Here is a 72,089-nt window from a genome sequence, read left to right as displayed (position 1 = left end):
TTCTCTCTCTCTCTCTTTTTCTTTCTTTCTTTCTTTCTTTCTTTCTTTCTTTCTTTCTTTCTTTCTTTCTTTCTTTCTTTCTTTCTTTCTTTCTGTCTCTCTCTTTCTTTCTGTCTGTCTTTGTGTCTTTCTGTCTTTTCTCTCTCTCTCTCTCTTTCTCCTTCCTTCCTTCCTTCCTTCCTTCCTTCCTTCCTTCCTTCCTTCCTTCCTTCCTTCCTTCCTTCCTTCCTTCCTCCCTCCCTCCTCCTCCCTCCCTCCCTCCCTCCCTCCCTCCCTCCCTTCCTTCCTTTCTTCTTTCCTTCCTTCCTTCTCTCTCTTCTTCCTTTTCTCTCTCTCTCTCCCCTTCCTTTCTTCCTTCCTCCCTTCCTCCCTTCCTTTTCTCTTTTCTTTTGTTAGTTTACATTGCTTCATTTAGCTATAGCCATAGATCCTTTCCTATTCATAGACATCCAGAAATATAATATACATATTATAATAACGGCATCATTTACCTCAGTAAAGCCCAAATGGGACTAAGGGGTCTGTTCACTTTTAATAAGCAGTCATTAACATTGATTTTACCAGACAACAAATTACCATTGTTTCTTCCTTAACCATAGTCTTTATTTCCTAGGTACTGCAATAGTTCAGATCATACTAAAGAGAAATTATTTCATTCATCAATTCACAGACTAAGTCACGCATACTGCTGATTTAGTACAGAGGTGAATGGAATAGGATCTTCCCTTACGAATTTATGGTCTAGTTAAGGAACCAGGTAAATTTAGGAATTTATGGTCTAGTCCTTAAGGAACTAGGTAAACAAGTCAGTCAAAGAGTGAGACCTGCTCTCCTATGCCCGCCTCCTAGGGATCAATTAGCATTCTGCCTGCCCAGATATCTTATAATAATATCTCTAGTTCCAGCAAATAAAGGAACAACCAGAGTTACTATGGGTGTGAGGCAATGATCTTTTTATGGCAGAGGCAACCCCTGCTGAAGCACAATATCTGCATGACAAAAACACATTTTGTTGGGGGGATGGGTGACAGGAAGTTAAGGGGCAGTTAATTTATTGGGTCCAAGGACTTTTATGATGACCTAAAAATACTGACTCTACCACTAATGAATACCATTTGTCTGGTCATGTTCCAAATATCTGATTTATATCAAGAGGGATTTCTAAATGTTGCAATCTGTAAATGAATACAGAGGTCAAGTTCAGCAACATATTCTAGAATTGTCAGGTACCAATAAGATAGTGCAGAAAAGATCTATTGGGAAATGTGCTAAAAATTGAGTGCAGTGTTAGAAGAAATAGCATGTCATTTTGAATTAAGGCAAATAATTTTGCCAGTGGAGAATAGATTGATTCTAACAGTTGATTTTGCACAGTCTTAAATCTGATATAACTTTAGGTTAGTTGTAATTTAAAAAGAAAAGAATACTTACTTGGCAGGAGGAAGGATATCTGACATTCTTTTAAAATTACTTTAACTGTGGTTATCTTCTATAATGGGATTTTGTTACATCATATGCATGTAATTGAGTCTAATGCAAACACTTGGTAAATTACGTTTGTCTACCGACAATGCAAAATTTCTAGTAGAAAAATGTCTTGAATACTGTGAGAGTCAACTCCCTTGAAAAGCTCAGAAGAACAAGATCACAATGCATATTTAATTAATTAATGTGTGCAGTGTGTGAACTAACCTACAAATACTATCTGAAAGCTAAATAAAATAGGGCATGAAAGAGGTAATGGGGTAAAAAGAAAAGCAGAAGTTATCGCTTGCTAGTGTAGTTGATTCTAATTTTGTTTTTATTTTATTGATGCTGTGTTTTGTTTTTTACTTGATGCAATATGCAATAGCATTGGAATTGTCAAAATTTTGCGTAATGGACTAATGCACATGTGCATGCATTTCTTAATAGAAGGGCAAGGGAAAGGAATTCCAAATTGTATCAATAAATAGTTTGTATTGCCTTTCATTTCTGGTAATTCTAAATTTATATTTATAAAAATGAAGATTTATGTTGTATAAAATTTAAAATTCTATAGCCATTCTGCTTTTTAAAATTAGATGTTTCTTAGAAAGTTAATATAATATTCAGACAGGATGGATTAAATGGCAGAATACCTTTGGGAAATGTTGAGTTAAAGAAAACAAAAAGATTATTGTAGTAACTTTCAAAATTTTAAAGATTACCTATGTGATGGGTAGCGTAGATATGTATTTGCTAAAAGCTAGACAGGTATGTAACTTGCCAATCAAATATCTTAAAATTAATATCTTAACATTAAAAATAATTATCTTAAAATGAATAGTTTCATGAGAATGGGAAAGATTAGATGCATCTTATGTGGTTATTAGGATCTGCTATTTTTAAGTTGTGTAGTGTTTTTGCTTTCATTTATTTTGAAGGACATTTATTGGTGTCATTAACTTACAGAAAATATATTATTTTATTAACCTCTTCTCTTGATTTGCAAATATTGTCACATTCTCATTTGACTTAAACTCTGCGGCGTGTCTTGAAATAGGAAAAAATAATAACTTTCTACATGGCCAAAACATCTTTTTTCCTCTTTGTCTAGCTTCTGTGTGTTTTGCTTGCTTTGTTTTTTTTTTTTTTTTTTTTTTTGGTTTTGTTTTGTTTTTCCTTTATTGGGGAGACTTCACTGTACTATAGATCATTATTTTAAAATGTCATTTCCTTTAGGACTTTCTTGATTTTATAAAATACAATTAGACTTTAGTACATCACTCATTTTTTATAATGGAAAGAGAGGAAATCTGCTTATATTTTATTCTACATGGTTAGAAAATCATTGCATTGTTATTTATTTTTAAAACATTCTTTATATTGATTTGTAGTGCCAGCTTTATTATGTTTTAATGTTCTGATTTGAGAGTCTGCTTCTGGACACAAAATTTAATTTTTATATATATGTATTTTTCATTATTGTTGCTTATGTCACTTATTGTAATTACAGCAACTTTAGAGTAAGACAAAGGACATTGCATTGAAAGAGCATCCTCAAATTGACTTTCTTTTCATAATAACTAATTCCCACATATTTATACTTCTTGTGTACTTCATACTTATTCTTTAGCATTTTTAACTCCCAGCACTTCTTAATAATATTAACCAAAAATGAAAGAGAATGAAAGAGAAGCCCTGCTAATATTATTGTTCTTATAACATTTTGCTGAATCTCTTGAAATCAACCTTATTTAAATTAATAGCATTTTATCTGTTTGTCCAACATTTGTATTTATTTTGCTTTCTTTTTATATTACATTCAAATACTGAATGACAACGACTTTACTTTCTGCCTTGCTTTTGAATTTAACAAGAAATTTTATAGTGTTTCAAAATTAATGTATATTTGGTTTTGGTTTCTAGAAAAATATATCTCATTTTTGAAATTTCTTTTTATTCTTGTTATTATGGGTAGGCAATCAAATTTTAGTAAATGTCTTGACATTTATTAAGTGATGTTTCTCCTTACATTTCTCAATTTAACAAATTAGGTTGATACAGTGCTCAACCTTGAAACTTATAAACTTGGAATAATCATACTTGCACATATTGTATATTTGATCTGCAAAATGTATTACATATAGATATTGTAGGAAAGGTATTATATTTTAATAACTGCAAACATAAATGTAACAATGGAGATTTTACTCTTTTTTAATATATCATATTACTTTTTGGTACTCTTTGAGATTTATTATATTGATTTACCTAATTTTCTTTTGAGTGCTATTTAATCCACTGAGTAGTCCCTATATTAAATTTTGATGATGCTCTTTTCTATGCATTTATAACATTTTATTTTATTGTTTTGCAAATCTGCTTGGTTTATTATTTTTTAAGTGTTGCTATTAAGACAATCACATTTTAATACTGTAAAGCATTTGTTGTAATATTTTTCTAGCTGATCATTTGAAAGGCATAAGCATCATATTCTCTTGACGTCTTTCTGCTGCCTATCATTCAACACTGGCCTGTTTTCCCCTGTGATTCATAATCGTAGCTTGACCTACAGTCATCTGTGGCCAGTGTTGAAGATTCCGCCCTTTAGATAATTTTTTTTTTTTTTTGCTTCTTTAATATATCTCAAGAGTTTTACCGACTCAAGAGTAACCTTTAGGCTGTTTTTCTTGATGGGCATCCCTGGACCATTTTGTATACATTTGGAGTTCAAAGCCTGAAGAGGGAAAGCCCTTGAGTACAAATTCTCAAAGAAAACTTTTTTTTTTTTTAGGCAATGTCCCTAACAGTGCCATCACCACCCAGACAGACTCACAAGTTTATTTGCTTTTACAGATTGTTGTTTTTTACTGTATAAATTTTTCCTGCTATCTTGAAAAATGAGCTATAATTGTAAATGTATAACTTCCATATTTCTTTCTAGGTGTTTTACAGAGTTTCTAGGTTATTTAGTTTATCAAAGTGAGAGCAACACCATCAATACTTTATTTCTGACCAAATTTTCATTGGTCTTTTAAAATGTTTATTTATTTATCTATTACTTTCGATTAACTCATGTGCTATTCACCAGCCCTATACCTCAGTGGACTTTTGGAAAGTGATGACATGTAATACATCCTCCTCTACCTTTTTCTTTACTTGAACATTATGCAATTTTGTTATTTAACTGGTAAGATTGAATTAATCTGATCATTTCTATGTGGAAGATAAATTTTAATGAGTGACAGAATTTTCTGGACAGAGTAACCCAGAACAATTACACTTTGGAAAGACAGTCTTGAGAGAGAGAGAGGGCTAAGGCACCATGGAACACAAACCTTTGCACAGATGGTTGGGTATTAGTCAGTGAAACAGAAGCATAACACTGAGAAGAGAGGGTACTTCAGGGGCAAATGAGAGAGTGCCAAATAACTCTCTTCTAGGAGTATCAAGAATTATATTGTCAGTCTCCTTCCGTGAAGCCAAGATTTGACATGAAACCGTTTAAGTGCCCTTATGCACCAAATACTGTATGGGATTCTAGGTGGCAGAGTATGAGCAGAATCAGGCTTATGGCTTCCTAACTGGTGGAAAGTCTGTGCAGCTGGCAATCCAGAGGAAAATCCACAGGCCTCAGCAGCCTCTACAGCTGCGGAGACATTTTGAGATGGAATCAGGCCTTAAGTAATTATCTTGGCATTCCATGGTAATCATTCAATAGCTCATAAACAGTCAACATTGACTGTGTAATTAAAAAATAGTTACGTAATTCTACCCCTAATTTTGTCACTAAAATTAGTATCTTATGCAACTGTTTAGGCCATTTTAGACAATTTTTTTGAGATACATTAGCTTATGCTTATGCTTTTCAAGTGATAATTTTTATTTATAACATTTTAATTGACATTTTAATATCATTAGGAAGCCAAAATGCCTATGATATTCTGACTTGAACTTCTTTCCCACTTTGTAACGCTGCTACATTTTATCCTTAAAGAAAAAGTCCCAGAGGTTGAGTGACTTGTACAAAGTCATATGAATAGTTAAACTACACTTTCTTGTGCAGCTTTTATAATTTGAGGTCTATACCCCTATTTAAGGAGGAGCTAAGTAATCAGCAAACTAGAAGAAGATAATTTAACAATTCTTTAGTAAATAACATTAATCTGCTTTCTGTAAAAGGGAGTTAAGTGATATGCAGACTGAATATATAAAAATGAACAATAGGCACAGAATAATCTGATTTTATATGCTTGTTATATATATAGGAATCGTGTATCAGCATTTGTAAATGCCATAGTCTTTAGTTTCTAAATTTATAAAGATGATAAATAGAATATCATTTTCCTAGAAAGAATATTCTTATTATGTTTTTGGCCAATTTAAATTACATTTTTTAAACATTAACTTTCTTACCTTTGGTGAATATGGTGAGTGGGCTTCTTTTATTTCAGAAAACCCTATTTCAAAAAATTATTTAATTTAAATAAATACCCTCTGTCAGAAGACTGGCACATTTCAGTATTAGATTTTATAAAAGGCACTGCCATCCACATGAAATAAAACCATTTAAGCCAATTCACTTGCCCTTTATATCTAAGAAAACAAATCCTGTGTGCTGTGATCTAGCCAATTGGATATAGCAAGCCACAGAACATTACCAGACCACTCATGCTCACCGAAACTGCTTTTCCTACATAATTGGTGACTACATAAAAACAAACTAAATACCATTATACAAACAAAAACTACCAAATGCCAAAGGGGAAAAAACCTTTGATTTTTAGGATTCTTCGTATCATTTTTCTTTCTAAGGTAACAGAAGTATTTAAATTCTCTATGAATGAAATTAGCTTGCATTTTAGCTTTTAACACCATTTACTTTTTATGAAACCAATTATGATAACTAGCTCAGCTCAGTAACATGGGAAGTTTTTTCACATCTTAGTGAATTTTGCTAGAGCTAAGATAAAATGAATGTCTTAGAACCTTGCTACACAACGTGTACTCCATAGAGCAGCATCATGGACATCACCTGGACATGGATATCACATCAGCTTGTTAGAACATTTCAGGCTCCAACTCAGATTTAGAGATTATAAATATGCATTCTTTCAAGATCCCCAGGTGATTTACATTTTAGAAGACGTGGATAAATACACCCTCTGCTGGTCAGCTTTCTATCAATTTTCACTACTGTGAATCTCTGACCGGTCTGCCCTTCCACTTCTGAAACCCCTAGTTATCACATTAATCTCCCATTTACAAAAATTGCATGCATCTGTTCACTTGTTATAATTCTCTTCTCTTTCCCTTGATGCTTTGGTTCACTGATCAATTACCCTATCCACCCTTGGGGTTCATAGCCACTGTCTGCTTCTCATCTCATGTCTTGCTGGCTTCCCTTGGCTTTCCTTCCTTATCCACTGGCTCTCCATGCTTTCTCCACTCCTACCACGCACAAGCATGCTTAATTTGATTTGCCTTCTTGGCCCATAAAAGATACTAATTTTTTATTATGGTCAAACCTATTGAAATATTTATGTCATAATCAGAAAAAGAAAAACACATATAATTTATATTTTAAAACCAACATTTATTTTCGTACCTAACAATTTTAGGTATACCTAATGATTTTTAGAAAAATAGGATTCTTTGCCATAGCAAGGATTTTAAATTGCCACGTTAGAAGCACAGATACAATCATAATCTTCTCAAAGACCAAATGAGAAATAATGTTTAAAACAAAGAACCATCTCAGACTATAACAATGATACCGTTAGATATAAATTCAAAAAGTTAGTGTTGTTTGGGCAGGCATGCTTCATGCTTCTGTCTCTGATGTTTTCAGAACTTGACAGAGCAGTACTATCTGGAGTGAAGCAAAAGCACAAATTTAGTCAAAGCTATTTATCAATGTCTGTTAATAATCTAGACATAAAACTATAAATCATTCCATTAAAAAAAAGTGATAGGGAGAAAAGAGTTTTTTTATTGATGTGTAAATTGTTTTCTTTCAGTTCTTAGAATTTTTTTTTGTAATTTTGACTTAATGGAGACCCCTATCTGTACAAAATTTATGAAACTCATTTTTACTTCAGATATAGTAAAATACAATGATAAAACAAGGTACCTGTGTATCAGCTTTCTGAAGCATGTTTGTCACTCTCATGAATCTGTGTTAATTTCTTCTATTGATGTATCCAATTTTTTCTAGTTTATTTTGTCTGAATCCTGCCAATGAATTATGCATAAAGCTTATCAATGAGGAACATAAAGTCATAGATAAAGTTCTTGTCTCTGTTGATGATACCATGAACTGACATTCAGGAGACTTGAGTTCTAAGTCAGACTTTGAGCTCACACAAGTATGATATCATTTCTGATTATTATTTTCCTAACTGCTAAATTAAGAGAGTTCATAAACACATTCTCTGTGGTCTCTTTGTGTGAAAACTTGTATTTTCCTATCACAGCTAAGATGTTGAATCCTTTTTCAATCTGGAAAAAAGCATTTTCAAAGCACTTTTTGTGTGTGTCTGAAAACTCTTCCTTTTAGGCAGTATTTTCCTGCTGCACTTAGTTTATTGCTCTGGATTTCTGGGCATAGAGCCTATTTTGGTTTTATTTTTGTTTATGTTCATCATCTTTATTTCTATTTTTGAAGCTGACGCTTCGTAAATATATTATTACACACTGTAAAATTGGATAATAATACTATAAAATTGATTTTCTATATTTGCGCTTTCCTTGAGAACCTCGAGTGTGTACTGCAATTAGTCTAATTATTCAACTCGAAGCTGTCACCTCCTCCCTTGCCTGAAGCAAAGCAGCAGGAAGTACAAATCACACTCAACAGCCTGACACCAGGAGGAGGAAATAAATACCTCCACATGGAATTTGCACATCTGACAGTGTGTCAGCTGAAATGAAAAAAGATAGATTTTGTTTCAGAGAATCCTGGAACTCCTTCAATAATTAGGACAGCAAAACATTTGCGTCTGGTTTACCAGTGGAAAGAGGCTGCAGAGACACACCCTGATTGGCTCCTCTTGATGGCTGCGACACTTCATACAGTGCCTGGCATATATTAGATGCTCCATAATTGTTTGCTGAGCAAATTAATCAATTTTTGAATGAATGTGTGTTGCTAAAAATCAGTAAGGCTTTCATGTAAAAGGTTCAAGAGAAATCACCCCCATTCTTACAACAAATAAAAGCTTAGAAAGGAAAAATGAATGTGCTTTATTGGATTCATCAGTGAACTGAGGTTGCAAGAAAAAGAGTCATCTTGACATCTGAAGGGACAGGAGAATCTAGAGTCATAGCTGAGATGTGCTTCCCTGGAACAGAAACCATTGGTGTCACAAACTGGCAAGAACACTTCAACAGGATTTTTGGTGAATTGCCAGAGGCTGAGTGTGGATTAGTGTAAGAGTGAGAAAACCCCGAGAGCTGTGGTTTTAGGGGAACCCCATACTTTTGTGGGTTTTACCTCCAGGAACTCTACCAGGTTCTTACTGTGAATATTTGAGAAAGGTCCCCTGGATGCTCTGTCAGTGGAGGAGAAAAGTAACCCTTGTGAAATATGCCCAGGGCTTTCTCTCTAGCAAAGGAATGCTCTCCACGGGGGAAAGACCTTACCAGAGCCTTGTTCCAGAGCTGTGGGGGAAAAGCATTCTTGCTCCAGTTGCCTATAGCCTTCCTGTCTTATCTAATGGGCTAGAAGAAATACTTGTGAAAGTCACAGGCTCACTAAAAGATGGAGATTGAAATGAGAGATTATTGAACAATTCCTCTTCCCAACACCTTACCACCACACCATCGGGACTGCACTGTCCCAATACTGCATCCTTGCTGAGATAGCAGCATGATACAGACTCGCTCTAAGGAGGAGTACTTCAGGAAACCTAAAGTCAGGGGACAGACAAAAACAAAGACACTGGAGGAATTTGAAGCTTCTGACACCTATAGCTACAGCAAACATTAAACAAAGACCAATTCCTCGCCAGATTAACTCACATCCTCACACCAGAGACCTGTTCACCTCAGTTCTTATTATCTGATAAATTATGTCTGCCTTTCAACAAAAAATTGCCAGGCATGCCATAAGGCAAGGAAAAACACAGTCTAAAGAGACCAAGCATCACAACCAGACTGTTATGACACAGGTGCTGGAATTCTCAGACAGGAGATTTAAAATGACTAATAAGTAACCTAATGAAAAAGAGGACAACATTCAAGAACAGATGGGTAATATAGGCAGAGAGAGGTAAACCTAACACAGAGGAATTTTTTTTTTTTTTTTTTTTAAAGCTAGAAATCACAAACACTGTAACAGAATGTCTTTTGTTCATGGGCTTATCAGCAGTCTGGACACAGCTGAAGAAAGAATCAGTGAGCATATGATAGGTCAATAGAACTCCTAAACTATAAAAATGAATAACTAAAAAAGCAAGGCATCCTAGAACTATAAGAAAATTTCAAAAGATGAAACATATACATAACTGGAATGCTAGACAAAGAAGAAAGAACAGGGCAAAATATGTGAAATGATAATAGAAGTCTTGAAGTAAAAATGGCTAATACATGAAATAATGGCCAAGAACATTTCAGAATTGATGACAGACACTAAGCCACAAACCGAGGAAACTCAGAGTGCACTGAGCAGAAAAAAATACTAAAAACTGCACGTAAGTATATCATTTGCAAATCACAGGAACCAAAGGCAAAGTGAAAATCTTAACAGAAGCCAGAGAAAGAAGCATCATGATCTATTGAGGAATAAATAAAAGAAGTAAAATAGACTTCTCGCTAGAAACCATGAAAGCAAGAAGAAAGTGAAATAAGTTATTTAAAGTATCAAAATTTAAAACAATACCCACTAACCTAAAATTTGATATATAGTACAATTATCCTATAAAAGTGAAAGAAAGAAAGACCTTCTTAGAGAAAGGAAAAGTTGAAGAACTTCATTGCCAGCTGACCCATGTTAACAAAAGACAAAAGGAATCTGCAAAGGCAATAGGAGAAGTCTGCAGATTGGGCAGATAAAGCCTTAAGTGCAAAACGAAAGTGCACTCTGAGGAGGACTTCAGGGGTAAAAGATTAGAAAATATTATAAAGGCAAAAACTGTAATATTGGAAGCAATCAAGTGCAGGGTCTGAATTGAATGGCGTTTAAGGAAGACATTACATGCTTCGCTTTCTTCAGGTGGTCTGTGGGTGGTTAGTTGAGGAATTTCTAGCTGCAGTCTATCTTGGTACCTATGACAGCAGCTGGTTTGGCGTGATTGCAGAAAGGGAGGTCCTGTGATACCTTTTCAACATTGTATTGGTTTGTTCTCACACTACTATAAAGAAATAACTGAGACTGGGTAATTTATAATGAAATGAGGTTTAATTGGCTTACGGTTCTGTAGGTTGTACAGGAAGCATGAGGCTGGCATCTGCTTGGCTTCTGAGGAGGTCTCAGGAAACTTACAATTATGGTGGAAGGCAAAGGGGGAACAGATACGTCTTATATGGCAAGAGCAGAAACAATAGAGAGATGGGGGAGGTGCCACACACTTTTAAACAACTGGATCTCATGAGAACTTACTATCAGAATGACGGTACCAAGAGGGATGGTGCTAAAACATTCATGGGAACTTCACCCCTGTGATCCAATCACCTTCCACCAAGCCCCACCTCCAACACTGGGGATTGCAATTTGACATGAGATACAGTGGGGAAACAGATCCAAACCGTAGCAAATTTTTTTTCAAGAATACAGTATGTGACTGCACCTTCACCCAGCCATGGTTGCCTGGTTCTGTTTTAACTTTGAGTACTCAGCCACAGGGAGTCCATTTTGTTTGTCAGTTGTGGACATAATTTAACACCTGCATTACCAGAAATGTTGAAAGATTTTCTTGAGGCAGAAAAATAATGTTGATCATAAGATGTATCTACGTTAAAAAATAAGTAAAAGAGAGAATATTTAAAAAGAAGTAAATCAAACCACAAAATAACTATGAAGAAGAAATCAAACCACACAATAACTATTGTGTGAAAATAACTTGTCTGATGGTTACAAAATAAATTTAAACTAGTAATTACAAAAGCAAGAGCAGAATTTGGAATCAGGGTTATTTTCTATAGGATCAAGTGATCATGACTATGTAAAGAGCTTAACACAGTGCCTATACTTGATTATAATGCAACTGTTCAATTTTCAACTGTTCAAAGAAAATTGTTCAATTTTTTCTTTTTTTTTTTCTTTTTTTTTTCTTTTTTTTTTTTGCACTGAACTAAGCCATATCTGCTTGGACCTTGTTTTTACTATTATTATTATGCTTGAAGTTCTGGGGTACCTGTGCAGAATGTGCAAGTTCGTTACATAGGTATACACGTGCCATGGTGGTTTGCTGTACCCATCAACGTGTCATGTACATTAGGTATATCTCCTAATGCTATCCCTCACCTAGCTCCCCACCCCTCAAGAAGCCCTGGTGTATGATATTCCCTTCCCTGTGTCCATGTGTTCTCATTGTTCAACTACCACTTATGAGTGAGAACATGCAGTGTTTGGTTTTCTGTTGTTGTGTTAGTTTGCTGAGAATGATGGTTTCCAGCTTCATCCGTGTTCCTGCAAAGGACATGAACTCATCCCTTTTTTATGGCTCCATGGTATTCCATGGTGTATATGTGCCACATTTTCTCTATCCAGTCTATCATTGGTGGGCATTTGGGTTGGTTCCAAGTCTTTGCTATTGTGAACAGTGCCACAATAAACGTACGTGTGCATGTGTCTTTACAGTAGAATGATTTATAATCCTTTGGGTATATACCCAGTGATGGGATCTCTGGATCAAATAGTATTTCTAGTCCTAGATCCTTGAGGAATCACCACACTATCTTCCCCAATGGTTGAACTAATTTACACTCCCACCAACGGTGTAAAAGTGTTCCTATTTCTCCGCATCCTCTCCAGCATCTGTTGTTTCCTGACTTTTTAATGATTGCCATTCTAACTGGCATGAGATGGTATCTCATTGTGGTTTTGATTTGCGTTTCTCTAATGACCAGTGATGATGAGCTTTTATTCATATGTTTGTTGGCGGCATAAAATGTCTTCTTTTGAGAAGTGTCTTTTCATATCCTTTGCCTACTTTATGACGAGGTAGTTTATTTTTATCTTATCAATTTAAGCTCTTTGTAGGTTCTGGATATTAGCCCTTTGTCAGATGGGTAGATTGCAAAAATTTTCTCCCATTCTGTAGGTTGCCTGTTCACTCTGATGATAGTTTCTTTTGCTGTGCAGAAGCTCTTTAGTTTAATTAGATCCCATTTGACAATTTTGGCATTTGTTGCAATTGCTTTTGGTGTTTTAGTCATGAAGTCTTTGTCCATGCCTATATCCTGAATGGTATTGCCCAGGTTTTCTTCTAGGGTTTTTATGGTTTTAGGCCTTACCTTTAAGTCTTTAATCCATCTTGAGTCAATTTTTGTATAAGGTGTAAGGAAGGGATGCAGTTTCAGCTTTCTGCGTATGGTTTGCTAGTGTTCCCAACAACGGCTATTAAAGAGGGAATCCTTTCCCCATCTCTTATTTTTCTCAGGTTTGTCAAAGCCCAGATGGTTGTAGCTGTGTGGTGTTATTTCTGAGGCCTCTGTTCTGTTCCACTGGTCTATATCTCTGTTTTGGTACCAGTACCATGCTGTTTTGGTTACTGTAGAGCAGTCTGAGGTTGACCTGAGATGCTCAAGCTTGGTGGGAGGAGGGTCCTCCACCATTGCTAAAGCTTGAGTAGGCGGTTTCACCCTCACAGTGTAAACAAAGCCCCGCTGCAGCTCAGCAGGGCCACTCAAACTGCCTCTCTAGATTCCTCCTCTCTGGGCAGGGCATCTCTGAAAAAAGGCAGCAGCCCCAGTCAGGGAGTTATAGATAAAACCCCCATCTCCCTGGGACAGAGCACCTGGGGGAAGGGGCAGCTGTGGGCATAGCTTCAGCACATTTAAACGTCCCTGCCTGACAGCTCTGAAGAGAGCAGTGGTTCTCCCAGCACAGAGTTCGAGCTCTGATAAGGGACAGACTGCCTCCTCAAGCGGGTCGCTGATACCCCCCTGCCCCGTGCTCCCCTTGTATCCTGACTGGCAGACACCTCCCAGTAGGGTCCTACAGACACCTCATACAGGGGAGCTCTGGCTGGCATCTGGCGGTGCCCCTCTGGGACAAAGCTTCCAGAGGAAGAAACAGGCAGCAATCTTTGCTGTTCTGCACCCTCCACTGGTGATACCCAGGCAAACAGAGTTTGGAATGGACCTCCAGCAAACTCCAGCAGTCCTGCAGCAGAGGGATCTCACTGGTAGAAGGAAAGCTAACAAACGGAAAGGAATAGTATCAACAGCAATTTTCTAATTTAAAAAAAGTGTCAGTAAGTCTTCTTAAATCATACATTGCTCAGATAAAATAAAGGAGATGAATATCGCAATGGTGCTAGATTTGAATTTTTTAAAAAATATTTGGAGTAAAACCTAGTAATACTCTTTTTAACAATAGAAAAACTTTGTCCAAGATTTTTAATTGTCTTCAAATATGAACCCCAAACATTTAGAAAAGGTATGTCCTCAACTGGTAATTGGCTACATCACATATTTTAAGAAATGGAGAAATGAAGGGGAAATAAAGGAAAAGTTAGTAGATGATATATTATAAGAGTCAACAAGATAAGTGAAAAGGGAAAGGGCCTTGCATTACTTAAGCAAAAGTAAAAAGCAGGTATCTATAATTCATGAGATTTAGTGGGCAATATGAAGACTTTATTTTATACCCCCAATAGGCAATTTAAAATCTGTATAACTATATAAAGAAAGATAATTGTGTATATGGGCTAAAGAATCTGAATGAACATAATTTCTTTTTCTACTCTCAATTATAATACTAAACCTTTAAATGAAACTAAAATAATTAAATTAGCAGAAAAGAAACTTTAAAATGTGGTTTGAGATTCACTTACTCTTTTTCCCAGCCCACTTCTCTAACAATATTACTTATAAGTAATAAATAAAAATTTTAAACATGTTTTCACAGTTTTTGACAGCAACTTTCTCAGAATAGCTTGCCTTTAGACTAATAAATACATAATCCTGTATTCCCATAATCCCATACCTAATTGAACACCTACTTTATACAGAACGAATTGTTCAGGCTAAAGAATAATATCACTGACAGAGAGATCCTTATCTTCATGATCCAAGAAAGCAGAATTCTCTGAGGGCTTGTAGGCGCGACAGCAGCTAAGAAAGATTACCAAAGCAATTAATAAGAAAGCAAAGCGTTATACAGTGGAAATAAAAAGTAAAATATAAAAATAGCGGTCTGTAATAATAGACTATCTGGGAAGGCTTACTGCAGGAGATCAGTTTTGAGCCAGACATTAAAAAAATTATCACCACCTTTTTCAAACAGTTCTCAAAAATTATTTTAGGAAGAAGAATAGTTCAGTCACATTAATTTCAATCATTTTCTAAGACTATCAAAAGCAAAGGATGACATTTGTTCATGTGAGTATAACATTTTATCTATGTCCATGCTATTAACACTAGCTACTAACTACAAAGCCAACCTTTAATGTTTAAATCCAGATTTTAAAATCTTGTCCTATAAACCAGAGATAGATTTGAGTACTTTTTTGAGGAAATTTTTATTCATATAACCAACTTTGAATATCTTGACTGCCTGTATAAAATGAGATTTCAAAAAAGAAACCTAGGCAATTTTTATGGGAATGCGTTAGACCTTAATTCAACTCTGTTTCATTTGAAACAACAGCAGTATAAAAACTAGTTGATAAATATGATCGCATTACTCTGGGGGAATGTCAATAATGTAGTAAAATTGACATAAAATTTATTGGAGAAAAGAAACATGCAAGTTCATCAATGATAGGGAGACTACATGCAAGTAGTGTTGTATGGTCTTTCACCAGGTAAATTATATAACTTAAGAGCAAATATTTTAAATGAAAAATACATATATCAAGAAACAGATGCAAATATTCAATTCAAGGACATAGTAGAGGTACCAAATCTAAGGGGTGGTTCTGAAATATAAAGTATGTTATTTTGAATGGAAAGTTCTAAGATTTAACCAGAGACCCAAAAGCATACTGAATTCAAGATGATAACTGGGATAGAGGTAGAGCACAAGGAGGCAGGAACTAGCGCCAAAGCCATACAAATAAGATGTTGGTGTTAGTAAGGAGGCAGAGTCTTAAACTGCTAATTCATGTGGCAATCCAATGACAAGAAAATGCCAGCAGTAGATTTTAAGGTGGGTCGGGATCATGACTCGGGAATCACGGTAATAAGTTCACTAATGGAGGGCCACTGTTACATTCTTCTTGCTATGGTTATATGGAGCAGGAGGGAGCCACATCATTCAAACCATCTCTGTGCAGGAGCCCTTGCTTATCACGGCTGCCTATCGTGAGACCAGAGCGTACTGCGGTAGCAGTCCTCAGCAGGAAGTCCGTGAATACCGAACAGTGACAGTTATTTCTCCAGATGAAGGAAATATTAAAAATCATTTCTTCTTTCTAGAAGTAACCTTAAAATGAGAGTGCCGAAAGAATGCTCAGGCAGATGAGCTATATTTCTTAAAAATCTGTAAAATCCTCTTCCAGCCTTTCTTTTTTTGTGTGTGTGTGGTTCATCTCTTATTCTTCATGATCTTTTTTTTTTTTTTTTTTTTAATTTTCAAACTTCTCAGGAGTGAAAATACAGATGGAAATGCTGTGAAACAGTAGAAATTGTTCAAGTTTTAGGACTTGGATTTGTTAACATGAAAATAGTAACACAACTTGCTTTTGTTGGGTCATGTGACATTCCATTCATTGGGATATAAATTTGTTTTCCTCCCTTATGAAATGGTAGAAATGTTAGTATTAATTTATTTAAGCAGGTATGCCTTGAAAAAATGGTGCTAGGCTACTGCATCAGTTTGCATAAGAAGGACAAATAATTGGCCAATACAGTATATGCTGTTTCTCTATCCTGTTCCAGACTTATCATAACATGCTGAAATATGAAACAATAAGGAAAAGGGCAGAAGGAAGGGTAGAATATATGGTCTGCATACATCCTAAAACATTTCCTTAAAGTAGTAATTTTGCCTGAGAAGAATATGTTAAAATGCAAGCCAACGACACAGAGTATATTTTCCCCTCTTACTCCCTCCTCAAAGGCTGAGATGGCATCATGCAATTCTCACTCTACATTTCTTAGAACTTTTGAACCTGAATGATCCCGATTTCTACTCTGGACTTCAGGTTTATGAGTTAGCAGAAAGACATCCCCTCTAGCAACAGTTCCAAAGGATATAATTACAAATATAGCATAAGACCCTCAGCTTTCAAGACTTTTAACATTGTTGTTGTTTTTAGAAAGTAATTGGTTTTGCTTTTGCTTTTTATCCCCCTCCCAATGCTCAGTGCAATCTATACTGCCTGCAAGCCAGACTTTAAATGAAGCAGATGCTCCAAGTTTAAACTTCGAGCTGATAGTAAAGTTGTTTCCTAGCAACACGAAGTTATGAAAACTTCAAGAGTGCCACTTGCTCAATACAGTTTGTCTCATTTAGTTTCATGCACTCAGTGGGTTATTATAATGTACTGAGTACCAAATCAAAATGAACTTGATCCTACATTAAAAGGAATGAAAAACCACTCCATTGATTTTGAACTAGTAACCTTTTCAAAATTCGGGCATACAAAATAAAACTTTATACGATACTTTAAAAGAAGATTTTTCAAAATGAAATTTGAAAAGGATGTTATAGACTGGTGATAAGCTTAGGCCATAAATCTATCCAAGCAGATACGTTGTTTTAAAACACCTAGACTTTCTGAAGATCAGGCTAACCTGACCTAGGCAGAGGAAATGGTGTGTAATTAAAATGCCTTATAGTAGTGGTTCTCAAATATTTTGGTCTCAGAACCCCTTTGCTTTCTTAAAAAGTGTTAGACTGTCAAAGTACTGCTATTTTATATGAGTTATGTATGTCAACATTTCATTAAAATTAAACCTAGAAATTTTTTGTCTTGTTATTTATTTAAAAATAAACACATGTCTTAAAATAATATATATTTTAGAAACAGTTTTATTTTCAAAAACAAAAATAATTTAGTGAGATGAATGGCAATGTTTTACAGTTTTACAAGTCTCTTTTAATGCCTGGTTGAATAGAAGACAGTATGATTCTTAAATTTTTTTTTCAGCCTTTACTTGGTTGTGATATCACACATCACTTAGCCTCTAGAAAATTCTACTGTGTTATCTTTAGAAAATGAGTGGAAAAAAGGCAATTTTTCCCAGTTCCTCTTTCACTTTCTCTTCTGTAATTAATTTGGGCCACTTTTGAGAACTGTTGGCAGTAAGCATGTTTCTTCAGTGTGTAACAGGATTTAAATGATTTCCTTTCTCATAGTCATTAACATTAGGCAGTATGGTAAAGTGATTTCGTTTCTGACACTTAAAAGTCAGTTTGCCTGAGTTTGATTCTATTTTGACAGCTTGTAACTCTATAACCTTGAGTAAGTCACTCTAAGTCTCACTTGTATCATTTATAAAATGGGCTAATAGCAACACTAGCCCCACAGTGCTATAACAGAAGTAGGTAGGAAATAGACAACACAGCAGATTTTTTTTTTCTCAAAAAAGTAACCACCCAATGATTATTGACTGTATCTCTGATTTTAAGACTGTTCAAGACTATGAATTAAGACTAAAACAAATATCTCAGCAAGACACGCAGATAACCACCACTTTCACTCTACCTCATTCTTAAAAAGAGGAAATATCGTGAACTTGTGATTACCAGAGGCTAATACGCGTTTTTGCATTGAGAGTTGAAGTTTGATTTACTTCTTAATATCAAGGAAGAAGTATCTGACATGATGTTTGAATTCATTTGTATTTGCTTCTTTCCTAACAAAATATCTTTTAATATCATCTGGTAGAGAGAGGAATGAAGATGTGTGACTTTGCTTAAAGAAATAGTGAAAGTGAGTATTAATGCAATTTGAAACTAGCACAGAAATATGCATTTAGTTTTGATAAATGATTTCTGGTTGGTAGATTTATACTTGCTTCAACTTTTATTCTGGTTTATATAGTGGCCAAAAATAAGCAATTATTATGGGCTTGAATCATACACTCACACTGGGTAAATTCCAACCACGTCATCAACTGTATATTCTTTTACAGTCACTGCCGGACTGATCACATTTGCAACATGAATATTATCTTTCATTCCATAATTTCAAAACACTCAGTACTACCTTGGTTCTCACAGCAATTTATAGCCAGATATGTGGTAAAACAGTGTTTCCTTTTACCTTGGGAACTAGCTTAAGAGAGTAAATGAACTGAGATTGCATGAGGTCTTGCAAAGAGCCGATGGGGGAGTCCTGAACTCTACAATAAATGCCATTTCCCTCAAAGGAGAATAGATAGATGTTCTTGAAAATCAGATCTTTAAAACAGAGCCTTATATGTTTTTGGACTTTAAACATTGGTAAAATATAAAATGATATTCAAAAATGAGTTTAACAATTTAGCAACAATCATAGTCCATTCATATTAGGCATTTTAAAAATGTGCTACAGCTTGTTATACCAAATCAGTTTTGATAGCCTTTGTTAGATAAATTAGTGGTTAGTGGGAAGTTTGAGAGCTGGGAGATTTAGTGCATTTGGGAATAATATAAAGAAGTCTTAGGATGTCTGAGTACTGTGTTTGAGTGGTAATGGTTTAATTTTCTGCCTCACTGTGGTGGCTTTTTTATGACATTAAAGTGAAGAAGCAGAAAAACAAAAGATCATTGGGCATCATCTCACTTGTCTTTTTCCTGAGGGAAATGAGTTGAAATAGGGTGCTTTTCTTTAGCAAAGCATATTAGATTTAGCAGGCCTGTGTTCAAATTCTAGTAGCCAGCTTACAGAACAAGTGTTCTAAAATGCATTTCTGAACTTCTCTCAATTTCATATTCCTGTGTAACAGGATGATAAGCATAACTACCCTGTAGTCCAATTTCAAGAATCGAAGGGGTTAACATATATAATAGAGTCACCCAGTTCTCAAAAGAAACAATTCCTTCCCACATTCCCTTCCTTGCTTTTATTTTATTTTTTCACTTTCTTTACTACAGGTTATATCTTTTGCCTATTCTTGGTGTCTGTCCTTTACTACAGATACCAGTAGCAGTCATATTTCATATACCACTTTCTTTTGCAGTACATTTAAAAAATAAAATGTTGAAGCTGAAACTTGTTGAATTAAGCTATAATTTTATTATTACATGTGTGTGTGTGTGTGCGCGCACATTTGTGTGTTTTAAACCCATTGCTCAACTGTTTTGGTTAAGTTAAAGTAAGTACAAAATGTTTTCAAATATCAGCAATAGAATTATTACCATTTGAGGAATAAGGTATTATCCCAAGATGACATATCGAAGACCTCAGATAAGAACACTGAGACATTAGCTTCTTTAAAGTCACAAAGCTAAGTGTCAAAGTAAGATTCAAAATGAATTTGTTTGGTTTCAGTCTGGGCAGTTAACCATGCTTTTGGTTAGATATAAGCATATTTTGCTTTTGCTTGAATAGCTGTCTCCAAAAGATCAGAAAAACTAAAATGCATTTGGCATGCTCTTAATTTTACTGTGAGGAATACATGATCAAGAACTGGTCTCAGTTTAATAAAAATCATACAATAAACCACATTTTGGGACATGTACTAATGTCTCATAGGTAAAGTTGTGCTGTAGTAAGATTTGAGTTTTCATTCACAGGACTAATCATCCCTGATGTCAGCCCATCCTGGGAAGAACTGCAGAATCAGGGACTCAAATCAGGAACATGAAAGATGTGCCACACACTAAGCCCACGAAGGAGGGTTTTCTCTCTGGGCTTTTCTCTCTGTGATTTCCTTTTTCTGGAGCTTGGCCCGTAACTCTCTAGATGTGGTGGAAACATGCCACAGCCTAATGGAATCAGGCTAAAAGCTCTGAAGAAATGGAACTGAAGCAGGATATTTTCCCATCCCCTTCATAGGACTCGTGACAGGGGTGCCTCATTTACCCATCCTGCAGTTTTCAATTCCTAGTAAGAGGGAGCATGCAAGCGTATAAGGCGGGAACTGGAATGCATGAACCCTGGAACCAGCTGGCTGCTTCAGCGCTGGCAGGATTGAGCTCCACTCACTCAGACCTGCAGCAGTCCACCCCTTGTGGGATGGAGTGCATAGGTGAGCAGGTGCAGGAGTCAGGGTGAGTGCTTCTGGGTGCTGGCAGGAGCAAACACTGTGCAGGCCTCACGGCAGCATCTGCGGAGGTGCATGCGATCCCTGAAGCCCCAGAGGGAGAGTGTTACAGTGCTCTTTTAGCTCTTCCATCTGAAGATGGCTTAAGGGTGAACAGCTAAGTGGGCCTTCTGCGTTTTCACATCAGGCGGCTGCCCTCTGCCAGTGAGGGTGAAAGGCCAGTGTGACAGCCTTTTGTGTTTGTACTCATGGCACCCAAACTCTTGTCTGGCATCCAGGAGAAATAAGGTTGCACAAATAAATTAAAAGATGGTAAAGGTGGGGGATTTTATTGCCAATGAAAGTGGCTTTTAGTGGGAAGAGGAGCTGAAGAAGGGATAGGATGGAAGGTAATCTGCCCCTGAAGTTCAGCCATCTCCAGCTGGATTCTTCTCCAAAGTTAGCCATCAAGCTGTTCCTCTAAGGTCAAGCTGGTTCTCTCCGATGTCGAGCCACAGTCTCTGATGTCCAGCTCCTTCTCCTCTTTGCTTGCTGAGTCTGGAGTCTTTATGAGCACAGGATGGGGGCTGGTGGGGCAGGCCACAGGTGGTTTTTGAAAAAGACAGCTTTCAAGTGGGAAAACAAGGATGTAAATTCTCACTTTGGGCCACAATCTCAGGTTTTTCAGCTTTAGGGTGGGGCTTCACCAGGGACCCACACCTGTCTGCCTAGAATTTCTCTGCCTCCTCTCCCCATCAAAACCTGGAGTTATCAGGCAGGCATACTTCAGAAAACTTCACAAAGATAGGTTATATATAGTTTGTGAGTTTTGAGAGCAAAACTCACAATGAGGCATAAGTTATTCTCTGTGTTGTAATATCCTTCCTTTGTACAAAGTAAGCATCCTCAATTATAAGTTAATCATAGCCCACACCTTAACACATTGTGAGTACAAGCAATATTAGCAGGAAATTTAAATAGAGAGTCTACACATTCGAGGAATCTATAAAATTTAACTACATAAGCAAGTTAGGAGGATGAATAGAATACAAATATTATTATCAAGAGACAAGAAAGATTTCCACTTTGGGCCATGATGCACTAAGAAAGACTGGATTTATATTTCCAACTCAGATAACTAGAAAACTGAACAAAATATTACAGAATACAGCTTTGAGGCATTAAGCCATGCAGGATTATGATACCTGAGAGAATGATAATGTTCCCGAGAAACTACCTAGGGAAAAGATTTTCAACCTTGTACACTGTTGACATTTTGGGCTGGATAATTCTTTGTTGTAGGGAGCTCACCTGTACATTGTGGAAGGTTTAGCAGCATCCTTGGCTTTGGTGCTAATGTAGTAGCACTACCCTAGTTGTAACAACCTAAATTGTTATCAGACATTGCAAATGTCTACTATGGAACAAAATCATTTCAGTTTGAAAACCATTGGCCTAGAAGTAGTCCCTGTGCTGCAGCATAAAGAAGGAAAATCCAAGCAGAACCAAGCCACCACACAGATTTAGGAAGACGGAGATGAAAGGTTAAAGAGGTCTGAGTAGCTAGAATTTATAAAACAGACTACCAGTGAAAGGGGAGCTAAGAGAGAGAGAAAGAAAGAGCAAGCTCTAGAATCTACCTAGGGACCTCCTGAATCTAATCTGCACCTATGTGAGAGGAAATGACATGAGCAGGGAAAGAACTACTGGAACTAACAAAGTGCAACAATTCACAGAGCCTACACACAACGGGGAATAGCAATTATTCCCATTAGCCAGAGCTGAAGACTTTAAAGACATGGAGAAATCTCAGAAGGGTGACACCTTAGTAGAAGGTCTAAATTAGCCCTCAATTAAAAGTTGGTCAAGATACACTCCAAAAAACTTAAAAGCAAGCATTTAACTGTTTCCAAGAACTTAATTATGCACCAGAACAAGTTACATCACGATATAAAGGAATATATCAAAATCCAACATTCAACATCATATTCACAATGTTAGGTATCTAATCACTAAAGCTGGAAAATCTGCCTCATAATCACGAGAAAATATAATCAAGAGTGACATTCATAAATAAGAGAGATGACAGAACTGGCAATGAAGGGCATTTATAAATATGAAAACAATTATAAATATGTGCCTTATGCTTATATGTGCCCAATTAAAAAAATATGTGACAATGATAGAGAAATAAGAAATATAAAGCATTACCAAATAAAAATTTGTAAAGAAAAAAACACATACTAAAATAAAAAGTGCACTGTAGAGAATTAACAGCAGATTAGAAATTACAGAAGAAGAGATCAGTAAAAATGAAGTCATAGGAAGGAAATGAGAACAGAGATCTAAAAACAAACAAAAAAAAGAAGACAGGAAAATAAAAAGAGCCACAGTGATAATCATATTCTAACAAATGTAATTAGATACAGAAGGAGAAAGGCAGAAGGCTAAGGATGGGAGTGGAAGGAAAGTGTAGTATCTGGAATAAGAATAGAGAATTTTAAAATACGGTGAAGACTATAAATCAACACATCCAAGAAGTTAAACAAACCCCAATCAGAATAAACACACAAAAAACAGTACTATGGCATATCAAAATCAAATTGGTAAAACCAGTAATGCAGAGAAAAATCTTAAAAGCTGCTAGAGAGGGAAGAAAAAATGACCTATTATGTGCAAAGGAGCAAACATAAAAGTGAAAAAACATTGTTGGCAAAATGTATGCAAGCAAGAAGAAAATATAGTAATATCTTTAAAGTACTGTGAGGAAAAAAAATCCAAAACTGTCAGTCTGACTGTTCTCTACTTGGCAAAATATTTTTCAAAAATGTAGTGAAAGAAAAATTATTTAGACAAATAACAATTGAGATATTTCATCACTCACAGATTAGAACTACAAAAAATATTAAAGGATGTTCTTCAGGCAGAGAAAAAATAAGATAGAAATTTAAATTTAGAAAGATGAATAGCAAATGCCATTAAATTATAATCCTAAAGAAAATGTAAAAGTTTTTTATTCTCATATTTAAATCTCTTTGAAAACAATTATGTGAACAAAAATAATACAAATGTGTATATTATATAGAAATAAAAATAATAACATCAGTAGCACATGAGGAGAGAAACAGATGTAAAATCTTGTTATCTTCTTTCAAGATATATAGGAAGTAGCATTATATTTGAAAATAAACTGTGATAAGTTAAAGATGTATATTGTGAACCCTGGAGGATCTACTGAAAATTTAAAGTAAGAGATGAGGAAGAAGCCAGTATTGAAGAGAAAGTGGAATTATAAAACGTTTTCATTTAACTCAAAAGAAGACAGGAAAAAAGGAATGGAGAAAAATGGAACAAATAGAAAACAAACTACAAGATGGCAGATTCAAAGCCAACCATTTTGATGGTTATATTCAATCTAATTGGAATAATCTAAAAGTGCAATCTGTTGACAGAGATCAAGCTGACTAAAAAGACCTAACTATATGTGTTATATAAGAAATGAATTTTAAATATTAATATACCAGTAGGCTAAAAGTAGAAGATTTTAAAAGACATTGTGAAAACACTAAGCAAAGGAGGCTGAATTGAATAAAATAATATCAGACACAGTAGGTTTCAAGCTAGGAATATCACCGGGGTAAAGAAAAACATTTTATAATAGTAGAGAGGTCAGTTCAACAGGAGAATATGCTTGAGGCCAGGAGTTTGAGACCAGCCTTGGCACCATAGTGACACCTCTACTTGAGAGGCTGAAGTGAGAGGATGGCTTGAGCCTGACATGTTGAGGCTACAGTGAGCTCTGATTGTACTACTGCACTTCAGCCTGGGTGACAGAGCAAGATGTTGTCTCAAAAAAAAAAAAAAAAAGGGATATAAGGATATAACAATCCTAAGTGTACAAGCGCCTAATTAAAACGCTTCAAAATGCATGGAGAAAAATATAATTGAAATGCAAAATTTACAAATATACAAATATGATTCAGGTAATTAAAGCTTTTTTTTAGTTGACTAAATGAGTAGTCAAAAGAATAGAAAACATTTATCAACCTAATTTTCTCATGAACCCCCCAAAATTAACAAAATAATAGGAAATTAAATCTAGAAATATAGAAACAGTGTAAAACAACATGAATGAGTATAGTTACTATTTGAAAATCAATGTATTTCATATTAACAGACAAAAAAATAAAACATATGATTACCCCAAAACATTCAGAATGCAGGAGAAACATTTTGCAAAACTAAAAAAACAAAAAACAAATAAGAAAACAAGAAAACCCAACAACAACTAAAACCTTTCAGCAAACTAGAACTGGAGATAACTCAATATAATAAAGTATATAGTTGAAAAAAAAAACTACATCACACTCAGTAACAAAAGGTTGTAGTTAATTCTCAAGTTTAAGGAAGGATATTGCTCTCATTACTTATATTCATTGTTTTAATGCAGTCCTAGACAGTTTAATAAGGGGGGAAAAAAAAGGAAAGGAAGGAAGAAAGAAAGAATGTAAAAGGATAATTACCAGTAGAAATGGCAGAGTCAGGGACTCCAAAAATCTGCCCCTCTGTAAAATCAATAAAAATTTTGGCAAAAATTGCCAATATCAACTTTTTCAGAACTTTGAAAATTAAAGCATGCAACAATCTGAGGAGTAGTTATTCAAGAAAAATGACTATCTCAGTAAGAGTTAGGAACTTCGTGGTGTTTAAACTCATTGTAGTCACATTCCCCTCTCGCAGGTATGTGGTAACCCTAAAAGCCCAAAACTCACTATCGCAGTATTCATGAAGAATCGTAGCTTACCAGCTACTCACTGGTAGACACAGAATGGGGTTGGAACTCATGTAAAACCTTATTCACAGAAAATTGACATTATCTGGACCCCTCTGCAGTTACCTGAAAACCTTCTCTCACAGGCCTTGTATTAATTTGACCTTAATCAGAACTGACTTGATTTGGATCATTGAGAAAATAATTTTTATAGACATTAGTTCACACTAAAAAGTTTAATAATATGGCAGCTTACAAGAGGTATTGATAACAGTTGGAGCAAACAAGAAGCTGACCAAAGCTGGGGAATGAAATGTCCGAAGAAAACTTTGAAAAGCCTTAACATGTTACTGAGAAGCCAGAAGACCAAGCTTCTACAGGGTTGTGTGAATGACGGAAAGACCTGAAAGAGCCCAGAGTCCTTCCTTCTAATTGATGTTGCGATTCTGTAAAATCAGGAAAGGAAGATTAAGGCACAGTTTTCATCTACCTGTTGAAACTTGAAAATCATGAGGATAAAAATAATTTTAGCAGTATACCATGTTGTGAATCAGAATACTTATTATATATTTTGTGTGTCAATTTTACTCTAAGTGATCTATAAATCCAACACGACTCCAGTCAACACTCTAGCCATCTTTGCTGATAAAACTAATAACCTGACTTAAAAATATATAGGCAAAAGATTTATAATACATGACCCAATTTTATGTTTCATAATCTTTGCTATTTTCAGACTCCCTTTATTTATTTCCACATAAACTTTAAGGTTATGTTAAACAATTTTAAAAATTGACCCTGATTAGCAGTCTCACGTAAAATCCCATTTAAATTTATATATTAATTTTAAGAATACTTTGTTTCCTAATCAAAAACATTTATTCAGGTCTTGTTTTAAGTACATCTAATGATTTCTGTGAATTCATAAAGGTAATTCACTTTTTAAATTAAGTTTACTTATATGTATTACCTAATTTTCCCCTTATTAAAATGAAATGTTTTTGTATTTCCAGTTGTACCTATAGTGATGTGTTTAGAAGAAACCAAGTTTCCTATGTTAATGTTTCTTAGAATGAATGTAATAATATTGCTAGGTGTTTATTTGGTGTTAGTAATCTATAATTTGCATACTATTGGAAAGGGAGAAAATCTTTAGTTTCAGTATTGGGAATGACTTAATGAAATTGCTGAAAATATTGTCCATGTCTTGTGATTTAAATGACTACCATCCCCAAGCTTGCTTAAACGTAATTAAAATGATACTAGGGTATATCTTCCAGTAGTCTACTTTAAGGGATAAGGAGCCTCTTAGGAAATGACTCAGCCTAAAAGAAGAGAGAATGCTGGCACAGAAGCTTTTGTTTGTCATTTGTTTTAACAACAAAATGGAATAAAAATGAGTTCAGCCTGTGTAGATTTTATTCAGCTTATCCAAAAGTTCAACCACCAAAAAACTCCACCCTCATCTCTCCACTGAGTTCTGTGATGAAAGGAGAGAACAATAACAAAATATTTATAAATGTTACTTAAAAGATTGTAGTCTATTTTCCATGAGACAATGAAGCAGCAATAATTGCAACAATTTTGTAAATATAGAAAAGTTTTCTAGTGCTGTTGAATGTAATGAGAAACAATGATCTTGGTGTTGATGCTAGCAACCTTGATGTCAGAGGGCTTCTCTTCGTAATAACAGTCCAGCTCTTCTTCTTCCATCTCACTACTTTCACCAGCAATGCATTACTGTTATCAGATATTCATTGCAGAACTGAATCAGCTAATGAAAATCAGTTGATTATTTTTAATTATTGCTGCTTTCCTTTTTACTTTAAAATCTATTGATAGTAAACAATTTTACTTCAGAAAACATTTTGAAAAATACTTATAATGACTTATGTGAATACAGTCATGATTTTCCTCTTGTAATTCTTTTATTTTCCTGGTGAATTCCTCATCCATTTATACATTTATTATGAAATTTTGGGGGAACCTAATAATTGAATTTTGGACTTTCTCATTTATTTTGATTCCTTACTGTTAAGAAGGCAACAGCTATGAATAAATGACTTCTCTTTTTTTTTTTTTGAGACAGAGTCTTACCCTGTCACCCAGGCTGGAGTGCAATGGTGCGATCTCGGCTCACTGTAACCTCTGCCTCCTGGGTTCAAGCAATTCTCCTGCCTCAGCCTCCCAAGTATCTGGGATTACAGGCACGCGTCTCCATGCCCAGCTAATTTTTGTATTGTTAGTAGAGACGGAGTTTCACCATGTTGGCCAGGCTGGTCTTGAACTCCTGACCTCGTGATCCACCCACCTCGGCCTCCCAAAGTGCTGGGATTACAGGCGTGATGCACTGTGCCCGGCCCAATAAATGGCTTCTCATACTAATGTTTAATTTATAATTTATTTTCAATTTCTTGGTAACATGCAACTCAACTTTCAGTTCCTTATAAAAGCAAAGGTTTACTTGTTAGTTGTATTCCATGTCAACCAAAGTTTTGTTGGAGATTGTGCTTATTAGAGTCACTCAAGAGACCCAGTGACCTCATCTTGACACCTACCTCCATGATCAACCACAGTAAGTGGTAAGAGAATGTGTTCTCACACTGGCTCTTAGAACTTTGGCCTGAAAGTGACACATATTTCTACTGCTTACATTTTGTTAGCCAACTGTCTCACAAGCACATGTAACTTCAAGTGTTGAGAAGGCACAATATTACTATACCTAGAAGAACTGTAATGTTTGTGGACAGCCTGAATGGCTACTATGTCTGGCATATTCAACTATTCTCCAAAAAGTAAGTAAAAAATAATTTTTCAACTATAAAAACATATATAAAACCGTTCATTAAAAGTACAAGTGCTCACTTCGTGCCTGTTTACACAGTTTTTACAAATATTCTAATTTGGGTGCTAATTATCAAATCAAATGTAAAACAAAGAAAAAATACCAAAAGTGAGATAAATGCCTAAGGAAACAATATAACAGAAGCAGAAATAACTAGATGAATAAAAAAAGAAATCTAACATAGCTAGTATAAATTAGCAGATAAAAAATTATTCATAATTCATTAGCCTCTGAGTACATCATTTGTTTATATCACGTAGAGCAATGTGGACCTGACTCATCAAGAAGTGATTAATTGATGAGTTTAGGAACTGAAATGGTCCTGCTATTTCTCCAGCCAAAATCTTATCTTGAATTTAGTTCCCATAATCTCCATGTGTCATGGGAGAGAACCAGTGGGAGGTGACAGAATCATGGGGACAGTTACCCCCATGCAGCTGCTCTCATGATAGTGACTGAGTTCTCACAAGATCATATGGTTTTATAATGGGCTTTCCCCCTTTTTCTTGGGAGTTCTCCTTCCTGCTGCCATGTGAAGGGCATGTTTGCTTCCCCTTCTGCCATGATTGTAAGTTTCCTGAGGCCTCCCCAGCAATGCTGAATGGTGAGTCAATTAGACCTCTTTTCTTTATAAATTGCCCAGTCTCAGGTATGTCTCTATTAGCAACATGGGAGTGCACTAATTCAGTAAACTGGTACTGTAGAGGGTGGGGTGCTGCTGTAAAGACCCCCAAAAATGTGGAAGTGACTTTGGAACTGGGTAACAGGCAGAGGCTGGAACAGTTTGGAGGGCTGAGAAGAAGACAGGAAAATGTGGGAAAAATTGGAACTTCCTAGAGACTTACAGAACAGGAAAATGTAGGAAAGTTTGGAACTTTCTGGAGACTTGTTGAATGGCTTTGAGCAAAATGATGATAGTGATATGAACAATAAAGTTCGGGCTGAGGTGGTTTCAGATGGAGATGAGGAACTTTTTGGGAACAGGAGTAAAGGCTACTCTTGCTATGCAAAGGGACTGAGGGCATTTTGTCCCTGCTGTAGAGATCTATGGAACTTTGAAGTTGAGAAAGATTATTTAGGCTATCTGGTGGAAGAAATTTCTAAGAGGCAAAGTGTTCAAGAGGAAGCAGAGCATAAAAGTCTGCTGCAGCGGTGGGATTCTCATGGAAACCTCTGATAGGGCAGTATGGAGGGGAAATGTGGGGTCAGAGCCCCCACACAGAATCCCCACTGGGGCTCTGCCTAGTGGAGCCGTGAGAAGAGGGGCACCATCCTCCATACCCCAGAATGGTAAATCCACTGGCTGCTTGTCCTGTGTGCCTGAAAAAGCCACAGACACTCAGCAACAGCCTTTGAAAACAACGGAGAGGGGGACTGTAGTACCCTGAAAAACCACAAGGGAAGAGCTGCCTAAGGCCATGGGAACGCACCTTTTCCATCAGCATGCCCTGGATGTGAGACATGGAGTCAAAGAAGGTCATTTGGAACTTTAAGGTTTAATGACTGCCCCATTGCATATCAGACTTGCATGAAGCCTGTAGCCACTTTGTTTTGACCCTATTGCATATTACTCTTGCAGAGGCCTATAGTCCCTTTGTTTTGACCAATTCCTCCCATTTGGAATGAGTGTATTTACCCAATGCCTGTACCTCCATTTATCCAGGAAGTAAGTAACTTGCTTTTGATTTTACAGGCTCATAGGCAGAAGGGACTTGCCTTGTCCCAGATGAGAGTTTGGATTTGCAATTTTGAGTTAATGCTGGAATGAGTTAAGAATTCAGGGGACTGTTGGAAGGACATGATTGTGTTTTGAAATGTGAGGACATGATGTTTGGGAGGGGCAAGGGGCAGAACAATATGATTTGGCTGTGTCCTCACCCATAACTCATCTTGAATTGTGGCTCCCACAATCCCACATGTCATGGCAGGGACATGGTGGGAGGTAACTGAATTATTGAGCGAGTTCCCCTCATGCTGCTGTTCTTATGATAGTGACTGGAGTTCTCACGAGGTCTGATGGTTTTATAAGGGGCTTTTCCCCTTTGCTTGGCACTTCTTTTGGCTGCTGCCATGCGAAGAAGGATGTTTTTGCTCCACCTTCCACCATGATTGTAAATTTCCTGAGGCCTCCAACCATGCTGAACTTTGAATCAATTACATCTCTTTCTTTAATAAATTACCCAGGCTCGGGTATGTCTTTATTAGCAGCATGAGAATGGAATACAGGAATACAGAAATACACTTTCTTTTGGAAAAACTGCTGAACGATAACATTTAGTTTAGAAATTTCTGCTATTTTTCTGCCCTTGCACCACTCCCCAACTACGTACATATATATATCTGATATATAATAATTGTCTGAGATTTCTTTACTAGATACAGTACAATATATTTATCTGAGATTTCTTTACTAAAAGAATTCAATTCTAATAAGTTTGTTTGGTGATGTAATGGCTAAGAACCAAGTAGTATCATTGAATAATCCATTAATAGTATAGTCATTAGTCATTATAAATAAGTCATTCTTAGACACATTGCCTCCTACAAATTTCCATGAAGAAAATGAACATTAATAAATATGCCTGGAGGGCTCCTGATAAGTTTTCTTTAGAATATGTTTTACATAATCATAAAAGAGATGAAAACAAATTTTTGTTTCTTTCAGTGTATTTTAAAGATTTCATATACATACATTAACCACATCACAAAAAAGGAACTTAAAATGCTATCTTTTAATTTAAAATGTATTTTTACATGACTAAAGAAAGACAAAAGAAGGAAACACTTTTGATTTGGCATTTTAAGTATGTCAACGAGAATGCTGCCGTCATAGAAGGTAAAAGAAAAGGAGTAACAGCGCAGAGACTTGTTCACCACTGCTCCTGTTCTGCCTTGCAGAGAGACCACTCAGCCTTCAGCAACTGAAGAATCACTTCACTGTTAAATTGATTCACAAAGAATCTCAAAATTGTAAGATATATTTAGCTTCATGAAAAGGCTGTGTTGAATTCCTTGTGGTTTCAGCATGTATTGGTAACAGGAAATCAGCAGGGAGTATATTTAGGAAAGATGTCCTCCGGTTTGCACAAAGAGACTTTAGCAAACAAAACAGAAACATATGGACAGCATCCTCAGTGCCAAGTGTCATAGGAATTTTGCAGATCATCACTTTGTCACACACACACACAGACACACACACGTATAGACACAAGTAATTCTCTCAGCATGAGACTTTATTAAATGCTGGTGACTGTCTTGGTAGAAGAGAAACAAGAACCATAGTTACTGTAAATTTGTAGAAGCATGATAAAGAAGCAAGGGAATAGTCAAATTGATGCATTTTTCATAATGATTTCTTTTGTCCTTTCCACCATTAGTCATTACTTTGATTATCCACGTTATCTAGAGATACACATGCACATATTTTCTGAGGTATGAGAGAGAATTACATTGTTTCTGATTTATATAGGTCAGGCTAAGAAAAACTTTGCGTGATCAAAACTAACATTTCAGAGTAGACACACAACAGCAAATAAAGTATTTGTATGCATGGTCTGTGTAGAATCTTCAAGGTGTGACAAAATTTTCCAATTTCATAGCAACATCCTAGAAAATTCTACATAAGAGAACTTCATAATTCTTTTCAGGGGAATGATAAAGGATGGGCAAAAAATAAAACTTTTTAAGAAATTTTTAAAAAACATAATTTGGTTCATAAAATACCCACTTCATCTCCCAACACTGGACTGAAGAGAGTGGCTGGTAAAATTAAAACTCCAAATCATTAACACCTAAAAGCAAACTTCAAATGGATCTTGCTGAATGATACGTTAGCATGTGGTGTTCCTCCCAAATGCTCAAACATGATTCACTAACTATGCCCAAGTCAGAGTATTTTGAAATGCCCATAGAGGATGCAATGGATTCAGAATTACTAGGTAGTTCTCAGGCTGTGTATCTATAAAATGAGGTGAAAATCAAATGTGAACTATCATAGCTTTGATGTGACTCAGTAACTATAGTTTTCTCCAACTTCAGATTGCAGGGAAAGGTGGCAGAGGATTTGGGCATTAAATCAAGAGTATGAACACTCATAAAGAACATAGTGGAGTCTAATTTTTAAATAAAACAATGGTGGTATTAACTGATGACTCTTAAAAATATGAGAGAAAATATTATACATGTGAATACAATGAGCTTACTCGGGGTTAAGAAGGTTTGAATGTAGTTATAGAAAATCAGGCAGGAAGTTCATTTTGGATTAGGGAATACAAGACGTGTTTCAATCGTTTCTATATGTTTTGAGACTGAGCATACAAGTTAAAATCCTCAAACCTACTAAACAGCCTAGTCTCTATAATTTGACTATCTGAATACAACCACTTGCAGGGAAAAAAAATCATTTACTGAGTGAAGAATGAGGCTTCAACATAAATACTGTATCAACAACTGCTTAGGTGACATTGATGCTTAATCAGGTTATAGGTAGGATAAAAGCTTATGCTGAGAGAAAAAAGAAAAAAAGCAGGGTTTCTCTTCCATTTCTGGTACAGTCTTTTATTCTTCTGAAATAGTCCTTAGTAATGTCATCCCTGAAAATAGTCTGAAATTCAGGCATTAAGAGCTGAACGTGATGTTTAATGCCTGCTCATCCCAATCTTTCTAGCCAATTTATAGTCTGTCTGGCTGCATGAATATTGGTTCCCAAAATAATGTATTCATATGAGGTAAATTTTGAATCTCCAGTGATACCTAGGAAAATTATTTTCTCTATATATCGTTGACATTTTATTAAAATGTAAAGAATAGCTTCATACACAAATTCATATGTAGCACCACAGGGTAAACAATACACAATATCACATATACTTTAATAATATTGCGTATTATTGTAACAATACCCAATATCACATATACTTCAGAATTGCAGGGAAGTTTCCAATTAGCTATAAAGAAGTTTGCTTTTGTATTTTTCTTGGTATTGTTCTGATTACTTAGAATTTTTAAAAAGAGAGAAATAATAGACATCTAGAATATATATATATATTTTTGCAACTCGTGAACACATATAAGGAAGAAGGTCATTATATAGGGTCATAATAGAGAATGATGGAAAGGCATCCAGGTGGTTCAGCCAGGTGAGGCAAGAGGGGTCATGATTTCTCCTGAGACCTTGAGTCAGTAGAGAGAAGCCTGTAGTACAAGACAGGAACAACTTTGGTGATGTTTTCAAAAGTTTCATTTCTCATGTTAGGGAGATGCTTCTCATCCTTCTCACTGAATCTCTGGTTTCTGTTAGAACAGCAAATCAGTCTAATTTTGGGACTCAGCTTTAGGAATCCTATTCCAATACCAGATTTATTTAGTAATAAAGTCAATATTTGTTTCTCCATCTGCCTGCTCCCTTGTTTCTCTCCTGCTTCCAAACTTGGAAAGGAAAACACACAAAAAGATTCACACTGCAAAATAGAATTTTACTAAAAATGTACTTTTTTTCTGAAAGTGTAAACAGAAAGCAAGTATACAAGGTGGCAGCAAACACTTTGAAAAACAATAAACCTGTGCACAAATATGTGGCTTTCTTTACTCTTTCAAAAATATTCTTGCATAATCTGTTTACTGCTCAGTATTCAGCCTGATGCTTTAGTGAGTACAAATTAATACTAGTTGTTATTCCCGGAAGAGAAACCTCAACTTACTTCTCCATGACAGTTCTTTTTTTTATTTTTGTGTTTAGCACAGCCATTCTCCCAGCATCTAACCCATCTTTCATAACTTATATTAAATATCCTAATATTAGGCCGGGTGCGGTGGTTCACGCCTGTAATCCCAGCACTTTGGGAAGCTGAGGTGGGTGGATCACAAGATCAGGAGTTCAAGACCAGCCTGGCCAACATGGTGAAGCCCTGTCTCTACTAAAGATACAAAAATTCGCTGGGCATGGTGGTGAGTGCCTATAATCCCAGCTACTCAGGAGACTGAGGCAGGATAATTGCTTGAACCCAGGAGGCAGAGGTTGCAGTGAGCCGAGATAGTGCCGCTGCACTTCAGCCTGGGCCACAGAGGAAGACACCGTCTCAAAAAAAAAAAAAAAAAAAAAAAAAAAAAAACCTAGTATTTGTTAGTACTTTTCTTATCCTCACCCTTCAGCTGAAAATGCATTTTTTTTTTCCGTAAAAATCTCATAGAACTTTGTTACTTTTCTCCTATTCAATTTTTGTATTGTTTTTATTTGCTTAAAAATATTTTTCTTGTAAAAATATTAATGTCTTGAGGAATAAACTGAACCCTATTTGGCTTTAAAATGTGGCTGGGTGTAGTAGCTCATGCCTATAATCCCAGCAGTTTGGGAAGCCAAGGCAAGAGGATCAGTTGAGGCCAAAAGTTTGAAACTAGTCTGAGCAACACAGCAAGACCCAGTCTCTACGGTAAATAAAAACTAAAAAAAATTAGCTGTACATAGTAGCACGCGCCTGCGGTCCCAGCTCTTTGGGAGGCTGAGGCGAGGGGATTGCTTGAGCTGAGGAATTCAAGGCTGGAATGAACTGTGGAGATTTGCTGATGATGAGGACACAGATAAGGTTATTTTGGGGCCCAGAAACTGGGAAAGGGACACTCACACTATTTCTGTATGGACCAGAGAGTATCTCCTGAGTCAGTGAGTGATGATGGTATCACAGCAATATGTGAAAAGTCAACATTTTTTAAACTTTGGGAAGAAATCAGTAAAGAACTTTAAGGGAGTATAATGCTCTTCTAGAGGCAGCTGTGAGTAGTAAGGTGGGTGCTCAGAACAGGACAGGGAAGAGCCGCAGCATCCAGCTGGAGCAGCCTTGTTTTGTGTAGGCACAAGGGTGGCACTCAATGAGTCATTCTGCTTATTCCAGTGCAAGAAAGGGAAAAGGAAGAAGAAACACCTTGAAATGCTACTCCACAGCATTATAGTTTTCAATTTAATTTCTGTATTTGATTTCCATAACATACTAGAAGTCACTTTACAACACCTTGAGTAGAGCAGGGTTTCTCAGCTTGTAGTCTGTGTGTGACCATGCACTGTGATTTACCATGATTTGCCTTATAAATGTTAATGCCTCTCCTTTGACTTTCAAAAATGACTCAGTTCAAACAATAAATTGTGTGGTCACTGCTCCATGAACCATCGATATCGTATTCTAGATGAACTAAATCAGAATACATGTGGCTGGTGCTAAGGGCCTGGGACCTGCATTCAACAGAACTGTGCAGTCAATCCCTATGTAAAGAAAGAATTGTTTAGCTCTAGACTGTCTAAATTCAAAGCCCATATGAATTGTATTTCAAAACATTAACTTTTTGAAAGATATCTATATTTGTGTTGGTACTGAATTTCAAAATCTATAAGTTGATGTTTTTACCTTGTTTACATTTATATTTTCAAACAGTAATCTAAAGCCTCATATATAAGATTTGGCATGTTTTGGACCAAAGGCTAGATGTCCTCCTATATGGGCAAATAAATCATTTTAAACAGTTTGGGAGTATAAATTTTTCTGTAATAACTCATAATGCATGTGTATAAAAAAGACTAAGTTATGACTATATAAACATGTGAATACTATTATGAAATTTGATTTCATTTTAATTGTATAAAAAGAAAAAAAAAACAGAAGAATAGGGGTGAGATGTTGATCTTTTGTTCCTACAGTAGTTGTATTATATCCCCAGTGAAATGAAATTCCTTTGAACTTTTAATTTCCAAAATAGGATACTGAAACAAATAAAAGCAAAATATTTTATCCAGCAGGTGTAACTTGTAAAATTAAAACCTAGTGCAGTCTGTAAATTTAAAAAATATTCATCAAGAAAAGGCAAACATTCTCTCTTCAGAATAATTTTGAAGATGGTCCTGGCCTTCCATCATTTAACTTTCTAGTGCTTTGCTAGCATATGCTTTCTGGTTTTGTTTCCTCTTTCCTCTCCCTTTTCTTGACATTATCCAAAATTTACAGGGCTTCAGATTTTTCAGTATCCAAGTTGGGCTAATTATCATGGTTCAGCATATGGTGTGTTCCAAATGGTATGTAACTGAAGCTGTGTTAATATTTTTTCAGACTACACAGGCCAACAGAGCAGGATTTCCTTCTGCTTTTCTATTGTGAGGTTTTATCTTAGGGGTGCTGGGTGGGAGGTATGGGACCAGCAGCAGATGAAAATTCTTTCCTTTCCTATGGGGTACAAATAGGGAATTCGTGGCTCTAAAGAGTGCAGATGGCAAGGGCTATTGAATTTGCCCAGAGAGAGGCTTCACCAGCTGTCTTGTAGTAGGAGGCACTTGGAAAACCTGCGTGACTGGCTAACGCTACTAGATCTGCAGGGAAACTGCTCATGTGAAATGCACTGGTCCTGTTACATGAGATTAGGATGGGAATGCCTCTTCCCTGAGTATATCTAGAAAAACCTAGCAAAGAGATGAAGTCTGTCCCTAATGACTTAGCAGAAGATTCACAGGTCCACTAAATGAATAATTAATTAATTCCAAAGAAAAAACAACAGACAAATATAACCATAGCTGTAGCCTCCATTTTATGCCACAAGACATGACACTGAATAGCTTCATCTCTATACCTGCTGATGAAATACATAACCAAGAGTAGGTTTAAATATTACATAATCGTTCTAAGAAGCTTCAGCCATGTGAAGCATAAAGATCAAGGTGAACAACTGGGACAGGTCGCACCTATGGAGCTTAAACAATCAAAGTGAAAAACAAAAATTTTAACCAAAAAAAAAAAAAAAAAATGCAAGGTCAAAATGTTGCAATAAGAACACAAAAATTGATTTATAGATCTAAATATGACTTTCAAATATAAACATTTAACAAACGAAGATAGAAAAAAAAACACTGCTGAGGACAAATTAAAATTCTAGCATATCACACGGAGAAAACACCTTATAGCAGAGATCTGAAAAGAGAAAATAATTTCACAAATGAAAAATTATGGATATATCAAGGAAACCAGTAATGTAAATAATAAAAATTCCAGGCAGAAAGAAGGGAAAGATAGAGCAAAATAAATTATTAAAATTTTAGTGTTTATTATTATAGATAATATATTTTTAACTTAAAAAGTAATTTGAGGTTCAAACTTCAGTGTCAAAAGGGTTTACTGAATCTAAACAGAACTGAAAATTGCTGAATCTAAATAGCACTGAAACTAAACAGTACTGTTCTCTATATCCTAGAGAAACTTTCGGGCCCCAAGAATAAAGAAAAAAATTATATAAGATTACTTAGAGAAAGAACACATCATTTGCAAAGAAGCAAGAATCCAGAAAAAATTGCATTTCTCATGTGCAGCAATGCAAGCTAGAAAATGATAAAATAATAAATAAAGACTGTTTAAAGAAAATAGATTAATTTAAAAATACTCTGTACAGGTTTAAAACGTGTCATTCTTTGCTGAGGGGAAACCATAGAAGACAAGAATGCACTGTAAATGTACTCTAAGAAAAGGTACACAAATTCATACCATAAGATATATTCTAATTAGTAGTCAGTAGTAAATATGCTCAATTTTCATTTGATTATACATAGTGAAATAGAAATGTATTATGAAAATATGACTTGGAAATTTTTATTTCTTTATAAGTTTGTTTGAAACAGGTGAAACATTTTATAACTAGAACCAAATAACTCTAAACTGTATCAACTACACTCAGGGTTTGGAGTGGATGTACAGTTTTCTTAAGTTCTCATCTTGTAGGGAACTGGGTCTGGAAGTATAATGCCTTGCTTTAGAGTGAGAGTGGTATACAGTCATAATTTAATGTTGGTGCATTAATACAGAAATATAATTTAATTATAACTTTGGGTAAAAGGAGAAAATCATCAGTAGACTGAATAGACAGCTAAATTAACAATAATTTGTAAGAAAACAAACATAATCATGATAGAGCCAAAAAAAATGAAAAAACTGACAAATAAGAAGCAATAAATCTAAGTGATAAAGCCTCAATTTTAACCATAAATTAAAAGGAACAAATGTAGGTGTATGTCTTTTCACTAATTATTAGTTGCCTTAAATTTCACATCCTAAGAATGTCAGGATTGATTTAGAAGTAGGCTGTGACTAGACTAGCTGTACTCAAACTTCACATAAGCCAGGTAATTCGGCAGAAAATGTAGTGCAAAAAATGTGTAATGTTACCACGTTGCAGCAAAAGTATCTTCTAATCATATGAATCCTTAAATCCTTAAATAAGCCTACCCCACTACCTCAGATAAAAGGCTGTAAGCACATGCTTCTGTGTGCCTCTAATTCCTTGAATCCCAGTTTCATGCAATCAGCATAGACACTGAGCTTTGGCCGTGACTTTGAGAGCAATAAAGGATGTACCAGGAAGATAATCCCATGTGCACCTCTGTCCAGGAATATTCTCATGTGTGCATAATATTATGTTGTATTCTTGCTGGTTTGCAGGTAAACTTGGTCATATCCAATATTTTATTACTATTAATTTAAAACCAACCTTTGTGGCTTGGCCTACATAGAATTGCATTTCTATCCCCTTCTTGTATACACAAATAATATTGTTGTCAAATCATAAGAAATTATAAAATTTTTTTTGTTGTCTTATGAAGTTCATGTTTGTTTCAGTTTTCTCAAATATTCATCAAATATTTGCTCACCATCATTTCTTCATCCCACTCCTTTTGTTGCGTTCAAGGTCCCTTTCCATCTTCCTGAAACACACTGTGTTAATCAGCAATTTCTCCAATAACCAATGTCCTACAACAATATTTTCTAATTCCTGAACCTGGGTCAATCGGGGCATCCTTGCTTCAGAGTGTGAATGAGATGGGCTTGACTCTGTGTCTCTGGTCAAGTATGTTCCACATGTATCATTACTGGGCCCAGGTTAAAGGAGCAGAAAACGTGGAGCTTATATTCCTCATGGTGTTAGCAGGAGCAAGAGAGGCGAGCCAAACCACACGAGAACATTTAAGAACATTTAAAACCTCTGCTTGCATTATGGCACTTGTCATTGGCCAAAGCTAGTCGCATGGGTAACTGAGCTCAAAGTTCCTGGGCAGGGAAGAATATCTGAGCTGTAGTGGAGGAAACTGCAATATAATTTTATAACAGAGAGGTTGAAGCATTGATAATAATATGCTTACCATGCACATTTAGGATTGTAATAAAGTTTTAGGAGTAGGAAACTGGCCTATGTCTAAAATTGTTTTTGGAGTTTTCAGTATTGTATAGCTATAGACCTACAGGGTAACAGATACTTTTCTTCAGGATATTCATTTTATTCTATTCTCTTCTTTTTCTTTTCCTCTTCCCTCCCCCAACAAGCCCACCTCTCCCCTCCTCTTCCCTTGCCTTTCTTTACATCTGTTCATCATTTGTGTCCTTTCTTTCTTTCCTTCCTTCTCTTTCCTTTTTCTATTTCTTTCCAGGCTTCTACCGTTTCTTTTGAGAAATTAAATGACATGCAATTCGTTCTTGTATAAGTAAACATTCCCTTCCCTTTAATTGCTATGAGTCTTTTGTGTGTTTTTTTTAAATTGTGTTATGCAGTTTTATTATAATGTATCCATGTGTGGATTTGTTTAAATTTAACTTCTTGACTCTCACGGTGTTTTTTGATTCTGAAGATTAGTATCTTTATCACCTTTTGAAAAAAAAATCACAGTCACTATGTTTTCAAATATTGCCTCTTTTATTTTTGGCTCCATCTATTATAACCACTTAAACCCTTTTTAATTAAATATTTAGAACTTTTCATTTCTGAAATTTCCTCAGATCTATCATCCTGTGTACATAACAATTTTCTATTTTCTCTTTGACTTACTTCTTGCTATTTTTCAGAGTAAATCATATCACAAGATATGTGAGAGGCCTACTGGTGTTTCACAGTACCTGGTTTGATGTCTTATTTGATGTATTTAAATAATTTAACATACTCATTTAATGTGCTCTTTCATTTGTTAAGGATCAGTTCATGTTTGGGGGTTTCGGATTCTTCTACGTGTGTCTGTTTTCTCTTGTTCCAGGTAGATTGCTCTTGGTGAAGGGGTTTGTAATTTTTTAAAGTACACATTCAACTTTTGAGTGGCCTCTTATTTCTGTTTAATTCTCTGTGCCTTGAGTGAGAAATGTGATCATCCAAAATAGCATAACATTTCCTTCTGCCAGAGTCCTTGGAGTTTTACCACGCTAGACCTGACTTTTAAAGGTATAATCTTGGAAGGGGAAGAACTTGACTATTCCTTCAGAGTAATGCAATCTCCGTATTAGTGCAGGACTCAGAACCTGATTTTTTAAATTGCACAGGATAATTTCATTCTTCTTCTTTGAGACCTGAGAAATGAAAAGAGTAGTACCTGCTTATCCGTGGTTTTGCTTTCTGTTTGAGACACCTGTGGTTAACCACAATCTAAAATTATTCAATGAAAAATTCCGGAAACAGACCATACATAAGTTTTAAAATGTGTTCTATTCTGAGTAACATCATGAACTCTCATGCCTTCCTGCTTTGTCCTACCTGGGACGTGAATCCTCCCTTTGTCGACATATTCATGCTGTAGACACTACCCACTTGTTATGCATCAACATTGTCTGCTCTTGACATCCAACCATTGACGTTGTCATTGCTAGATGATCCAGAATAACCCAAAGCAGATGACCCTCTTTCCAACATACTATCAGAAGGTCAGTAGTCACCTAACTCTGTGTCACAGTGCCTACGCAATTCACCTGACTTCATCTCATCCCATAGGCATTTTATCATCTCACATCATCATAAGAAGAAAGGTGATTATGGTACAATAGATACTTTAAGAAAGGGTGAGAGAACTAATTCACATAACTTTCATTACAGTATATTTTTATAATTGTTCTATTTTATTATTGGTTACTTTTGTTAATCTCTTACAGTGCCTAATTTATACATTAAACTTTATCATACATATTTAGGAAAAACATAGTATGTATAGGGTTCAGTACCACCTACAGTTTTAGGCATCCACTGTGGGTGTTGAAATTCCCTCTGGTTAAGGAGAGTATACTATAGTTCAGAATTTTTCCAGCGATGCCGATTTGTTTTTAGTCTACCTATTTACTGTGAGCTCAGACCTAATAGGGTCCCAAGGATGTTGTTTTTCTCTCAATTCCTTACTTACAAGGACTGATTCCTCTAACACCCAGATCAGTTCCAGAGTGAATTTATGCATTCACTACTCTACTATTCAGTTCACATTGTTTCTAGTTAGGGTGATTGGGGATTTCTTACCTGCAAGCTTAGCAAGGTACTGAAATGATTATAACTGGATAAAGAATACTTTATCCATTATTTCTAAATGTCTGTGGCAGTTTGGTTTTAAGACTAATCTTAATATACCAAATATTCAGAATTGGAAAATAGAATATCTTCAATGTAAAGCTATTTATACTGGCAACAAATAACATATTTTACCTCTTTCATCTACAAAATGGTATGTGTATGTATATGTGTGTGTGCACATGTGTGCACACATTCATATGGAAAAGCTTAATATAAAATAAAAATCTATATTATATCCTACATTCTGATTGTATGTAATAAAAACAGAAATATTTAACTAAGCATTTGTTTTTTAAGATGAATTAGTAGGAACATTGGGTGACAATTCTCCTCAGAAAGAAGATCAAAGTTACTGATGAATGCACATGTTCCAAATGGAAAACTGAGGAAAGAGAGTCAGAACCTGTCAGAGAGCCTATGGGAAGAAGCTGAACTGCAGAAAAAGAAAGCAAGAGTATGACGGAGATTGACCTCCAAGGAATGTGGAGCCCAAAAGGAAGGGAAGGTGGGGGGTGCTTCTCTGCTTCCCTTACCCCTTTGATTATCTGCTAACTGTCAAACTGTTGGGAAGCCCCTCTTCCCTCGTGACCTGGGCAACACTGTTATTAGCAATTAGGGAGTTCCCAGTGACAGAGAAATAGCTGGCCAGTACTTGTACGTATGTCCGCACTCCTCAGGCCTGCACTAAAATGGCAGGCACCATATTGTTTGTGCACCACCTGTGATGGACATCTACTCTGCTTTGCTCTTGAGCCGTGTCATCATGAGACCCCTCTTCACACACCCAAACATACGCCACAACCTGTTCTAACTTTGGCAATCACAGGTGATAGGCAGGTCCTTGGAAAACTGCAAACTCCCAAACCTAACCCTTTATGTGGGCTGCCCCTAAGACAGCTAGAAACACAGCCTGACAAACCTTCCCTGGGGACAAAGGAGAGGCAACTGCAGTGCCAATCACTGACGAGGGTGGCACCACCAGCCAAGAATGGATGCAGAGGGGAGTCATCTCCCCCAAACAGTGCGGTGTTGTGAACACAGTAGAGGTTTTCCCTGCTAGGGGCCTATACGTGGAGAAAGTGCTTTTCATGTTTTTTTGTGGTAGCTCCAACTCCACTGAAAGTGAGCCTGCACTGCCTGGACTTGCACAAAGGGTGAAGTCCAACTCCCACTCCCTACACAGAGTGGCAGCCTCCCAGCAAAGGATGGCGGGAAAACCACAGAGTTGTCCACCCTGAACTGGGGAAAAAGGCTCCAACCTGAGCCCACGTTGGAGGTAGCCAAGGAGAAAGGTGTGTCCATGGGCTGCAGCTACACTGTGGCCAGGAGCCGAAGGATAAAGTCTATTTGAACTGAAGGTCATGGGCCCTGTACCAAGGATGCAATTCGGTTCCTGCCTGCTCAGGATGAGGAACTGGTGCACAGTCACTAACTCTTTCCCCTGAAACCTCAGTGCACCCCAACATGATCCCTCTTGCGACCTTTTTCCCACTGTCAGGGAGGGTGTGACCAATGATCATCAATTTACACAAAGGAGAGCTGACTCTTACTCTTGAGTGCCAATTACTGGAGACTGAAGCCTGAATTGCAACACCAAAAAAAAAAAAAAAAAAAACAAAAAAACAAACAAAAAAACCTGCTGCCAAAACGGCATAGTGTTAGTGCCCTTAAGAGAGAATAATAAAAAGTAAGCTACTTGGAAAACTTACTTGAGGAAATAATTCAGGAAGGTTTCCCTAATCTTGCTAGAGAAGTCAATATCCAGATGCAAGAGATTCACAGAACACACACAAAATGCTATACAAAACAACCATCACCAAGTTACATAGTCATCAGACTATCCAATGTCAACACACACACACACACACGCACACACACACACAAATATTAAAGGCAGCTAGCTAGAGAAAAGAACCAAATTACCTGTCATATAAAGGTAATCCCATAGGACTAACTGCACACTTCTCGACAGAAATCTTACAGGCTAGGAGATGGGCCTATTTTTAGCCTTCTTAACACAAAACAAAGTCAACCAAGACTATTAGATAAAACAGACTTTAAACCAACAACAGTAGAAAAAGGCAAAGAAGGGCATTATATAGTGATAAAGGGAAATAAACAAGAAGATTTAATTTTCCTAAATACATAGGCACTGAACAGCAGAGCACACATATTTATAAAACAAATAGTACTAGACCTAAAAAAAGAGGTAGACAGCCATACAATAGCAACGGGGGACTTTGACAGCCCACTCACAGTGCTAGACAGATCATCAAGGCAGAAAACCAACAGAGAAACTCAGGACTCAAATTGGACTCTTGATCTTTTTCTTACCTGTTCATGAAAAATTCTCCACATTTTTCCATGAGCTTGGCTGTAAAGAAAATATCAATAAATTCAAAATAATTGAAATCATATCAAGCATCTTCTCAGACCACAGTTAAATAAAATTAGACATCAATAACAAGAGGAGCTCTCAAAAACACAGAAGTCCCATGGAAACTAAAAACCTTTCTTCTAAATGATTTTTGGTTAAGTAATAAATTAAAGCAGAAATTTAAAAATTGAAACAAATGAAAATAGAGACACAATATACGCAAACTTCTGGAATACAGCAGAAGTGTGTTAAGAGGAAAGCTTATAATACTAAATGATTACATGAAAAACATAGAAAGATCTAAAATTAATAACATTACATCACACCTAAAGAAATAGAAAAATAAGAACAAACCCAAAGCCAACAGAAAAAAGAGAAACAAAAATTACAGTATATATAAATGAAATTGAGATTTTAAAAAATCACACAAAGGATCAGTGAAAAAGTTGGTTCTTTGAATGGATAACCAAAATTGATAGACTGTGAGCTGGATTAACCAATAAGTAAAAAAATAAGATTCAAACAAGTGCAATCAGCGGTATTTTTGATACCGCAGAAATAAAAAAGATCCTCAGGAGACTACAATGAACATCTGTATGCACGCAAACTAGAAAATCTAGAGGAAATGGTTAAATTCCTAGAAACATATAATCTCCCAAGATTGAACCAGGTATAAATTGAAATCCTGAAAAGACCAATGATGAGTTATGAAATTGAATCAGTAATTTAAAAAAAATATATCAAGAACAACAGCAAAAAAGCCCAGGATCAGATGGATTTGTAGCCAAATTCTACTAGATGTACACAGATCTTGTACCAATCTTACTTAAAATATTACAAAAAATTAAAGATAAGGGATTCCTCTCTAATTCATTGCATTGGAACAGTATCACCCTGATATAAAAATCTGGCAAGAATACAACAAGAAAATACAGGCCAATACCCCTGATGATCATAGATGCAAAAATCTTCAACAAAATACTAGCAAACAGGATCCAGCAGCACATCAAAACTATAATCCATTCCAATCAATTGGAGGACTTCATTCCAGGGATGCAAGAATCGTTCAATATATGGAAATAAATGTGATTTGCCACATCAACATAATTAAAAACAAAAACCATATGATTACCTCAATAGATGCAGAAAAATCATTTGATAAAACCCAACATCCCATCATGATAAAAACCCTCAACAAACCAGGCATCAACGAAACATACCTAAAAATAATAAGAGCTCTATATATCAAACCCACAGCCGACATCACACTTAATGGGGAAAAGTTGAAAGAATTATGTCCACTCTCACCACTCCTATTCAACATAGTACTGAAAGCCCTAGCCAGGTCAGTTATGCAAAATAAAGAAATACAAGGCATCCAAATAGGAAAAGAAGAAGTCAAATTACCTCTGTTTGCTGATGACACAGCCATATACTTAGTAAACCCAAAGGTTCCTCCAAAAGACTCTCAGACCTGATAAATGACTTCAGTCGAATTTCATGATCCAATATTAATGCACAAAAATCACTTGCATTTTTATATACCAACAATGCTCAAGCTGATAGCCAAATTAAGAACTCATTCTCATGTATAACTGCCACAGCCACAAATAAAATAGCTAGGAATATATTTAACCAAGGAGGTGAAAGAGCTTTACAAGGAAAATTACAAAACACCAATTAAATAAGTTGCAGATTACACAAACAAATGGAAGTACATTCCATGTTCATGGATATGAAGAATCAATATCATTAAAACGACTATACTGCTGAAGCAATCTGAAGATTCAATGCAATTCTTACCAAATTCCTATGATCATTTTTCACAGAATTAGAAAAATCATTCTAAAATTAATGTGGAATCAAAAAAGAACCCAAATAGGAAAAGTAATTTTCAGCAAAAAGAAGAGAGCTGGAGATATCACATTATCCAACCTGAAATCATACTACGAAACTATAGGAACCAAAATAGCCTGGTTCTGGTACAAAAATAGACACGTAGATCAATGGAACAGAATTGAGAATCCAGAAATAATGCCACACATTTACAACTAACTGATTTTTGAAAAAGTCAACAAAAATAAACAATGAGGAAAGGACACCCTTATCAATCAGTGGTGTTAGGAAAACTGGCTAACCATACGCAGAAGAATGAAACTGGACCTCTGCCTCACACCATGTACAAAAATTAACTGAAGATGAATTAAAGATTTAAATGTAAGACCTGTAGTTATAAAAATCCTAGAAGAAAACCTAGAAAAAGCTCTTCTGAATATTAGCCTGGGCAAAGAATTTATTACTAAGACCAGAAAAGCAAAGGCAACAAGACCAAAAGCAGACAAATGGAACTTAAGTAACCTAAAGAGCTTCTGCACAGCAAGAGAAACAATCAACAGAATAAACAGACAACATACAGAATGGGAGAACATTTTTGCAAATGCATTCAACAAAGGACTAATATCCAGAATCTAAAAGTATAGGCCTGAAAAAATATTTTTAAGTAAAAAAATTAAAGGGTACATATTCTACTTGTATTAAAATTCTTCTACGTGTTTAAAAGAAACTTCCCAGTAGAAACTTAGCAAAAGGTATGAACAATCAAGACAATAAAGGGTGAAAATGAATCATCAATAAATACTTTATAATTTGCTCAGGCTTTTTAGCACTCAAGGAAATGAAAATAAACGCAACTAGCTACTATTTTTTTTTCTCATCAGTTCAAGTACAATTCAAAACAAAAATTAAGTTCACTACTGGTGTGCATACAAGCATTTTCATAGATTGTTGATGGTAGTAAGTACCTGAGGGAAACGAAAGTAATAGCAACTGGTAATTTTAAAAATACTCATATTCTTCGCCATGTACTCCTACTTTATTTAACCTATCCATGTTTAAAACACTAAGATATAATGCTTACAGTGTAAGGTATTTGGGTGATGGATACCCTAAAAACCCAGACTTGACCATTATGCATGTATCAAAATTGTATTTGTACTCCATAAATTTAAATAAATAAATAATGCACTAAGATAGAAGTACCTACATACAGGGGGTTATTTATTGCACCATTACTCTTATTTGTTAAATCTGAAATAAACACTTCCGTTAACATGAACATAGTTATATAATTAATGGTACACAATTGAATTTTTTGTCAATTAAAATAGTTATTTCTGGTAGAAACATTTTCTAAAAAAAGAAAATGGCTGTTTGTTATTAAACTAGATGCAGAGAGAAAGAACAGTCTTGTTAAAGGTCTCTAGATCCTCACAATAGAATTTTATGCAACTATTTAAAGGAGAATATATGCATCTTTTCCTAGAGATTGCTCATGACAAATCATTAAATTAAAACTTAGAATTATGTTGTCTTAAAACATGTATATATTTGTGTGTGTGTGCAATGTGTGCACATACATACTTCCACATCCTCAAAGATTTTCTATATCTAATTTTTGCCCTGTATTAATTATGTAAGCAATTAAGCTTCCAATTAGCTGGCCTAATACAGGGGGTAGATATGAGCTATTGGAGAGGAATGTAAAATAGAGGATGAAGAAAAGCAGTCTATGATAAAATAATACCAAATCCCTCAATCTAAGGGCAGTCTAATAGAGAAAATCATCAGGTAACTCAAAGACAGAACAGAGGGCTTCTGATGATCTAAGTTGTCTTGTTAATTACAGTTAATCTAAAACTCCTTTTGGCTGTTATAAAAAGGATTAAATTTTGTTGTTGCTGTTGTTGTTGTTGTTGTTGAGATAGAGTCTCACTCTGTTGCCCAGGCTGGAGTGCAATGGTGCGATCTTGGCTCACAGCAACTTCTGCCTCCCAGGTTCAGGTGATTCTCCTGCTTCATCCTCCTGAGTAGCTGGATTACAGGTGTGCACCAAAACACCTGGCTAATTTTTGTACTTTTAGTAAAGACAGGGTTTCACCATGTTGGTCAGACTGGTCTCAAACTCCTGACCTCATGATCCATCCGCCTCGGCCTCCCAAAGTGCTGGGATTACAGGCATGAGCCACCGCTCCCAGCCCACATTTCTTTTTCTGTCTAAGAAAGTATAATACAAAATCTCTAATATTTGGTGAGTTTCTTATGATCTCATAATGGTAGGGCTTATGTTTGTAAAGATCAGTTTTTATAGGCTGTTACAGCTATAGATATAAGTGTGAAGGAACTTGGATTAAATCCAACTGAACCCTATATGCCATAACTGAGGTTACCTTGGGTCTGGAATTTTTTGCAGAGTCCAGAGAGTTAAAGGCTCTCACAGTGTTGGATGGTTGTCAATAGAGTTACACATCACAATAACTACAAAACTTAATAAAAAAGAATCTAAATATTCAGGCCTTGATCTCTTTGTACTGAATTAGATACACTTAGATCTGTGGAACTCTGGTGATACGTTTTTCCAAACTCTTCTGTGAGGTGTGCTTCATTTATTAAGAACAGCTAATCTCTTCACGTGCTTCCAATTCATAGAAAATTCAGTCTTAAATGTACTGAAAATGACACTGCAAAGACAGTTTTTTGAGTTCTAATATGTTTAATCTAATCTAATAATTTATTCTTGGTATTTTGCTTTTATTCGAAGCTTTAGATACCTAGATTCTGAGTTATGAGTCAATAAGTCAGTGTTGTTTTCTAACTTGGTGCATTTTCAATGATGTGGCATTGCACTTCCAGGTGAAGTTTAAATGTTCCCATCCTACATCTTCAGCTTCAGCTTAAACAACCATCTCCCCTGTTTGAGGTTCCCACTATTACCTCTTTAATCCCTTTCTCTTTCCCCTCTAAGGCATTCTATGGAATGCTGTATAATCCCTACCTCAATTCTCACACACTCCACTTTATATAATTAATTCCTGCTCATGCTTCGGATCTCTATTGAATGTTGCTTCCTTGAGGAGGTCTTCCATGTCCTCTAGGTCTAGGTATGTCCTCCTGCTTCCCATAGCAATTTCATTTTCTCTTCATCATATTACACTTCAGTGATACAGAAATACATATATGTGAGTGTTTATTATACAGTGATTGATCAGACTGTTTTGTTATATACCAGTGGTTTCTACTTCTCAGTCAATAAAAATCTGTAAAATACTTACGAATATATTTCACTATTATTGTGATATCTTAGGATGCTCTATCACCTTAACAGATTATGTAACTTGACATGTATTTTAGTGACAGGTAGGTATATTTCTCTAGGAGAGAAAAATAAAAGTTAGTATGGATTTTTTTTTTTTTTTACTTGAAATCTAATACATGTTTTATCCAGAGAGTTGATGATAATTCCTGGGATATAACAAAGTCAGCAGCAGCGGCAGCAGACTTACCTGCATCATGTTCCCACACCCAGCTCATGGCCCTAATCTACCTTTCTAAAATTCTATAGCAATATTTCACCATGTATTCTTTAGGCCCCTACTCATTTGGACTAATTTTTGTTGCCCAAACATACCTTTCACTTTTATCCTTTCAAACGTGTACTCATACAAACCCATCTGGAATCTGTCTTCCCAGAACCCTCCTCAACACCTCCCACGTCTAATTGCCTTCTTCTACCTAGGCTTATATTGGTTAGTTAATGTCAAGGACAGTACCAGGCCCTCATTCAACTCTTTATATCTTTATATACCTCAGCACACAATAGATCAGTAGAAATGTAGAAAATCAAACCTTCTAAGTTACATTCCAGAAAAGTGGTATTCATAATGTTTTTTTTTTCCTGATTATTTGCAGTTTGCTAAATCAGCAAAGTACTTTGTGTCTCTCCTTTTCCTCCTATGTGCTAAACTAGAATTTTCTTAACTTTTCCTTACCTCTCCAGAGCCTGGCGTAGTCTATCCCAGTATCTTGCACGTAATAGTATTTCATTATGTAATTAAATGCAAATTTTTTGATAAAGAAAGAGACTGCTCTTTGGTAAATGATCCTCTCCTTGTGTGTGGAAGAAATTACTATATTTAAGGAAGGTGTGAGAACAATATGAATTCCGTTTAGAAAACCATGATTTCTTCCAGAGTACCAAAGCCTGTTGGGGCCTAGAGAGTTAATGTTTCCAAATAAGAATCAATTTCCTAGTTTATTAAAGAGCGGTGCAAGAAAAAATATTAGTACAGTGACAGACCTGAGTGGAAAATCTAAAGTAAGTATAATTCAGTTTGAACAGTTATTTTTATGCCTAAAGTTTTTTAAGTCAAGAATTGCCTTGAGGTTCTTTAAAAACATAGATAGTACCCACACATTTTTTTTTTTAAATTGTAGATTGTGACTGGGTACAGTGGCGCATGCCTGTAATCCCAATGCTTTGGGAGGCTGAAGCAGGAAGATCAGTTGAGGCCAGGATTTCAAGACCAGCCTGGGTCACATAGCAAGACTCTATCTCTACAAAAGAAAACACACACACACACACACACACACACACACACACACACAGTAGATACTTGTATTTACATCTTGGCAAAGACTTTTAAAATAGCTCAGAAAATTATCCTACTAGCCAGTATATCCTTTTTGTGAAGAAGAGAGAAGTAAAAATTATGACAGTAATTAAATGATCTTAAGAAAATGAACATAAATGGCACCCAGAACTATTAAAGATTAAACAAACCTTCCAACTGCAGAGGCTGAGTCTACATGAAACCAAAAATACCTGTTTAAATGTGAAAAAAATTCAACTGATTATCTAAGTATGTTGTTCTCAAGATGCTATAAGACTGGTTTAGTTTTGTTTGAAATTACCTTATTTGATATTATGTAAACAGGCTAAATGCCATACAAACACACATAAAAATTTTTTTTCAAGTTAAAATTAAAGGTGGGAAGGCATATAGTGTCAGATGATGATGATTGAGATTCAGAGATAAAAATATTATACGATACTAGGCAAATAGAAAGAAACGTAAAATGAGTAGTGTATGGTAAATGCAGGGTACACTGACAATAAAGGAAGAGCAGACAGTTTCATAGATTAGTACATGAAAGAACGTAAAAGAGCATATTAAGTTGTATTTAGTTGTCAAAGCAAATTTTATAAACAATATAGTTATTTGATTTCCCTAAGACTTGAAATGTTTAACATTATAACCTGTTTCCTCTGCACAATGGTCCATTATTTAGGAGCTTGTATTGACCCAAATGGATTTTCTTTGGTTTTTTTTTTTGTTTCTTTGTTTTTTGTTTTTGTTTTTGTTTGAGACGGAGTCTTGCCCTGTCGCCCAGGTTGGAGTGCAATGGTGTGATCTCAGCTCACTGCAACCTCTGCCTCCTGGGTTCAAGAGATTCTCCTGCCTCAGCCTCCCTTGTGGCTGGGATTACAGGCGTGCACCACCATGCCCGGCGATTTTTTTTTATCTTTAGTAGAGACAGGGTTTCACCATGTTGGCCAGGCTAGTCTCAAACTCCTGACCTCGTGATCCAACCGCCTCGGCCTTCCAAAGTGCTGGAATTACAGGTATGAGCCATCGCACCCGGCCCCAAATGGATTTTCTGATATTTCACTTTCACGCCTTCTCTGAGTGGTATTCTAAATCTTCTGGGTCTAATGGTCTGAAATTCTTTTTACTACTTCATTTTTTAAAGATTAGGGAAGAATACCTACAACATGGTTACAAATCAGTATGTCCTTGGGAATGAACAAAAATTGATAAGCAGAAATCTGAAGTAAACAACGCTGCTCTTAGACATTCTACATTCTCTTTGTTTATGACCTTTATGGAAAATGGCCACTGATTCTACTGTCAGTGCTTTCAACTATATTAAGTTGGTTGGTAGAAAAAGAAATCCTGGTTTTTGAATTTTCAAAAAAAATTCTTATTGGTGATATAATGTGATGTTTTTAACCAAAGTGCTAGGAAGTAGGTATAAAATGAAATCAAGGCTCAGCAGCAAAGAAACCTGAGATCAGGGCTCATATTAACCTTTTACTAGCTTCATGACTGGGAAAATTAATAACTTCCTAATCTTCAGTTTTATTTTTGATAAAATATCACTAACCTTGCTTTATAGTGATATTATGATTAAGCTAATGCATAATAGATAATAGAATTGTGCCTGACACATGGTAGCTAATTAGAAAACAGTGTTTTTTAGTAATGTTAATAATAGATACTATTTCAAGAAGTGTTTAGTGAGTTTTATCTTATGCCAGTTAGAGGCTACTCGGGATCTTGCATTCAAAACAATACTGACATTATGTCTACCCTCAGAGATTCACCAGGGTCCATAAAGGGTATGGCAACACGCATATATGTTTTGTTTTTGTTAAAAAAGTTGTTTGGCTTGCCCAAGGTGACACAGCACCATCATAATTAGAATTTAGTTCTCCTGGCTTTGGATTTTGTAGAAGTTTAGGATGGTATGTTATTTTTGTTGAGACAAACAGTTTATCAATGTAAGTGGATATGATGGACATATAAGAAGCAATTGGTATTGTATATCTGAAGACAGGTGAGTGCATGTGACTATCAGACCTAAAATAAGACAGTGTATCTACTACAGATGGAGTTTAAAGTCCATTAGAACAAATAACATTGCTATAAATCCTTGTAAAGACAAGACATTGTTATAGTCATGTATTTCTACAGATACCAATTGCAAAAAATATTTGAAGCAATGTGTTTAAGTCAAGGAAACTGGCCAGACTCTGAAATGATTTCACATACTATAATTGAACTTTGATGTGAATAAGAGTAAAATAAATACATTATCCTGCTTTTTCTTCTAACTTTAGTTTTGCAATTGGACTGGTTCATTCTTAGCATCTGTAGGCTAACTTAGAATTTTTGCAAAAGCATCAATTTGATTCATAAAGACTGAGGCTTATAGTTACATCTTTAATCATCAATGGAATGTCACACCATTAGAGGCCTGAGGCAATGCAATATTAATTCAGCAAATATTTATTTTGTGTCCTCCTGTGTGCCAGGCACAGTTCTGTGTACATGGAATATAGTAATGAAAAAAATTGAGAAAGAATTTCACTATGGAGCTCATATTTTGGAGTAAAGGCAGATAATGAAATTAAATATAATAGAGAAGTTTAATATAATATATTAGATATAATAATTTATATATAAATAAACAGAGAATTTAATGAAATTGAGTATAATAGAGAAGTAAATTACCCAATATATTAGAAGATGGTTAAGTGTTATTTTAAAAATAAAAAAATAAACAGAATAAGGGGAAGGAGGGTTGAATAAGGGCGAGTAAGTTTCAGCGTTAAATAAAGTGGTCATTGGGTGGAGAGATTTGAAGGAAAATTTTATAGATGTGAGGAATTAGCCATTGTATGTATCTTGACAAACTTTCCCTCTTGGAAGAGACAGTTAGAACAAGAATTTTAATAAAACTATAACAAACATGGCATGGTTGAGGGATCCAGTGTGGCTGGAGCAGAATGATAAGGTCAGAGAGGCCAGGAGGCCAGGTCTTGCAGGACCTCTCATGGATTTTGACAATGGCAAGGTTTTGAGCAGTGTAGTGCCGTGCTATAGCATGATATTAGAAGGATCATTTGGTCTTCTGTGTTTAGAATGGATACAAAAGGTTAAGAGCAAAACGTTAGAGAATATTTCAGAGGCTATTTTAGGATCCAAGCAAGAGATCATGGTAGCTTAAGTTACTAGCAGTGAAGAGGGCAAGGAACAGATGGGCTCTGAAAATATTTTAATGTCAAAATCTACAGGATTTAGTTAAAAATGTAAAGTGAGATATGAGAGAAAAACAAAAATTATAGAGAACAATTTAATGATTTTGACCTAACCGGATCCATGTGAAAATTGAGTCTTTTTTTTCCCCTCCTTGTACAAGGATGCCTATAACTGGAGCATGCTTTTTGGCAGGTAAGAAGTTCAGTTTTGGACAGGTTTTTAATTACATATTCCAAAGGACGTGTTGAGGAGATGCCAGATACCTAAGCCTGGAATTTTGGAAAGAGGCCTAAACTGAAAATGTAATTCACAATTAGTTGTCATATAGAGGATACTAAAGCCATGAGTTTGCATGACATGACCAGGAGTGTGAGTACAAATAGAAAAGACTTGAGGACTGATCCCTAGAGCATCCAAATGTAAGAACTGAGTATTCTAGTACTTGACTCAGAGATCTTATGAAGTGGAAAAAAATATTTTGGTAAGCTTATAATAATATTTACTATTTGTCTATTGTGTATAAAGTAAAATCTCTTAATGCAGCTGTGAGGTAGCTAACTCTCCTTCCAGGAAGGACTGTCTTGCTTGTGCTCAGGTTTACCTTTTTTTTTTGTTTTTCGTGTTGAAAATAATTTTTGAAATCCAAGTATCTTTAACTTACTATGCTACCCCCTTCGCTATTCAGTACTCAAATGCAAAAACATTTATGTAATACTATTGGGGTGAGTAACACACAGAGGAGCTGGAAAGGAATATTTAACAGGTAAAAGAGGTATTAAAGGCAAATTAACTGAATATAAATATATATTCTGCTGAATTACCTTATACAACTTATTTAGATTTCTTATATAAAAATAAGGAGGATAATTATTCTTCAGATTTGTCATGAATATTGATATTAGCAAATGCAAAGTTATTGGGAACTTTTTTTTTTTTTTTTTTTTTTTTTTACCATATTCATTTCCATTGTTTGATTATTCTGTAATCCAAGTTTCTGTGGTTTGGTGTCTGGAGCTCTAATTTTGCTAAGGTTTTTTGTTTGTTTGTTTGTTTGTTTTTGTTTTTTTTTTTAATATACCTACATGGTTTAAGATCGTTTTTGAAAGTTTTTAATTTTAATACAGAATTTTTTCCCTGCTCAACTGGGCATAAGCAGTGACATATATCACTTTCTGCAGTTATTTTCAATGTCAGTAGTGATAATCCTTGCAAACTTAATCTTTTTTCCAAAACTAACTCCATATTTCCCTCAAATATGCACATTCCTTCAAATATGCACACCTAAAGCTCTCATCTCTGTGATAACTTTCCGTATCATAGATCGAAAAGTACCATAATAACGTCATAAGGAAAAACATTGAAAATCCTTGAAAAAATTAGGCAATTCTGAAGTATAGACTATTGGCTGATGCAAAAAAAAAGGCAAAAAACGTCTCATGTGACTTTAACTGTTGGAGAGTCATTAGATAATTAGTAGTAAGACAGTGGCTTGGCTGTATTAACGTTCCTCTCCCTAAAATTCAGGAAGAGAATAAGAGAAGGTGGGTTCCTCCTTCCGTCTGGATTCAGTGTACCCTATCATCTTCATGGTGGGGATGCCAAGCACTGCATATCACAGCAAACTCATCTGAGGATGGGTATTGGGGAGAAAGGCTTGTCAGGCAGGGACTACACAAGCAAGCATCTCCCAAGTAGCTCACTTTGCTTCAAACTTCTCACTTCTTTCTGAAAAAAGAGGTTTCTTCGCAGCATTCTTCCCTTCTAAAAAGATTTCCCTGAGATAAGAAAAAATATGGCGGGGAGGGGTGCCTCACACCTATAATCCCAGCACTTTGAGAGGCCAAGGCAGGTGGATCACTTGAGCCCAGGAGTTCAAGACCAGTCTGGGCAACATGGTGAGACCTCATCTCTACAAAAAATTTTAAAACCTAGTCAAGCGTGGTGATATGCACCTGTAGTGCCAACTCCTAGGGAAGCTGAGGTGAGAGGATTGCTTGAGCCTGGGAGGAGGAGGCTTCAGTGAGCCGACATCACGCCAATGTGCTCCAGTCTGGGCAACAGAGTGAGACCTTCTATCAAAAAGAGAAAAAAACAATACAACTACCCAATTACTATCTACAGTGTTTAATCATCACTAAGCACTCACTGTGTATCAGGGGCTTTGCCAATGGCGAGGGAGACAGATAACAAATAGGATGTGGACTTTGCTCTATGGTTGTTTATTCCTGATCAGGCAACTTAGAAGAATCTGAGACCAGAGGAAGAATAAATAAGAATCATCAGATTAAGTGGGGCTCCATTTCAGGAGACATCATCTAAGCTTAATCCTGGTGGTTGAAAAGAAGTTGGTCAGGTTAAACTTTAAGGAAGATGAGAAACTATGTTAGGCAGAAAAAGCAAAGACACTAAGATAGAAAGATCATGGCACATTCATAGACCATGGGGCTTGGCAAATAATACTGGCATTCTTCCCAGTACCTAAGACTACAGGAAACCTATTTAAAAAATAAAACATAACTGCTGCAGCTATCAGGGCAGTCTTTGTTCTCATTTGTGGTTTGTGTCCATATCCTCTGTTTTAAACATGCTGCCTTATTTGCAATCCCTGTTTTCCATCTCACTACTTAAAAGCAAATCCCTTCACTGTCTTGCATCTTCAGAGAGATGACTTTTTAAAATATTGGTTCTTTTTTTATGCAGCCTCTATCAATACCACTGTCTCCCAGTTCAGCTCTTATTTCCTATAGGTCTCTCTTATGTATTTTAGCCCACAGAAAAATCTGCTTAGCTTCTAGGACAATGCATGTAAAGTCTCAAAACACTGACCTTTAGAATTTAGAAAAGAAGTGTTTGCCCACCGTGGCACACGTTTACCTATGTAACAAACCTGCGCGTCCTTCACATATATCCCAGAGCTTAAAATAAAGTAAATTTAAAAAGTCAAACTCACACCAAAAAGAGTAAATAGTGGTTACTAGGGGCTGGAAGATGAGGGAAGGGGAGAGATGATTGCTGTATGGTATCAACTTTCAGTTATAAGTAAAATAGGTTCTGGAGGCCTAAAGCACAGCATGGTGATTATAGTTAATAAAATGTATCCTTGAAAAGAAAATAGAAGAAAGGAAAGGAAAACAAGTGTGTGAATCACTCTTGTTCCTGTACCTGAGAAATAACCAAAATATAAATGATACTGCTATTTTTCTTAGCAGGGCATCACCCCCTCACATTTTGTGCCTAATTGTACATATATAGCATTCACAGACTTCATCAGAATTTGTAAGACTATGTACTTAAAGTCCAAGCTCAGGTATCCCAATTTACTGTCATTTCTTGTCAATAAATATAAGCTTTCAGCTTTCACTGTAGGGTAACAACTTCCAGTGACAGTGGATAGATCCTTCTAGCATTAAAGGATTAATAATAATCTCTATTAAATGGGAAGTGATAACATTGTGACTGCCATGATGGCCTAGAATCCCAGGGATCTCTAGTAACAAAGTAAGTGTACTTTTATACACTGCCTTTTTACTGTGGGCCTACAGTATACAGTGATAGCAAGGAGAATGCTCAAAGCTGTGAGGACAGGAAAAGAGCGATGCCTCAGAACACATACCACTTTCACCAAGTGCAAAGAATAATCCTGCTAATCGCTGGGAGCAGGAAAGAAAGGCAGAGAAATAACCCTAAAATGCATCAAATATTCACAGAGTGTACTGCAGAGATAACCAAAGTCTGTATTTCCTGAGGAACAGAAAGACAAGGGTAGGGCTGGAAAGTAAAGAGAATTCCCCAGCAAGTCAAAAAACTATTGGCTCTGCTATAAAGGAGAGAGAGAGACAGAGACAGAGACAGAGACAGAGACGAGAGAGAGAGAGATCTTTGACAAATCAGTAAACTGCTAATTAGGTTATAAAGCATCAAGAATTCTGAAAATCTCACTAGGGCTCACAACCCAAAACCTAACAAATAAAATGTCTTAATACCACACCTTTTAAATATAAAGACAGAGGTAAACTTAATCAATCTAATGCCACAATAAATCCAAGGCTGAGCTAAATCACCAATAAAAACGGCTCATCCTCCTTCATTAGCAGCCTGAGAGAGCAAGAGATATGCTGTTTTCTGGGGGAAATATTTCATTCATTTCAGTTTCTGCTCATTGTTTTAAGATGTATATTAGTCAGGGTTCTCTAGAGGGACAGAACTAATAGGATACATGTATATAAAAAGTGGAGTTTATTAAGGAGTAATAACTCACACAATCATAAGGTCTCACAATAGGCTGTCTGAAATCTGAGGAGCAAGAAAGCCAGTCCGAGTCCAATACTAAAGAACCTGGAGTCTGATGTTCAAGAGCAGGAAGCATCCAGGGTGGGAGAAAGATGTAGGCTGGGAAGCTAAGCCAATGTAGCCTTTTCACATTCTTCTGCTTGCTTTTATCAAAGCTGTGCTGGCAGCTGATTAGATGGTGCCCACTCAGATTAAGGATGAGTCTGTTTTACCCAGCTCACGGACTCAAATGTTAAATTAATCTCCTTTGGCAGCAACCTCACAGACACACCCAGGATCAATACTTTGCATCCTTCAATCCAATCAAGTTGACATTCAGTATTAACCACCTCAAGATGTAAAGATAAAATTTGGCAAATATGTATCTTTTGAAAGACCCAATGAAGTAGGAAAAAGGGACGTATGAGAAGTAAAATAGTCAATATAATGTAATCCATAGATGGTCCAGATGTTAGAATTAGACAGGAAAAATTGTAAGATAACAATAGTAAGTGTATTAAAGCATCTTGTGGTACAGGTGGACTAATGCATAAACAGGTAATTTCAACAGAGAAGAGTAAATGATAAAAAAGACTTCAATGGAAATTTCAGAATTAAAAAAAATATCAGGAATAAAGAGTTCACTTCATGAAATTTACAGAGCTCTAGACCCATCAACATCAGAATACACATTATTTTCGATTTTACATGGAACACTGACCAAGATGAACAAATTGGGCCATAATAGAATTCTCAGTAAATTTCAAAGGCTTACAATCAGGCAGAATGTGTGTTTTAAATAACCCCCAATAAATAAAATTCAATAATACTATTTATAAAATACCCAAATACTTGAAAATTAATAAACACATTTCTACATTTGTTATGAACTAAAAGGTAACATGGGAAAGAAGAAAATATTTAGCACTGAAGATTAAAACAAAACATGTAAAAACCTGTTAAAGTAATATTTATAGAAATAATTATAATATGCAATGGGTATATTAAAAGAAATATTTCTAAATAAAAAATTCTAAGCTTCCAACTTAAAAAGTTGGAGAAACAAAGCATATTAAGTCCAAAGTAAACAGAAGAAAGGAAAAATAAACATGAATGTAGAAATCAATAAAATAAAAAGCAGATAGGAAATAAATAAAAAGATCATAAAGTAAACAAAAAGAATAGTAAAACAATTTTCATGGCCCTTGCAAAACTAATCAAATAATAAAAAGAGAAAGCACAAATAGCAATATTAAGAATGAAAGAAAGGATGTTAGCAGAGATTCCACAGAAATTAAAAGGAAGAAAAACATAAGAGACAACTTTATAACAATATATTTAATACCAAGAAGAAATGAAAAGTTTCTTGCTAAAAAATAGAATTTTTCATTAAAAAACTCTTAAAAAAATAACTCTGGTTCCAGTTCCCTTGACTAGTCAATTCCATCATACATTAAAGGAGGGTACAACATCAATCTTATACAAATGATTTCAGAAAATGAAAAAGGAAGAAGTAACATTTCTTGATTCATTTTATGATCTATCATGACTCTAATAAGAAAACTAGAGAATGCATTATAATGCACAAAAATTCTTCACAAAATCCTAGGTTTAGAAATTAATCAATGTTTATATCATCACATTATAGAATAAAGGGGAAAATCATATGATTAATCACTAAAAGCAGAAAAAGCAATTGAAAAAATTCAGCCTTTCACTGTAATGGTCTTTTAGAAAACTAGGAACAGACAGTATCTTCTATTTTAGAAAGGACATCTATGAAAAAAAACTGTAGATAACATTACCCTTAATGCTACCATGTATGCTTTCTCCTTAAAATCAGAAACAAGGATAGAGTCCAGAAATAAAAATCACACATACATAGTCAACTGATTTTTGACAAAGGAGCCAGTGTAATTCAGTGAGAAAAGGAAAGGCTTTTCAACAAATGCTGCTGTAACAATTGGATATCCATATGGAAAAAAATGAACTTTATTTTACTTGATAGACAAAATTTAATTTGAGATGGATAATAGACTTAAAAGAATCGTAGGTAAAGTCATAATGCTTCTATAAAAAATAAGAGTATCTTTACAACTGTAGGTTAAATAAAAATTTCTTATATAGGACAAAAAGCACTATCCTTATTATAAGGAAATGTTAAATTTAAATTCATCGAAATTGAGTATATCTATCCTTAAAGAGACACATGGTAAAAAAATAAGCAGGCAATGAGCATACTGGAAGAAAACATTCTATTTTCATTATATGTGTGTGTATATATATATAATTTATATATTTTTTATGTATTATGTTTCATATATATAATATATAATATAGTTGATAAATGCTTTGCATCCAGAATATACAAAAACTTACATAAATTAATAATTTAAAAAAGCAAAAATACAATAGGAAAATATATTTTACTCAATACTTTGAGAAGTTTATTGATTATATAAAAATAATGAACCCATAAAAAACTGTTTGACATCATTACTCGTCAGAGAGATATTATTTCATAAAGAGATAATAGCTCTTATCCACACAAATAGTTAAAGAAATGTTGCAGTGTCAAGTATTGGTGAGTATGTGGAACATATGGAAATTTCATACTCTATAGGGAATGTAAAATGGTACAATTATTCTGGATATATTTCTGCCATATATTTATGGCGGTTTCTTACAAAGGTGAGGGTACACCAATGCTGTAACCTGGCATTCAACTGTCTGGCATTTACCCGTCAAAACAGTATGTCCATAAAATGTTCACACAAAGGTTTATAAATGTATGTATATTTACAGCAATCTTATTCATAAATAATCCCGAATTGGAACTGTGCCAAATGGTCATCATTGAAACAATAAATTAACAAATTATAGTACATTTTATACAATATAATAACATTAAACAATAAAAATATATTTCCATCCTTAAAGGTATTTTCTAAGAATTACCCTTGGAGTATAGATGCTTTTTCTAATCATTGGAAATCTAAGGACTTCAGTCTTTACTGCTATGTGAATGGCTAGCTGATATCTTTAGTATCAGCCCTTAATTCATGATAGCTTTTCTGATTTTTTCATTCATTCACTCAGTAATTTATTTAGTATATATTATAGGATAGGCATTATTTCTATTACTATAACTGGAAACATATAAGCAACATTTCTGCCCTCAGAAAGATAACATCAACTGAGGAAAGAGCAACCATAAAATAGTAATTATTTTACATATTAAAGGTCTTATAAAAGAAAACAAAAGGAAATATAAGGAAGCATGACAATGGGAGGGGAACAGAGATTTACTCTTTAGCTAAGGTAGAGGTAAATACTATGAAGATTGAAATACTTGCTCTCATACCTAAATGATGAAAATAAATAAATAAACTATGCAAAAACATCCTTGACTAAAAAACAGAAAGTGAAAAATAATAATTTAAGAAGTAAATGGGTCATCAGGGTTTGGGATTATGGTTGACTTTATTTTCAAATAATTTTTAATAATGGAACCATATGATCTTTTTAATACTATATATGAATATAATCCAGTCTAAAAACCTGTAGCCAATTTATTTTGCCAGTTTCAATTCTGTACTTCAAGAGACTACTAGCTGGGCCATGTGCAGTGGCTCAGGCCTGTAATCCCAGCACTTTGAGACGTTGAGGCGGGCAAAACATGAGAGCCCAGGAGTTCAGGACCAGCCTAAAAAACGTGGAGAAATCACATCTCTACAAAATAATAAATAAATAAATAAACAAAAATTAGTTGGGTGTGGTGTGCAAGCCTCTAGTCCCAGGTACTCAAGAGGCTGAGGTGGGAGGATTGCTTGAGCCCCAGAAGTGGAGGTTGCATGAGAGCTGTGATCACACCAACCCAGTTGAGAGAGTAAGACCCTGTCTCAAAAAGAGATTACTTGGTTACTTACTAATAAACTAGTTGTATTACTCCATTATCATGTGCTTAATAAAGACATACTTGAAACTGGGTAATTTATAAAAGAAAGGAAAGAAGTTTAATTGACTCACAGTTCAGCATGGTTGGGGAGGCCTCAGGAAACTTACAATCATGGAAGAAGGAGAAGCAGACATGTCCATCTTCACATGGCGGCAGCAAGGAGAAGTGCTGAGCAAAAGAAGAAAAAGCCCCTTATAAAACCGTCAAATCTCTTGAGAACTCAATTACTATCACAAGAACAGCATGAAAGTAACTGCCCCCATGATTAAATTACCTTACATCTGGTTCCTCCCATGACATGTGGGGGATTATGAGAACTACAATTCAAGATGAGATTTTGGAGGGGACACAGCCAAACCATATCATTCTGCCTCTGGCCCCTTCCAAATTTCATGTCCTCACATTTCAAAACACAATCATGTCTTCCCAACAGTTCCCCAAAGTCTTAATTCATTTTGATAGTAACAGTAGGCAGTCCAGTGCCTAGGCAGAAAGGGGTAGGCCCCAGTGAATCTCCACCTTCAAGCTGAAGACAGTTTAAAGCCTGAAAGCCAAGATAAATCCTCAGACCATATTGAGAACCTGTCTTCCTGCTTGGGATACTTTGCTCTGATTGATCCCCACCCTTCACCTATTTTACATATAACTGCTCTTTCCTAATTGGTTTTCTACCCTGTCTTGACCTCCTTTGAGTGATGTCTTCACTTTAACCTTTTTTGCATACTCACAAATCAATTAGCACACATTCACCATTCTGAGTTTATAAAAAGCTCCAGACCCAGTCACAATGAGAGAACAAAACCACCCAACTGCAGGGGTGGGGCACCACCCCCTGCTGCTTCCTATCTCTGCTGAGAGCTGTTCCATCACTCAATAAAATTCTTCTCCACCCATCCTCACCCTTCAACTGTCAGTGTATCCTCAATCTTCTTGGACATGGGACAAGAGCTCAGGAACCAACATATGTGGGTACAAGATATAATATAGGTGGGCTAGGGTGTTCCCAGCCCAGCCTCAGACTGAGCTGTTGTGCCAGCCAATATTAGCCAAGGGGAGATGAGTGGGCAAGGTGCCACCAACTGCAGGCCCAGGGCCAAGTGAGGCCCAGGCAGGGGGTGGGGGTGGATGTCGTCAGCTGGAGGCCCTATCTGGCAAAGTGAGCAAGAAAGTTTCTACATCAATTTCAGCATTAACACAAAAGTGCAAGTCCATAGTCTCATCTGAGACAAGGCAAGACCATTCTGCCTATGAGCTTACAAAATCAAAAGCAAGTTAATTACTTCCTAGATACAATAGGGGTAAAGGCGTTGGGTAAATACACTCATTCCAAGCAGGAGAAATTACTCAGAAAAAAGGGGCTACAAGCCCATGCAAGTCTGAAATCCAGCAGGGCAGTCATTGAACCTTAAAGTCCTCAAAGGATCTCCTTTGACTCCATGTCTCACGTCCAGGTCATATTGATGCAAGAAGTGGGCTCCCACAGCCTTTGACAGCTCTTCTTCTGTGTCTTTGCAGGGTTCAGCTTCCCTTCTGGCTGCTTTCATGGCCTGGAGAGCCTGTGGCTTTTCTAGGCACGGGGTGCAGGTTGTCGGTGTATCTACCATTCTGGGGTGAAGAGGATGGTGGCCCTCTTCTCACAGCTCCAATAGGCAGTGGCCCAGTGGGGACTCTACATGGGGGCTCCAACCCCACGTTTCCCTTATGCACTGTCCTAGCAGAGGTTCTCTGTGAGGGCTCCACCCCTGCAGCAGACTTTTGCCTGGATGTTCAGGTGATTTCATACATCTTCTGAAATCTAGGCAGAGGTTCCCAAACCTCAGTTCTTGACATCTGTGTACCCACAGGCACAACACTACATGAAGACTGTCAAGGCTTAAGGCTTGTGTCCTCTGAAGCTGCAGCCTGAGCTGTATGTTGGCCCCTTTTAAGCCTGACTGGAGTGGCTTGGACTCAGAGCAACAAGTCCCAAGGCTGCACAGAGTAGGGTTTCCCTGGACCTGGCCCCAAAAATCATTTTTCCCTCCTAGGCCTCCAGGTCCATGATGGGAGTGGCTGCTGTGAAGGTCTCTGACATGCCCAGGAGACATTTTTCTCATTGTCTTGTCAATTAGCATTTGGCTTTTGATTACTTATGCAAATTTCTGCAGCCAGTTTGACTGTCTCCCTAGAAAACAGATTTTCCTTTTCTGTTGCATTGTCAGGCTGCAAATTTTCCAAACTCTTTTGTTCTACTTCCTCTTGAATATTTTGCTGCTTAGGAATTTCTTCCACTGGATACCATAAATCATCTCTCTCAGGTTCAAAGTTCTACAGCTCTCTAGGGCAGGGGCAACATGCTGCCCATCATTTTGCTAAAGCATAAAATTGTAAAGAGTCACCTTTGCTCCAGTTCCCAACAAGTTTCTCATCTCCATCTGAGACCACCTCAGCCTGGACTTTGTTGTCTATATCACCAGCAGCATTTTCGTCAAAACCATTCAAGTGTCTAGAAAGTTCCAAACTTTACCACATCTTCTTGTCTTCTGAGCCCTGCAAATCTCTAAGATGTTCCAAATTTTCCCACATTTTCCTGTCTTCGTCTGAGCCCCCCAAACTATTCCAGCCTCTGCCTGTTACCTAGTCCCAAACTGTCTTTCAAATTTTGGGCATCTTTACAGCAGTGCCCCACTTTCTGTCATACCAATTTACTGTATTAGTTCATTCTCATGCAGCTAGTAAAGACAAAGCCATGACTGGGTAATTTATAAAGGAAAGAGGTTTAATTGACTCACAGTCATCATGGCTAGGGAGGCCTCAGCACACTTACAGTCATGGCAGAAGAGGGAGCAAACACATCCTTTTACACATGGCAGCAGCAAATAGAAGTGCCAAGCAAAGGGGCAAAAGCCCCTTATAATCCATCAGATGTCATGAGAACTCACTTACTGCCATGAGAACAGCATGAGGGTAACTGCCCCTATGATTTAATTACTTCACACCAGGTACCTCCCATGACATGTGGGAATTATAGGAATGACAATTCAAAATGAGGTTTGGGCAGGGACACAGTCAAACCATATCATTAGTAATCAAGTAGATATCCTAAAATAATTTTAAATAATTGGATATATAATTTGTAATTAGTTAATTTTCTATATTTAAATGGAAGCAATAAAATACTTTCTAAAGCATTTGAAGCAGTTTACAGCCTTAAACAGGCTAGTAAGTGCCATGTAAACAATGTTTATAGTATTCATCTTCACAAGAAAGAAAAGGACTACACTCTAACAACATGGTAAAATAAAAAACCTGTCACAACTCTCCAAAAGAACAGATTTAAATTCCTATAAATTTTACAATTCTTGAAAACAGCATTCTTGAAAAACACCAATCCATAGACAGAGAACTACTAGTTAAGACTGCAATTGCTTCCAAGACTTCTATGTTTCCAGAATCAAGACTAAATAATACCTCTATATGTATAAATATTTATTTCAGAACTTATATGTCTCTCTGATCATTCTGAAATACCCTTTGATTAATCAATTCATATGTTTTATCCTTGTATGTAAAAATGGACAAGATACAGAAGATATGCTTCTATTCAGCTACATTTTGTTTATCTTCACCAGTGAGAAGCAACCATACACTTTATCATGATCTCAGACACAAACCATTTTCTTTCCTTTCTTTCCTTGTCGTTTCTCTACACACCCTGAGTTTAGAAGCTTTACTAAACTATGTTTATTTTTGAAGCTTTGGGTAGCAGGCTGAAAAGCCTAGAAACATCAGAGAATGGCAAATTTCCTTTTGATACCCCTTTAATTCTAAAGCATGTTTATATTCCTATTCATAAAAGGCAACTTAAAAATCACTACACAAAGTTTTCCTTTGTAAATATGAACAACTCTTGAGACCTTTTTGCTGGTGTTTTGTAAATCAATGCAGTGCTATTGAGTTAAGGAAACCCCTGACTGTAACCATTTAACACATTTGTAAATTGTAGAAAGAAGGCCTGAAATTGCTTTTCACTGCACTGAAATTATGTTGGGGTAAATATATTATAAAATGTTTAAATTACAAGATATGAATCCCATCTTTTTATCAGATTGCTTAGTCATTTTATAATAAGTATATTTTTCACATCTACTTATTATATTGCAAATTTTGCTTTTCAGAAATAATATCATTTTTATTCCATCTTAGTTAAATTTTATAAAATTAAATACTGTCACTTAAGCTGGTGGGGCCATGTAGAACTATACCTGTTTGTTTACTTTTGTTAGAAATCTCAGAAGACTTCCTTCTGTTAAAGTTCATTAAACTCCTAATGAGGCTCCAAATACATTGTTTATCCACTGCTTAGGTGAGTAAATAAAGAATATAAATAAAGGAAAGAGCTAAGTGGCCCCCTCAGACTAGAGAAAACTGCAATAATTTCAGAGAGCAAAGAATGTTTTGCTCAGTGTTTGCTCAAGGTTTATCACGGGCCTAACCCAATCTGATCCCCCATCCCACCTTACATTCTAGTGACTCCTGAAAAAATGAGCAGAAGTCAGCAAGTCGGTGGAATAGGAGCAAAATCATGAACAGCACTATTCTTTCTGCAAATCAGAATGAAGACCATGAAAATAATTAAAAAGTAAGCCTAGAATATCCAGAAAAAAATAAATTTTAGATTCTGAAAGAATTACAGGTAGCATAAAAGCATAGCCAATACAAAACACAGAATAAAAGTAGTAATGATGATGCTAATCATGTACATACATTCATTTTTCCCTTATTTCTTAGGTAATTTATTCAAAGTAGTATTTTTCATCTCTTTCTTCATGTATAATTTCTAAATTCCTGGTTTTCCTGATTTATTGTAACCTGAGTTTACATGCCTACCCTGAGTTATTTTCCATAGTCCCACAACATGCACACATGTATGCAGACACACATACATATTAATAGAATTGATTCTGGATAAGCCATCATCTTTATTTGCCAAGACACGCACTTCTCCTCCAGGTCTGTTCCTCTAGGCTGGGAAATCCTCAACTGCATCCTCTAATTTTCCAAATATTATAATTTCTCAGAGCCTTCACTAAAGTCTTTATCTGCTATAAAACTCTCTAACTGAGAAGATTTCCTAAGTATTTTCTCAAGTTTTTTGTCAGGCTGCTTGATATCTAGTGTCAGGAAGAGGTGATCCAGAAGGTGAAATTAGGTGATTGGTCACAGGAACATTGGTGAGACCAGGCCAAGGAGTCAGAAAACCAAAATGGATTAAAGACACATGAGTGTCTAAACTAACGTTCCTGAAAAAAATGCACACAGAAATTCTACAACATGTGGCTGCATTGCTTGTTGGTTTTACTTGCTGTTGTTTTCAATTTTCATGTTCAGATGCTTTACACCCCTAGAATATGCTAAAAGCCCTAAAAACTCATCATTTATTTTAGTCTTTACTAATCTCTGTTTTGCCTTAACACTCTTAGAAATTATTGCATGGTGAGAATAGAAAAGTATAAATGCCCTACATAATAATTCCATGCTGAAAATATTATATATTTGTACTGAGTCCTCGAGATTGTATACAGCAGGAATTTTTGACTTGCTTTTTTTTAACCCTTTTGGAAGTCTGGTGAACCCGTTTTTCAAAATAATGTTTTTACGTTCATAAAATGTATACATGGAATTATAAATAATACAACACTTAAATATAATTATCAAAATATTCTTTTAAAACCTAATTTGTGATATTGCAATATGTATTATTACATATTAAAATATTGCATAACAGGGTGAAATAATGTTATTTTATTTATTTATTTATTTATTTTTTTTGAGTCGGAGTCTCGCTCTGCTGCCCAGGCTGGAGTGCAGTGGCCGGATCTCAGCTCACTGAAAGCTCCACCTCCCGGGTTCACGCCATTCTCCTGCCTCAGCCTCCCGAGTAGCTGGGACTACAGGCGCCCGCCATCTCGCCCGGCTAGTTTTTTGTATTTTTTAGTAGAGACGGGGTTTCACCGTGTTCGCCAGGATGGTCTTGATCTCCTGACCTCGTGATCCACCCGTCTCGGCCTCCCAAAGTGCTGGGATTACAGGCTTGAGCCACCGCGCCCGGCCAATAATGTTATTTCATTAGCATATTGAAGTATCGCAATTCTATAATGTCGTATGAAAATACCTGTGACTGACGTCTCATAGTGTCAAATTTGCAGGTGCTGCAAATATTTCTGTGACTAGCCATACACATTCATAATGAAAGGAAATGCTAAATGTCCATTAGAAGTTAGTGAATATGATTTTGTTTTTCCATTCCAATTTATAGACCCTGTGAATTCTACCCACAGACTTTTTCCTGAGTGTCAGTGGATCCCATATTTAGAACCCCAATCTAGCAGAACCTTTCTTTTTATGTAGAAGGAAATGATGAAGAGGTTACAGGAACTAGCTCAATATCATAAAACTTGGTGGAAGTACTGAAATTAACAGAAATTGTATCTTCTCCCACCAAGGCCAAAGCTCGTAATATCATCCATGGCTAATTCATGCACTTTCATTTAAAAATGATCACAAGTGTTAGTGTATAATTTGAAAGCATATATTCATAAATTCTCAGAAAACACTCTGTAAATGAAGGATTTATTACTTTGTGCTCACCTCTGTTTTGTAAATTACTGCTTTACACTAGAATGATCTGTATATCAGTCTATCTCCCCCAATAGCAGGTGAACTCCTATAGAAAAGCCACTGTGACAAATATATATTATGACTCCTGGATCCTTGAATTGGTCTTGGTGTGCTTGTTTGAGCTGAATTTTATTTACTTCATTGTTATTTGTTTACTAACCCACATCCTTCATAGTTTGCTTTTTTTTTTTACTAGACTGAAAGTTCCTGGTGACAAAAGTAAGTCTTACATACTTCTCTACCCCACAGTGTTTATCACAAAGCTGCATATATTTAATAAAGATTGATATAGAAGAAAGTATTTTTTAAAAGAGTACTTGAAAATTAAGATAATTTGAAGCCTATATTTTACAATGAATTTCTCAAACTACCATAGAAAAATAAATTAATACAAAATTTTGCAGTGAATAAACAGCTCTGCATATTCCATGTTCAATGTGTAATGAAGATATAGTATTTCAAAACTCCTGTATGAATTTCTTGGTTTGGAAAAGTCGACACTTTTAATTATTCTAGGTTATAATTATCATAGGTTATATATTGGGTTATTTATATTAGGTTATATCATAAGCTATTATATATAGGTTATTTAGATAAGCTAGATAAAAAGCATTTGTTTGTCTCACCCTTGGCAGAGTATGTACTACTGTGTTTCAAAAATGATATTCCAGAAATAAAAGTACATTGCATCTTAGAATATTTGAAAAATCACTTTAATTCGAATTTTCTACCAACCACATTTTTCTCATTTTGTCTATATTTGGATGTTATCTAGTTGCACAGAAGCTTTATTTTCCTTACCATTTTGGGGGAGTTAGCTTCTTCACAAGTGAGATTGCCCATTTTGTTGTGATGAGTGGTTTTATATCTTACTGTCGTGCTTTTAGCCAACTGACTTGGCTCACTAATGATATAGCTATTGCGATCTTAGGTCAGGATGAGATCCAAAAATAATGCAGAAAAATAACACCTGTGCCTTTGTCCATTTTGTGTTGCTGTAACTGAATGCCACAGATTAGGTAATTTATAAAGAAAAGACATTTATTTCTTACAGTTCGAATGACTGGAAAACCAAGGCTGAGGGTCCTGTATCTGATGAGGGCCTTCTTGCTGTGCCATCCCATGGCAAAGTGTGGAAGGGCTAGAGAGAATTTAGGAAAGCAAGAGATAAAGAGGGGCCTGAACTTCCTTTTAACAAGCCTACCCTCAAGATAATTAACCCACTCTAGCAATAACAACATGAATGCATTCATAAGGGCAAAGCCCTAATCCACCTCTTATTGGAATCCTCTTCCCAACACTGTTGCATTGGGGATGAAGTTTTCAACACATGAACTTTGAGGGACACATTTAAACTCTAGAAACCTGATGTTAAGCGTGAAAGTATGCACTATTAACATAAGTAACATGTTCCAATCCTATTGGTGACTTTTCTTATTAACAGTTTTTGACACTTCCCAACAAACTTTTTTAAAAGTTTAATTTATATTTGAAAAGTGACAATAGTCAAAGTTTTCAAAGGATCAACTAGTCTTTGTGTATTTTTCTGCCCTGCAGATTTTCCTTTAAAATATACTAACAAATTTAACATCCAATTCCGTGGATTTTACTATACTTCCTAAAATTTTAGAAATTATGTTGGATTAAAACAATTGTATATATTATTTTAACTTAAAATTGGCTAATTTGAGATATCTTACAAACTTTTAAAACCAAGAGGTCATGAGATAATTAAATGAGTATGTTTGGTGTGGTTTTGAATTGTCCCCATGATTTAATAATTAAAATATCACTGAAGTTTTCACTGTGTTACAGAAACTTTCTGGATGGTGTAGATAAAGAACAACTATTATTCTAGTAATAGTTTTCTTTCTTTAATTTGTTCTTTCTTCTTCTATCAAACATTCACAGTATAGTAATAATAAATTTATAAAATTCTTTTCAAATGTTACCTCATTTCCTCCTTATAATAATCCTATCCTGTGGGATAGGTATTCTCTATTTTTCTAAAATAAAAAATTCCTGGCCAGGTGCGGTGGCTCACGCCTATAATCTCAGCACTTTAGGAGGCCGAGGCAGGCAGATCATGAGGTCAAGAGTTGGAGACCAGTCGGGCCAACATGGTGAAACCCTGTCTCTACTAAAAATAGAAAAATTAGCCGGGCTTGGTGGCAGGAGCCTGTAATCCCAGCTACTCTGGAGTCTGAGGCAGGAGAATCACTTGAATCCAGGAGGCAGAGGTTGCAGTGAGCCAAGATCGCACCACTGCGCTCCAGCTTGGGTGACAGAGCAGGACACTGTCTAAAAAAAAAAAAAAATCCAGGGCACAGTCCCCTTTCCTATCTATTTATCTCTGATTCTTCTACATTAATAAAAAGCTTAGATACTTAAAACTGAATTATTTGAGTTACAATTGTTATTTTCTTATAAAATTAATCTTTAAGATAATAAATAGTAATATTTAATGGGGTAAAAAACATAATTTAACTTATCAATGCAGAATATATAATTTTCCCCTCAAATTTAAACAAACAAACAAAAAACCATATTACTCTTAAGAAATTCCATGCTTTGCCAACAGTCTCATTATAACATCCTGATTTCTTTGATTACTTATTCGAGATGGCAGAGTGACACCTTCATGTTATTATGATGCCACGTGTGTTGTAGGGAGAAGTGACACTGGGATAATTCAATAAGCAACAGTAGTAGTTTACCGGAATAACCTCCCTTTATGCAGATTAGGCAGAAACATACAATCAGGTTATAATTTCAGTACATAATATCACAAATTCATAAATGTCAGAATCGCTCCTTTGCCTTTTCCTTTTTCTTTGCAATATTTCCCCAATTTCTTTCAGAGGAAAATATCTAAAAGGAACACGTTTTACATGCAAAACTTCAAACCCAGAACTGGATTGGAATTACTAACTAATGAAAGAAAAATAAAATAGCTAGAAACAATCTAATTTATTTGTTATATTGGCATTGTTTTCAAATTCCTACCACTCCCAGTCCTCATTTAGAACAAAAATTCATACCTTCTATCACAGTCTCTTTATGTTACTATAATAAAATACCAGACTGGGTAATTCATAAATAATAGAAATGTTACTTCTCACAGTTCTGAAGGCTGGATGTCCAAGATCAAGGTGCAGGCAGGTTTGGTGTCTGGTGAGAGTCTTGTCTCTGCTTCCAAGGTGGTGCTTTGAATGCTGTGTCCTCACATGGTGGAAGAGCAAAAGAGAGTGGACCCACTGCCCCAAGGGCTTTTATAAGGACCGTAATTCCTTCCATAAGGGCTTCACCCTCCTCATGTAATTACCTCCTAAGGTAAGGTAATTAGCAATCCCAAGGGGTTTAAATGCTACTGTTGAAATGCTACTATCTAAAGTACAAGTAGAGCACGCTATAAGTGGGGTAAGAGGATTGCTAATCAGTAGGGTACTAAAGGGCTAAATTACTCATTACTA

The 72,089-nt window shown here is 35.8% G+C and overlaps 1 long non-coding RNA gene across 1 annotated transcript; it reads right to left on the bottom strand.

The window, feature by feature from the left end:
* Positions 1 to 39,812: 39,812 nt before the first annotated feature.
* Positions 39,813 to 54,635, bottom strand: LOC103876945. The gene is made up of 3 exons (XR_636416.4): positions 51,677 to 54,635; positions 44,028 to 44,067; positions 39,813 to 40,711 (listed from the first exon to the last, which is right to left on the bottom strand). It is a non-coding gene; the product is annotated as an uncharacterized LOC103876945 (long non-coding RNA).
* Between the last annotated feature and the right edge of the window lie 17,454 nt (positions 54,636 to 72,089).

Source organism: Papio anubis, chromosome 14 (genome assembly GCF_008728515.1).
Source record: "Papio anubis isolate 15944 chromosome 14, Panubis1.0, whole genome shotgun sequence".
In the NCBI taxonomy this organism is placed as follows: domain Eukaryota; kingdom Metazoa; phylum Chordata; class Mammalia; order Primates; family Cercopithecidae; genus Papio; species Papio anubis.
The sequence above is the reverse complement of the archived record's forward strand: the minus strand, read 5'-3'. Positions and strand labels throughout refer to the sequence as shown.